General features: G+C 46.6%; 2 protein-coding genes across 2 annotated transcripts; both read right to left on the bottom strand.

The window, feature by feature from the left end:
• Positions 1–14,809: 14,809 nt before the first annotated feature.
• SKA1 (spindle and kinetochore associated complex subunit 1) lies at positions 14,810–30,150 on the bottom strand. The gene is made up of 7 exons (XM_027724320.2): positions 29,919–30,150; positions 29,109–29,212; positions 28,308–28,432; positions 27,240–27,331; positions 23,576–23,713; positions 19,376–19,545; positions 14,810–15,282 (listed from the first exon to the last, which is right to left on the bottom strand). Exons 2-7 carry the CDS (start codon positions 29,206–29,208, stop codon positions 15,134–15,136), a joined length of 774 nt encoding a protein of 257 aa, XP_027580121.1. The 5' UTR covers positions 29,209–29,212; positions 29,919–30,150; the 3' UTR covers positions 14,810–15,133.
• Positions 30,151–31,754: 1,604 nt separating this feature from the next.
• On the bottom strand, positions 31,755–50,591 carry LOC113989580 (tetraspanin-36-like). Its single transcript, XM_027724321.2, has 7 exons — positions 50,494–50,591; positions 36,834–37,025; positions 36,176–36,250; positions 35,782–35,877; positions 35,001–35,153; positions 33,990–34,073; positions 31,755–33,195 (listed from the first exon to the last, which is right to left on the bottom strand). The coding sequence occupies exons 1-7, from the start codon at positions 50,551–50,553 to the stop codon at positions 33,109–33,111; spliced, it is 747 nt and encodes a 248-aa protein (XP_027580122.1). The 5' UTR covers positions 50,554–50,591; the 3' UTR covers positions 31,755–33,108.
• Between the last annotated feature and the right edge of the window lie 6,747 nt (positions 50,592–57,338).

The raw sequence follows: 57,338 nt of genomic DNA, 5'->3' as shown, positions 1-57,338 counted from the left end.
AAATTTGAGACAAGTTAATCACAAGGTAAGGAAGGGATGGGGCAATCTGGAGCACCAAATAAATTTGGACAGGAGCAAGCCAATAGAAGAAATGTGTGGTTATGGTTGAAAAGTAAAAAATTGTGCAGAGAATGCTTTCAATGTATCTTACACCACATACCATTCAGACTGTGTTTGCTGTCAGTATAAACAACTGTCCTGCTTTTGGACAGGGTTAATTTTTTTCAACAGCTGGGAGGGGACGTGGCTGAGGGGAAGTGGCCAGGACCTTAATGTTATTGGATACCACCTCACATCATTGCCAGAGCAGGGGAAAGGGACTCTCTCTGGCTTCTGAGGAGAAGGGCGTTCCTTCCGGTGGAGAGAAAACATGGTGGGAAGAGCCAATCGGTATTGTCTTGGGCTTTATATGTAAATCATTTATTAATCTTATACCTTTTGTTATTAATATTGTTGCTGATATTGTTTGTTTTCTTTTCTCATTGTTGTCTCCAGTAAATTGTTCTTATCTCAACCCACACTCGCTTTCACACAAGAACACTAAAATGTCTACATAATTATACTAAGTGTGGTTGTTGGAAAGTATCAGGTAAATAAATTCTGACTCTCATCTGTCTTCAATTAAGAGTCTTTAGGAGTCTCATTTAGTGGGAAAATGCTTATCTTGAATATTGTAGCAAACCTTTGAAAAGAACTATGAAAAAAGCGGGCAGAAATCGTAACAGTACATTCACAGAAGAAATAAAAAATGCCAGCAAAACTCCATGCAAATCAATGTACTTTTCTGTAGTACTGCAAATCCTATTTCAAAGCATATGGAATTAGAAAGTTGAAAAAACTCCAGCACAGTTTCAACATCTTTTCTTTATTACTTTTCCCCTTCAACATGGAGAATAAGAGGGTTCTGGTTTTAACATAAATGAAAAAAATCTGTGAAGGAAAATGTAATTTTCAAAACTTTCTTGGGCAAGTCTAGGTCTAAACACAATGTAAAAATTTGGCAATAATGATTATCTAAACTATCCAAGTTCCTAAATTTATTTTTTAAATAGAAAACTGATTCAACATCTACTATAACAACAGTATCTCATCTGATGGATCTATCCTGTTCTCAATTCTCATGATGACAACTCAGAACAAGTCTCAAGTCAGTCAAGGCTATGGAAAATTATGCAGTTGTGAACCCCACATCAAGGAGAATGAGAAACTGCTCCTAAGGAGTATTTGCTAGACATTCTCAAAGGAAAAGGTACCATGAAATGCTATTGCAAATCTTTCACTCTGAATATCTATTTCCATTCCCGGATCTTGCTTTCTCTCTCCCATGAATACAGTCCAATGAAGAATATATTCTATAGTATACATACTTCTGAGAACCAACTGACAGATGCTATCCTAGCAATAAACATGATGTAAGAACCTAGTTAACTTCAGAAAAGAACAACAACAACAACAACAAAACCAAGGATAATTCATATTTGCATTCAGATGCTGCTCTTCGAGGCTGGACCATTGTGCAAGTTTCGAGCTGGCTTCCCGCCAAGTCCCCCGAAACTCGACAACGAGGACCCGCCTCCCAGAGAGGGAAAAGAGAAAACAGAAACAAGCAGCCAAAGCTATAGCAAAAATATGTATATATATATATATATATATATGTTTTATATATGAGACAGATACACAAAAGGAGAATACCACACACCGGGGGGGGGGAAGGGGGGAAGGGAAGGGAGAAGGACAAAAAGGGGCAAGGACCGCACAAGTCAAACAACCAGCCGAAGGCAAATTAGCAAAAATCTCACCACTTCCCTTCGAACAGGCAGGATGGCTAGACACGGCCCTTGGCTCTCCCCTCACGGGTGGCAGATAACAGCAGTCACTGTAGGCCTCGGCTCCAGATAAGCCCGACCGAAACAGGGACCCACCGTTCTCGGACCTCGCCGGAAAGGAAGAGAGCGAACTATCTTATCCATGCCTTATTTATACCCTAGGTTACGTAAAGGAATAGCATGGAATACTTCCTTGGTCACCTTCCTAGTTCCTTCCTGGTTACAAGCTGGTTTCCAGGAAGGCCTAGACTGAAACCACCACATTCTCCACCCCTTATTCCATACTATTTCTTTACGCAACACCTGTATATTGTGTTCGTCTCTATCCCGCACATATACACATATACATATATAGTCCATGTTTATTTTTTCTCGAAGGCTGTCGTCTGTCATTGAAGATCAGCACCACCAGCAACTCGATTTGTGTTCTTGGCCCTTTCGTCATAATCACAGTTCCGGTTTAGGGCTGGCTCATTGGTTTGGGCTGTGTCATCATCGGCCATCCTTGGATTCTCGTATCAGCTTTGTTCGGATCTTTTTTTTTTCGTCTGGTGTCTGGTCTCCTGTAAAATACAACTCAAGGTACAGAATTAGTTTTTCCCCAGGCTTAGGTTTCCTTGAGGCACACATTGGATCTCTCCATCCTTCCTCATGACCCACCAGGTATATCCAGGTCCTTGAGCAAAGACAATCCCACGAATGGGTTTGTCTTGGCCTGAGGGAGGAGTGATCCAAATGGCCTTACCTAACACACCTTTTAGATGGATCGCTGGAACTTTGTCTCCATCTACAGTGTGGAGGGACTCTGCTTGGGCAGGACCAGCTCGGTTGACAGAGCCTCGAGTGTTGACTAGCCAGGTGGCCTTGGCTAAATTCTTGTCCCAATTTTTGTAAGTTCCCCCACCTAGTGCCTTTAGAGTCGTCTTCAACAGTCCATTACACCTTTCTACTTTTCCTGCAGCAGGTGCATGATATGGAATGTGATATACCCATTCAATACCATGCTCCTGTGCCCAAGTGGCCACTAGACTGTTTTTGAAATGAGTCCCGTTGTCTGACTCAATTCGCTCTGGAGTGCCATGTCTCCACAGGACCTGCTTCTCAAGGCCTAGGATGGTGTTTCGAGCTGTTGCATGTGGTACCGAATATGTTTCCAACCATCCGGTGGTTGCTTCCACCATGGTAAGCACATAGTGTTTACCTTGGCGGGTCTGTGGCAATGTGATGTAATCAACCTGCCAGGCCTCTCCATACTTATACTTCTCCCAACGTCCACCATACCACAGGGGCTTAAACCTTTTTGCCTGTTTGATAGCAGCACAGGTTTCACAGTCACAGATAACCTGAGAGATAATATCTTTCGCTAAATCCACCCCTCGGTCTCGTGCCCATCTATGAGTGCCGTCTCGGCCCTGATGACCTGAAGCATCATGAGCCCATCGAGCTAGGAACAACTCTCCCTTCTGCTGCCAGTCTAGGTCTGCTTGCGAGACTTTGACCTGTGCAGCTCGGTCTGCTTGTTCGTTATTAGCATGTTCCTCATTAGCTCGCTTCTTGGACACATGGGCATCCACATGGCGGACTCTTACATTTAGTTTCTTCACTCTGGCAGCGATGTCTTGCCACAGATCAGCAGCCCAGATGGGTTTCCCTCTACGCCTCCAATTCATCTTTTTCCACCAGTCTAGCCATCCCCATAGGGCATTGGCTATCATCCACGAATCGGTGTACAGGTAGAGCCTTGGCCATCCTTCTCTCTCTGCAATATCTAGGGCCAATTGGACCGCTTTGAGTTCCGCAAACTGACTCGATTCGCCTTTACCTTCAGTGGCTTCCGACACTTGTCGGGTGGGACTCCAAACAGCTGCTTTCCACTTCCGGCTCCTCCCTACAATACGGCAGGAACCATCGGTGAAAAGGGCATAGCGTCTTTCTTCATCTGGCAGCTTATCATATGGCAGAGCCTCTTCAGCTCGACTCACTGGCTCTTCTTCTTCTTCTACCAGACTGAAGTTCCCACCTTCAGGCCAATTGGTTATGATTTCCAAAATGCCAGGGCGATTCGAGTTCCCGATTCGGACACGTTGCGTAATCAAAGCGATCCACTTGCTCCACGTGGCGTCGGTGGCATGATGCGTAGGGGGCACCTTCCCTTTGAACATCCAGCTCAACACTGGTAATCGGGGTGCCAGGAAGAGCTGTGCTTCAGTACCAATTACCTCTGAAGCTGCTCGTATGCCTTCATAGGCTGCTAAGATTTCCTTCTCCACAGGGGTGTAATTGGCCTCAGAACCTCTGTAGCTTCGGCTCCAGAAACCCAATGGTCGCCCTCTTGTCTCGCCAGGCACCTTTTGCCAGAGGCTCCAGGAGGGACCTTTATCTCCGGCTGCGGTGTAGAGCACATTCTTTACATCTGGTCCCGTTCTGACTGGTCCAAGAGCCACGGCATGTGCAATTTCTTGCTTGATTTGCCTGAAAGCTTGTTGTTGTTCAGGACCCCATTGGAAATTGTTCTTTTTACGGGTCACAAAGTAAAGAGGGCTCACAATCTGACTGTACTCTGGGATGTGCATCCTCCAAAAGCCTATTGCTCCCAGAAAAGCTTGGGTCTCTTTCTTGTTTGTGGGCGGAGCCATGGCTACAATCTTGTTGATTACGTCTGTTGGTATCTGACGTCGTCCATCTTGCCATTTCACCCCTAGGAATTGGATCTCTCGGGCAGGTCCCTTGACCTTGCTCTTCTTGATGGCGAAACCAGCATCGAGGAGAATCTGGATGATCGTCTGTCCTTTTTTGAAAACTTCTTCTGCTGTGTCCCCCCATACAATGATGTCATCGATGTACTGGATGTGTTCGGGAGCCTTACCCTTCTCTAGTGTGACCTGGATCAGTCCATGACAGATGGTTGGACTGTGTTTCCACCCCTGGGGCAGTCGATTCCAGGTGTATTGAACGCCCCTCCAGGTGAAAGCAAACTGTGGCCTGCACTCTACCGCTAAAGGAATGGAGAAAAACGCATTGGCTATGTCGATGGTGGCGTACCACTTTGCTGTCTTAGACTCCAACTCGTATTGGAGCTCCAACATATCTGGCACGGCAGCACTCAACGGTGGCGTAACTTCATTTAAGCCACGATAGTCCACAGTCAGTCTCCACTCTCCATCGGATTTACGCACAGGCCAGATGGGGCTGTTGAAGGGTGAATGGGTTCTGCTGACCACCCCTTGGCTCTCCAACTTTCGGATCATTTTATGGATAGGGATCACAGCATCTCGGTTTGTCCGATACTGTCGTCTGTGTACAGTTGTTGTGGCTATTGGCACTTCTTGATCTTCAACTCGCAGTAATCCTACAATGGAAGGGTCTTCTGAGAGGCCAGGAAGGGCAGACAGTTGCTTGGACTCCTTTTCAATCACCGAGGCTATACCAAAAGCCCACCGGTACCCTTTCGGGTCCTTGAAGTATCCTCTTCTTAGGTAGTCCATACCAAGGATGCAAGGGGCTTCTGGCCCCGTCACAATGGGACGCTTTTCCCATTGATCTCCCGTCAAGCTCATGTCCGCCTCTACTACTGACAATTCTTGAGACCCTCCGGTCACTCCAGAAATAGTAACAGTCTCGGTACTCTTATACTCCGAAGGCATTACAGTACACTGGGCTCCAGTATCTATCAAGGCCTGGTATCTCTGTGGATCCGATGTGCCAGGCCATCGAACCCACACAGCCCAGTAAACTCGATTATCTTCTTGGTCCCTCTCCTTCTCCTGGCAGAAGGCAGGGCCCCTCTACTGGTCTTGATCAGAACATTCGTCGTCAGAGTTTGACTTTGACTTCTTAGACTTTTTGCTGTTGCCGAAGTGGACCTCCATCTTCTCGTGTTTTGGCAATCGCAGTTTCTCTTCTAAGAAGTCTCCGTCTACTACATAGACAACTTTCTTGTCAGTCTTCTTTCGCTTCAGCTCCCTCACTCTAGCTTCAAGCTTAGAAGTGGGTTCACCATCCCACTTCTTCATGTTTTCTCCTTTACTACGAAGGTATGCCCATAGTTGGTTACGTGACCAACGCTTAGAGTTCTCTTTCCTTCGACGCGTGAATGACAGGGACCGTGAGCGAGATCGAGACCAGGATCGAGGTCTAGGCCGAGGTCGTCTTTGCCGGTCCCACCGTGATCTTCCCATTGGCCTTTCTTGGTAATCTCTATACCTTCTGTCCTCTCTGTCTCTAAGGTCATCCTCATATCTGGAATATTCATAATCTCTCTCCATTCTTTCCCTATCGTAGGTGCGTTGGTACAGGGGATTGAAGGAGTCTTCCATATTTTCCTCTATGGTTCTTATCCAAGCACACATAGTGTCCACGCTTGGTTCCTCCATCTTTGGATTATATACGGGTATCAAGCAAGAAATATATGGTTTAGGGGCACCTTGAATTACCTTTTTCCACATTGGTTGCGTGCAGGGAACATTCTCAGGAACTTGGACGTCATAATAATCTGGATCAGAATAGATGATCTCCAGCATGGCCAATTCCCGTAGGTATTGGATGCCTTCTTCTGCGGTCCTCCACCTTCTTGAAGAACTCTTCAGGGACTCCTTAAATGGGTATTTCACTCTTACCGCGTGGAGGATTCGGAGCCAAAGGCTGGATGCCATTTTCTCCCTCCCCATTTCTTGTTCTATCACAGGGTCTCGAGCAATGGATCCCAATTGTCGTGCTTCATCACCTTCAATTACATGACTATCAGCTCCCTTGTCCCAGCATCGCACCAGCCAGGTGAGGACTTCTTCACCAGGCAAGCGCATATAATCTCTCCGTAAATCTCGAAGCTCTCTTGTGGTCAGTGATTGTGTAATTTCGCTTTCTCGCATTATTTCTTGTCCATCTCTCCCACGTAGAATCTTTTCCACCTCTCTCTTTACTCTTCCACTCCTACGTGGGACTGCTCCCGCTTCCTCCCTATATCTCTCATGTGGAGGTAGAGACTGGGCATGCCGTGGGGATAAGCTTCTATATTGTTCACGCTGTGGAGATGGATTTCTACGCCGTTCATACCGTGGGGATGGACTCCTACGCCGTTCACGCCGCGGAGATGGACTTCTGCGCCGTTCACGCCGCGGAGATGGACTTCTATGCCATTCATGCCATGGGGATGGACTCCTGCGTCGTTCGCGATACCCCGCGGGTGGAGGTAGTGAGTAATCTTTCGCGTGCTGAGATAAGGGCCTCCTCCTCCAGTCATTCACACCTCCAAGCGAAGGTTGGGTCTGGAGGGGTAGGGATAATTCCCGCTCCAATTGAGGGGGATGCTTTGGCTCCTTCTTTGCGTCTTTTGTAACACTGAATGTGTAGTCAGGATATAAATCATCAAGCGACAATATACCACCGGCCATTTGTACTGTTGCTTTCTTTTCTCTTGATGCTATTCTGTATTCCTTTGGGCGTGCCCCTAGTTCCTTTGGACGTGCTCCTTCCCGTGTAGCCGTTTCTTTCTCTCTGGTAGCTACTTCTTCTCTTCCAATCGCTCCTTCCTCAGTCACAACCACTTCTTCCTCTCTCGCAGTCGCGCCTTCATCACTTGCTGTTGTTCCTTCTCCCATTGCTGCCGCTCCTTCATCTACTACATCCTCTGTTCCTTCTTCTTCTTCTTCTTCTTCTTCCCTTTCTTCTGTGCGTTCTGGTTGCGGAGATGGATCCGTAAGTTCCTTGATCTCCCTTACCCACGTCTTCTTCTTCTCCATAGGGGCAATGATGACCTTCCGGTTCTTAGCTTGAGTCCCGGTTCTAGTGGACTTAGTAGAAATGGCATTGACTTCAAGTTGTGTTTGGACCCCAACATCTGTAGACCTAATAGGGACATCACTGGGTTCAAGTGGCGTGGTTTGGGTCTCTGTGTCGACCTTAACCCTTTGAAGGTGGTCTATGGCAGCTCGATAAGCATTAGCCAGGCCCCAGCACAAAGCGGAGAATTGCATATTTGGATCTTTGTAGGAAAAACACCCTTCTGCCAAACAGTGGGCCATCTCACCAGAATCAAACATTTGTTCTGGTGTGAACTCCCAGTTAATGGGGGGTGACACATGTCCTACTAATCTACCGAAATCTCCCCAAGCTCCATGCCACCCGGGGACTGGCCTGTCTGCAGCCCTTTCCAAAGTTCCAGCGAGTCCCTTTGAGGTGTGATCTTTCCTACAAGAGGGAAAGCAACGGAACCCCATTCTTCCAAGTTTAAGGAGCACTTCCAGTACCTTTATCAATGACAGTACTGTTGCAATAAGATTTATATAGTAATTAGAGCCGATTTTAACCATGGGGATCTCCTTTACCAAACCTTCGATGTCAAAATTAAAGGATGGAAGCAATTCGTTCCATCCATCCTCAAGGTCTGGACGTCTCCCTATAGAGTAGCCTAACACAGGTGTAAAGATGGCTAGAATTATAAGACAAATTAATGAAATAGCCATTGTTTTTGTTATTATTTCTTCTTGTTCTTAAAACAACCCTTTGTTTATATAAACAAAGCTTCCTTGGCTGCTTTCCCAGACCTGTTCCCAAAACAATAGATTGGTTGCAAAACAACACCGAGCTTGGCTGTCTTCCCGGAAAATGTTTATCAAAACAAGCCAAACTTAACCAAAATATCCCACTTCTGACACCAAGAATGTTGTGCAAGTTTCGAGCTGGCTTCCCGCCAAGTCCCCCGAAACTCGACAACGAGGACCCGCCTCCCAGAGAGGGAAAAGAGAAAACAGAAACAAGCAGCCAAAGCTATAGCAAAAATATGTATATATATATATATATATATATGTTTTATATATGAGACAGATACACAAAAGGAGAATACCACACACCGGGGGGGGGGGGAAGGGGGGAAGGGAAGGGAGAAGGACAAAAAGGGGCAAGGACCGCACAAGTCAAACAACCAGCCGAAGGCAAATTAGCAAAAATCTCACCACTTCCCTTCGAACAGGCAGGATGGCTGGACACGGCCCTTGGCTCTCCCCTCACGGGTGGCAGATAACAGCAGTCACTGTAGGCCTCGGCTCCAGATAAGCCCGACCGAAACAGGGACCCACCGTTCTCGAACCTCGCCGGAAAGGAAGAGAGTGAACTATCTTATCCATGCCTTATTTATACCCTAGGTTACGTAAAGGAATAGCATGGAATACTTCCTTGGTCACCTTCCTAGTTCCTTCCTGGTTACAAGCTGGTTTCCAGGAAGGCCTAGACTGAAACCACCACATTCCTTAAGCAAACTGAGCGACAACCAGAAGGAAACGCTGCTGCAAATAATAAACACAAAAAAAATCAACACATTCCCAGCTTGTAAGAGTCAGCATATTATTTAATTAAAAAACCCTATTAAGATCAATGTGATTTCCCGGAGGGAAAAGATATTTAAATTATTTCAGCAGCTGATGCTCACTGCTGTTACTGAAAGGCAGGGAGGCAGCTCTGCCCCCAACACCCCCTGCACTTGACAGCAATGAGAAGAGGAATATTTTAATGCCAATTCCCTGTGCAGTCAGGTTACAGGGCCACCTTCACCTTGATGAGTCTTCCCAAGAGGCGCACAGGCTGAGAATTTACAACCAATTTATTCAGACATGCTTAAACATCGAGCCTTTGCAACCTAAGGTTTTTTGGGTTTAAAAGCTTTCTGACTCCTAGGATATTGCAGGAATACATTACTGGGCACTGCTGAAGAGCTAGAAAATGTAATTTTGATTTAAGCTCATCTGGAGGCAGATAACTACATCATCTGGAAGAGCAGTTTTCCTTACAAGGCACCTGACCCGTGAGGACACACCATCACAAATTATGTATTTTAATAAAATAAACCTGGTTTGTCCACAGTGGGTGTCATCAAAAGGTGTGGGTCTTGGGCAAAGTATTACTTAGAAATTACGAGCTCTCATGGCAGCAGCAGGGAACAAAGGGTCCCATTAACCTTTTAATTGCATTTATTCCCTCACTCTTTTGCAAGGGTGCAGGATGGGCCCGTCAGGCCCCCGTCCGATCCAGGCTGCCAAGACGACCGGCATAACCACACTCTTCCCAGATGGAAGCAGACAAGAGACAAGCAACAAACCTGCTCTTAATTAAACATTTGTCTTGCAATTACATACCTCTGTGTAATTATCGCCATCAAGGCAAACACCAGCTGGATCACACCGAGAAGAGGCAGACGGTAAAGGTTAATGGGTCCTTCTCTCCCTTCGCAATTATTCCCGAGATCTCGCAGAGGGAAGGGCAGGACGTCCAGAATGCTGCTGCCACTACAAAGGAGGAACAAGCCCATTCGAGGAACAGTCAGCCTGAACTAGCAGACTCTGAGATCACATGTCTGAGAGGATGGATGATGACTTCTTCGAAGTCTCGCTCCAGGCTCGAGCACACCCAACTCCAGTGGTTGTGCATCATTCCCAAGCTCCCACGAGGATAAACCTGAACTCACCATTAACAGTTCCACATCTCCTTCTACATTAAGTAACCCAAATTCCTTACTTTTCCCTTTCATCACACCTTTGAAGCCACCCTCACTTCCAGCTTCTGGCTTCTCTTTAATCAGCCCTAACAGGCAACCAGGACCTCACAGAGAAAGGCTCCAAGCTGAGTCCACACGTGCTGTTAGGAGGTTGACTGACTGCTTTCCATTTCTAGCGTAAGAGCTTGGTAAACTCAGTGTTTATATATATTTATTGGCTTACTTTGCAATAGCTTCAAGAACGGATTCGTACTTTAATCTGTGCTCTGCTGTGACCAGCAGGTCTTCTATAACCTACCACTGCTGGCCAGCTCATTCCCAACCTTCCCCAGTGCCTGCTTCCATGGATATCTCTGCCTGTCATCATCCCAGGACTGGCACGAGGAGAAGGGGAGGCAGCGTTTAGATGCATGAGGTGGGGAAGCAGGGACATCTGGAAATTGGATTTGAACAAAATTCACCAACACAGAATCCTGAACTTCTGGATAATTCATCACATCCAGCTGTAACTGGGGACACCAGAAAGGGACACCCAGATATCATCCATGAGTAACTAGACAGGGATTTAACGCCCTTACGCTGCCATGGTGGGTACTGTAGCAACTCTCAGTATTCCTGACATCCCCACACAGCTGTGCCGTGGCTGAAAGCATCACGAAAGAGCCAGACTATTAAAACAAATAGGAAAATATGGATTATTAAAATCAAACATCTGAATAGTTTGAATAAATCTCAGACTTGCACAACAACCAAGCCACGCTAAGTCACCGCCGTCGCCCCAAAATTAACTCTCCAGAAGCAAGGTTATTCTCTGAACTAATATTTTTGCTGCTTTAAAGTCAAAGGTTGCAGGGAGCAGCAACCTCAGTGTTACCAAAGGTTAATCTGATGTGCTGAGCCACAGCTGAATTATTGATGATTAGTGGGGCAGGTTCTATCGAGGAATGAGCCCACAGGTAGGGACCACTACGCCAGAAAAATCCTTCAAGCCAGCACAGCTCACATCTGTGAAGAAGCTCATCCAACTCCTGGCCTGCTCGGGCCACAGGGAAATTTAATAATTTAGGTTTCTCAGCTGCTGCATAAATATCAAACGTAAAACATTAGTTCATAATTGAACAGGGCAAGAGAAGCTGTGCCAGCAGGGGGGAGTGAGTTGAGGCTGGCCAGCACAGAGAGGTAGGTGGGAACAAATTCCCCCTGAAATCTGGGAAAAAGGAAAGTGAAAAAGGCAAACCTCGGAAAGGATCAATCCACAAAACTTCTACTGATCGTGAAACAGCCTGAAATTAATGCCAGGAGAGCCCATGCAGCTTCAGTTCACAAAGTGACGTAAAGGCCTGGACTCATCATCACTTATTAATCTCACATCAATTAAATAAGATGCACTACTGAACTGGGATAGAAAAAAAATTAAAGCCATTGTGTTGCTATTCTGCCCTACGATATTCCACTGGTTTATCTCTGTCGAGTAAATCCACGAAGAATTGAGGAAATGGGAAGACCAGTTTTCTAGTGCAGTTCTCCATCTGAGGAAGCTGAGGCTACCACCTGATACATCAAAGGGCAAACACAATTATCTGGTTTCAACAAAATCTTTCCAAAATGCTGAGTTTCATTCAGCTTTGAAAGCAACACATGTAGGGATAAACTTGTTCCACGTTTCTGTCTGTACATATAAAATGCTTAATTGCCTCTGCCTATAAACAAACCCAACCATTTTTAAAGCTGTTCTGTTTAAACAAGTTTCCCTGCATTTTAATTGCATCCCAACTCCCAGAAAATTCTGTGACAGAAAAAAAAAATTAAAAAATCAACCTTTTAATTAGCAAGCACCATTGTTTCTGTACTTTGCCATGGAAAAGGGTTAGCATTTAAAGCTAATTATGAGGATATTAAGCTGCTTAAATATATATCATCTTGTTTGTGACACACAAAGACTCCAGATTTCACAGGCTAGGGAAGGCAAGCAGACCTGTGACTGCAATCCCTGCGGTTTGTCTGGATTGTGGATTGTTCAGTCCCATGAGGCACAGCAAGCACCATCCTAGAAAAAAGGTTCTAAGATTTTTAAATTAAGAGAACAATTCAGACGGTCATTTGATAAAATCATGTATGGGAGAGAAACCTTTCTCAGCTGGGAGACTCCTCTGTCAAAGACCTCGACATCAATCACTTTCTTTACCACCCAGTTCCCTTACACAGTTACTCAACAACCCTGCTCAGTATCAGCTCCCTGTAAGAAAAGACCCGTGAATGACAGGAAATTCTCCTTTTCTCTTCCTCCTCACGGCTACTATGAAAGGGAACATGTGCTCTCACAGATGGAAATCACTGCCTCCTGAAACAACAGCAGCGCTAAATACTCAGGGGTGCCAGCGCTCTGAGCATTGATTTCAACAGATAATTATTTCCATTAGTGCCTCTTCAAAAGAAGAATTAAGGAGAACAAAAAAAATGCCTTTTTCTTTTTGTTTTAATTTTTAACCAACAAACCAGCAAAGCAACAGGAACAAAGAGCATTTTAAAAAAGCAGCTTGGTTTTGGCTCAGTTTTGCAGAGGCGTGGGTCTCTGACAGGCACAAAACCCAGCTCCCCTGGGACGTGTGAGGCCTTTCCTCTCCCGAGCAGCACAGTCCGGCGGCTCATCAGTCCTGCTGCTGCCAGGTTTGTGCAACGTTGCTTTCTCACTGTCAAACAGCATCTCCCCCACTCTCCGACCTCCACACAGTGCACACAAGGCAACAGGAGTCAGTTTGATTTCTGACCACCAAGGCCAAACTTCACAGACACTTCTTTCATCTCTGCCCAAGGCATTTACCACATCAAATTATTGCCGGCATTGGGTTCCCTGTTTCATCTAGACCAGGCCAGGAAGTAACCTTGCTCACTAGATACATATTCATCAACCACTCCTCCTGTTCTTCACAGTTCCTGCTGTCCAGGGGGTGGAGAGCAACAGGGGTGAAATCATGAACTGAGCTGCGTCTCAAGGAGAGTAGATTAAGGCTGTGGGAAGACAATCCCTTTCTTGTGTTGCATCAGTTCTGTCTCATTTCCAGAAGCCGAAATAGCAGCAAAGATGATGGTTGGCAGAGCTGCCCCAAACACCTACAGGCACCCAGTGCCATTGCCCACTGTCTGATGGTGAACGACACGGGGAGCACTGGCCAGATAAGTAAACACACAGCAGAAAACAGCCCTATTTTGAGGCAACTCCCGGAAGAGAATGTTTTCTCCCCCAGACACTTTGGGAACACCAAAGAACTCATTTCAAGAGAGGAGACAGGAGCTCACTGAGCCCCTGGGATGGCTGGGAATGAATGGCTCTTTCCCAGCTCGCAAGTCAGCACGAACTTTTGGAGGAAGAAAGGTGGAAAGGCACAGTAAGTGACCACAGTCCAGACTTCCTTGGGAGAAGTAAAACAAAAAGAAAACGTACCGTTAGGGTAGGGAATTAAAAATAACGAGCACATTTGTGAGAATATGCCTGAGGGAAAATAGTTTAGAAAATTAAAAACTCCATAGTAACAGACTGAAGGCTGTTAACGAACACCTAGTTAAGCACAAACTGCAATCCCCAAAACAAAACATAAGAAGGAGGTAAAAAAAAAAAAAAAAAAGGTCATGCAGCAATTGAGATTACCCAGACCAAAACGAGCACTAGGAAAGTAAAAATTAAAAAAAGAAAAAAAACTGTTCAAGCTTACCCAGACCAAAAAAAGAAAAAACTGTTCAGTGATACCTGAACAGAAAAAAAAATGTTGATGAAACTCTCAGGACTTTATCACGAATAGGCAAAACCAAGGTTATGTTGCATACTATAAGGTTTTGGTTTTTAATATCCAACAGAAGGAAAAGGCAATCCCAAGGATCCCAGCCTCCACCTAAGTATAAAAAACCACTGTCAGCGGCAACCACCCATTGGGTGAACACCATCATATAATTTCATCTTGTTTCAGCAAGGAAACAAATGTTTTGAGAACAGCAAGTTTTAATCATTAAGAATAGGTCTCACAGAATCCCAGAATGGTTTGGGTTGGAAGGGACCTTAAAGCCCATCTCATTTCACCCCCTGCCATGGACAGGAACACCTTCCACTAGACCAGGTTGCTCCGAGCCCTGTCCAACATGGCCTTGATCATCTTCCCCAATTATACTACTAATTAAAACATTAGACACCTGTCTCTCAGTCTTGTTTGCCCATCAAGTTCCTTTTCAAGGCTGCCATAACTGTTCCACATGTGGGACCTCTCCTTACAAAGTGCTCACTTTTCGCTTGGACGTGGTTCCTCTGGGCCCGGCCGAGGCCCTTCTTGCTTCTTCCCTACAACTTTCAAAGTTAAACCTACATAATTACAAAGTAAATGGCACAGGAAGAAAAGTCAACCTGCTGATGCAGAAAACTCCAAAACACAGTTAGAATAATAAGAAGAAATATTAAAAAAAGGAAATCTGGAAATTGGTTAGAGGCATTAAGAAAAAAAAACACAAATGCTTCCTTTGAGTAGCCCCAGTCTTTATTACAATCTCCAACTCATAAACACAAAAAGAAAATTATTAACATGCAGAGCATTTAACTTTCATGTGCTGACGTGAAAATGTGATTAAAAGCTGCCTGTAACCAGTTGCCTTTCTGGTTTGAATTTGTAACTTACCAAAAGAGAGTAGTTCCCCTCAACTTTTCGAAACAAAACTCAAATAACCTCAAGGCCGTTTGATACTGCCTCTCTTTCCTCACTCCTGCCTTTCAGGAAACAAGAGAGCTGGAAAGGAGTGCACACAGACAGAATGACTCTCTCTTGGGCCCATGGGAAGCTCGTTAGCAGATGATGTAGCGGACCAGGTTTGAGCCACGAACTTCTCTCACTCTGTGGCAGTGCCTCAGGATGCTCAGGATGCTGTGGAAGCGCTTGTCCAGCTTCAGCTGGGTGAACGCCTTGATATCAGCCTCCACAATAAAAAATTCACCTGGAAAACAAATAATGATTTTGCCAGAGAAAGGGCAGGATACACTTCTAACGTTTCACAAGTTGAGAACGCCACCTTTTCCTAACAATTCCACACACTGATGGAAAAGCTACCATCAGCAGTGGGAAGGCCTCACGCTATCTCAGGAACTTTGTTCTACTTTATACATTTGTCATCAGAAAGAGAATTCCCAGCCTTCCCATGAAGTTCAGACACCCTGCATCATCCTCAGGCCCCACTCAGTGAGCTCTGTCTCCTGGCAGGAACTCAAGTTCTGGAATTGGCTCTTTGCGAAAAGGAGGACAGAGCCCTGCATACATCAGAGCTATGCAGCCCACCATTCCTTTGACCTCCATCCGATTTGGAAAAGAGTAGTTCTTCATTACTTAAGGAAATGCAAGAAAAAGACTAACCACAGGAACAGCATCCTCCCTGCAGCCTCTAAGAAAATGGCACAGGAGGGTCCTGCATCAGACAGAGCTGGCAGCTCATGCTTTCTTGTAGCTGATTAACTAATTCCATAAGGAAATTCTCATTACAATTCAGGCTGCCCAGGGCAGTGGTGGAGTCACCATCCCTGGAAGTGTTCAAAAAATGTGAGGATGTGGCACCTGAGGACATGTTTTAGTGGTGAACATGGTGCTGGGATGGTGGTTGGAATTTGTGATCTTTTAGAGGCCTGTTCCAGCCTAAATGACTCCACAATTTTAAGCACTCCGTAGCTATATTCCATGGCTGTGATTTCATACTCAGTCTTTTTCCACCGCTCAGATAGGAGATAATTATAGACCTAGTAAAAAGACTGTATGTTTAATGCTTCCTGTAACATGGCACAAGGTTTTTAACCATGTATCTCCACAAAACTGTAAGAAAGAAAAGCAATCTGAAACCAGGGATGTGCTAATTGAGGTATAAGAAGGAAATGTCCAATTATCTTCAAGGAGGGGAGGTAGAAGGAAGCGACTCCAAGTTTAATGAGAAGGAAGACACAGGAGTAGGGGCATTTCAGCTTGGAAAAATAAGATAGCATTCTCCCTCCTCAATTTATCCTTTAAGGCAGAGGCAGTGACATCTAAGACAACAGAAAGAAGAGGTGCTCCATTAAAGTTATTAGAAGGTCCTTCCAGTTTAACTGGAGAGAATATAGCTGATCCAAGCTGGAAAGCTGAAGCTACCAGTAAAGGACTAAGGTCCCAGAGTATTTATAAGCATAATGTTCCCCAAAATATTCTTTAGCCAGAGCAGAAGAATAACAGGTAGTGTTTTCTCACAGACTGGTCCACTTTGAGAGTTGGTGACACATGTCTAAATAGAAAGCAGAATCCTTCAGAGACAATAACTGTCCAAATCTAGATCTCTCCCAAACAGGAACCTATGCTGTAATCTCTGAGCTTGTAACACCACTGAATTCCCATACAGATAAGAAGTGTGAAGTTTGTTTACCAGGAAAAGAAGAAAACCTGCATAACTGCTTAAAATACAAGTACCATTGGATAGAGACCATTTACAAGTTCTGGTAATAGGGCATTAAACCCAAAGTGTTAGGAGCCCAGGGATAACCTGCATACTGGTTAGTCTGTTATATCAGGGGAACACCAGAATGTCCTGAATTTCAGCAAGATTTCTTCTTATATTTGCCCAGAATTCAGGGCAGCAACATTCAGCATAGCAGGATCTTTTTTATGAAGAAACCAGAGCTGGATGAAGGGTGGTGGTTTGGTCCATGCACTAAGCAACCAGCTAAACTCCCTGAATCACCTTACTGGCTGGAATTTACCCTGGACAAATCAGGCAGCATCTTTTCTCATCTTGAAATCAGAGAACAGGTCAGCTGGCAATCAGCCCAGGATGGGAAACTCTGGGAATTCTAAGTAGAGGGTCACTCACAGTAGAGATTTAAGCAAACAAATCAATGAATGCACAACTCATCCTGAAAAATGCAATGGATAAAGACATTTAATCATTTTGTGCTGGCCAGATAAGAACTGCCTGACAGCCTGCCAGACCTTTTCTCTAGACTTTCTGGATGATTAGTCACAAAAAAAACCCTAAACAAAACAACCTACCACACGAACACACACATTCTATCAGATGCTGAATGTCCAACTTTCTAACACAAACAAGAAAATAAGGCTGTCTCTCGGGTGCTTGAAGAAACGAAGTACCTCAGTCTTTCAGATTTAAAACCCTCAAATTTCTGGCAGAAATTTCTCTCTGACTACCTGTAGCTTTGTCAAGTTGCTAGAAAGGTTTCTTCACTGCTGTCAACGCTCCTGTGGATCATGGAGCAGCATCCCAGGCCTAGGAGGGCCTTCCTAGAGTTTAGCCTGTCCCAGTAACCATGGGCTCAAACTCCTTACTATAGGTCTAAGGACAGAAACAGTTAAACGAAAAAAATGCTGTAAATTAAGAGTGATGAAGCAAGTATTTTAAGAAATCCCAGATTAATATAAGCTATTGTTAGACTGAGGCAAAACATGTCTAGAGAAACCAAACCACTGGAGCCCAAATCAGAAGCTAGTCACATGAAGTTATCTGGCTGCATGTGTTTAGTATGATTTCAATAGTCCTTTAAACACTGACCTCTGTATGACACGTGAGACCCCACTGGAGTCCTGTGTCCAGCCCATTGGGACCCCAATGTAAGAAAGATACAGAGCTGCTGGAGCAAGTCCAGAGGAGGCCACGGAGATGCTCTGAGGGCTGGAGCCCCTCTGCTCTGGAGCCAGGCTGGGAGAGCTGGGGGGGTTCACCTGGAGAAGAGAAGGCTCCAGGGAGACCTGAGAGCCCCTTCCAGGGCCTAAAGGGGCTCCAGGAGAGCTGGAGGACAAGCTAACAACTTTGGACAAGGGCTGGAGGGACAGGACAAGGGGGAATGGCTTCCCACTGCCAGAGGGCAGGGTTAGATGGGATATGGGGAAGGAATTCCTGGCTGTGAGGGTGGTGAGGCCCTGGCACAGGTTGCCCAGAGAAGTTGTGGCTGCCCCTGGACCCTTGGAAGTGTCCAAGACCAGGTTGGACGTGGTTTGGAGCAACCTGGGCTAGTGGAAGGTGTCCCTGCCCATGGCAGGGGGGTGAAATGAGACAATCTTGAAGGTCCCTTCCAACCCAAACTAATCCATGATCCTATGCTTATCCTATAGGTCTCAAAGTGACAGGCAGGTCCATCAGATCACAGTCCTTCCCTACAGAAAAGCTGCATTCAGAATCCAGAAGTGAGTGATGTAATCACCATACTGTAACACTGAGAGTCTTGAACAGCAACAAAACCAAAGCAAGAACAAGTTGCAGTTTGTCATAAAGTGCCTCCTGAGTACACAGTGAGTGCTCAGGGCAGAATGTTCTCACATTCTGTCCAGGCCAAAAACAGGGAGGTGGGTGCCAAGGTGTTGTCAGAGAAAGTTCTTTTTCTGTGAGACAGAACAGAGTTTGCTCCACTCTTTATGTCTGAAATTGGAAGCACGAGGGCATTCTAAGGACATGGCCAAGCTTGACATGTGCAGTACACCCCTCCAGGAATAATTACATACTTGTTCTCAGAACGAACAGAATGTCAAAAAGGGGATTTTAATATCAGAGATTTACCATGCCACATATTTTTTGGAAAAACTAACCTGCAAGCAAAACTTGCTTTTCAATCGAGGGAAAGGTATTTTGGCTGATTTTCACTCCCTCTATGCTTTTAAGAACAGGAAACTTCTTAAGATTGTCAGATGGACCTGTCTCTCCCACAGAGCCACTGCAGGACAACTGATTAGTCAGACTTCCCAGCTTCAGAACAAATTTTCAATAGTTTATGTCCATTCTAGCTTAAAAACTGAAAGCACAGTTTATATGTTTCATTTATCAAACTGGGAGTTTCCAGAACTTGTAGTGATTCCAAACTTAAATCTTTGTGCACTCAAAGTTTCTGCCACGACACGCCATGGAAATGACATGTTTTCAGTGAAAACATACAAAAAGTAACCAAATCAGTTGTGGGATAACTCTTCAGTCACAAATACTGGAAAAAAAGTCCAGTATTATTATACTTGTGCTGCAACGTCCAAGTGTTACGAATTAGGTACTAAAAAAGGGAAAAAAAAAGAAATACCTTTAGTATCTTTAGTTTCTTCTTGTATGAACCTGTTGTAGAGACTTCTGACTGTAGAACACATAGATTTCAAAGGCCGATGCCTGATCTTGTACTTCTCCACGACAGCCTTGTTAATCTCTTGAACAACTGCATTAATCTGATCATACGCTAAACGACCTTTCAGATACCTACAAATAGAAATAAAAATGAAAATCAGTAACCAGAAAGTCGCAAAGTTCCTTGTTTATTTTTCTCTTCCATCAGCCTTAACTGAACAAGCCATTCCTAGTCAGAGGCAGTTTCCTCCGCTTTGTGTTAATGAATAAATGTAGTAGTTAATTCTGTTCATTTCCTTGATTGTTTAACAGTCTTGAAGGTAAAAAAGCCACGACAAATTCTAAACCAGAAAAACGAAATACTAGAAATCTAAATGAAGTAAAATATATCCAGTGTTTAAGCTGTAAAAAGTCTTTCAAAATGGAATAAAAGTTGCTTTTATAGCATGCCACTTAAACTACAAACACAGAAAAATCAAGTGACTTCACAGAAAACATCGCATGAAATGAAATCTGTTTGCCTAAGAGCACAGCTTGGTTCATGTCATCACCACAAATAACCTGTGTTTGATCTCACATTCTTTTATTTGGTGGGTTTTTTTGAAGAACTACCAGTTTTGTGTTGTCTTCTATATTTCATTGTGCAGCCTACTGAGCTGTGCAGGCACCGTTCTGCACCAGTAAGGTCCACTTTTGAACTTTCAGAGCATTTCATAAAACCAGTACTAGAAGAATAAGATCTGTTGATAACAGCCTAGAGGTACAGGAAGCACAGAAGATAAAACCAAACTGATGTGAAAAAACTAGAACACTGGGATAATTTGCAAGTAAGGCTATTCAGTATTTATAGATGTAAAGGCATGCCTTTAAGGAAAAGGAACAGTGCTGCAAACTGAGAAGCCATTATATAAAAATGAAATCTGAAACAACAACACGACCCCCCAGAAAACATGGCAGTAAGAGCCAGGCCAAACTGAATTATCCTGTGACCATCATTCAGTTGCTACAGCAAACCAAAGGTCTTTGGAAAACATACAGAGAATTTAAAGCGGAAGTGGCTAATCAACTACAAGTTCAATACTCCAAACCAGAATGTAGGCAGGATTTTTTTTTTTACCACTGCCAACTAAAAGTAAGTGTTTGCTGTAGATTTCAATAACAGCCAGTCCCCGCTGCCAGGTCCAAACGAGGTGTGTAAAACCTCCCGAATTCAAAGTAACTGCTCTTAGTTCAGACTGAGTTTGAAACTTAGTTGCCACGAAGTTACTCGCAGCCAGCTTTCAACTTTATTGACACTTCTTCGATTAATCCAAAGTTGGATGTGCAGCCGCTTTGTAATTATAAAAACGATCTACTTTGCACAGAAATAAAAGCAGCACTACCACCCCTGAGATGCAGCCACAGCATAAACAACACATCCTACAACCACAGGAAGGCTTTGCCTGTGTGCATTAACTGCTATTTATTGCTCTGTCTGCCTCCCTTAGGCACAGGGGAATGTGCAGAGCTATGAAGGCTAAGCCCAGAGGTATAAAATACCCGAATCTAAATTCCTGTGCTCCCACTATCAATGGACACTCAGTGAACACACTTAATAAAGCCAAGGGAGCACCTCAACCCATCCTGAGGCTGAAACGGACAAGCAGGATTGGGTTGCCTAAACCTAAGAAACGAGGGCTCTGAGAAGGCCCTCGGGCATCCAAGATGCTTTAGTCTGAAATTAAACTCTGTCAAAACCAAGCGGAATTTTTATTCTGTGCATAACTAAGGATCATAAAAACTCCAGCTGTTTCATGGCCCTCTCATTTTGCTACCCAGCCATGGCTGGAAAACCTGTAAATGCTGACATTTATTTCAGTCCATACATACACTAACATAAAAATACAAAGTTGAGAAGTTCCAAATCCAGCCATTTAATTTAGATTTAGAAGAACTTTAAAATCCGCATCGCTATTCCAAAACCAGCAAAACTCAGAAATCTTCCTTTAAAAAAATAAAAAACAAAACAAGTGACCCGATTTCTTTTTTTAATCCACAGAAGCCCTTTTTCGAAACATTTTTTTCCATAGGTTTGAAAACCAAAGCACAGTGATGTCCTCCTCAGAGAAAAGAAGAGCATCAGTGTAACACATATATACCACACTAAAAGAGATAAACCTCTTAATGGCCACCACCTGCTCCCTAAAAAATGCTTAGGCTAAGAGAAACATATTCCCTCAAGTTACCATCTTCTGAAACTCGAGAGTTATAATGAATGTGCAGATGCTAAAATATTTTAAGCGGTAAACATTTTAGAAAGCAGCAAGAATTTTAGACACAGAATAAAGAAAGATTCTTCCTTTGCCTTGAACTCAATGTTAACTGAGACGGATACCAAGAAATTTCCTTTCTCTTCCTCAAAAAAATGCCTTTCTGGAACAGATTTGAAGGGTAAGATAATTTGCAAGTCTCTGACCACAGAATAGAATCACACAATTGTTTGGGTTGGAAAGAACCTTTATGATCATCGAGTCCAACTGTGATCCTAGGTCAGAACCATTGCTGACCTGGAGAACTGGGATCTGAACCCAATCCTTGTTCATCCAAGGGAATATGTTTGGTGCAAGAAAATTTGGGTCACAAATATTTGCTGCTTAGATTTGATCAAACAGTATGTGAAATCACAAGTACTCCCTCAATCTTGTACTACAACATTGCCAGGCAACAGTAATACTGGTAGATTAATAGATCTATGTAAATTCATGTAAATCTTCCTCCACAGAACAAACATGCTTTTCCCAGCTGAATAAAATTATTCCTAGAGCTCCACCAGCACAGTCTAAGATGTAACCTCTCTATAAGCCTGCAATGAGCAGGAAAAGGATCCATCTGGCCTCTGTCCCCATCCTCTGTGTCCGTGAACAGCAGAGGAAAACCTTCTATTTTCAAGGATGATCACAGAATCCTGTAGGCTGGAAAAGCCCTCTGAGAACATCAAGTCCAACCCTTTCCCCAGCACTGCCAAGGCCACCACTAACCCACGTCCCCCAGGTGCCACAACTACCTGTCCTGTGATGTGGAAGACCATAGCTTTAACTGGAAGTTTAAATAATATCTACTTGGAATGTTCTGTGTCTACTTCTCTTGCCAGAGCAGAGATAAATGCCAAAGACTCCCATGCCCCGGCTTTACGCCCCAATAATTTTATCAGGAGAGAACTACCTAAGGGAGTAAATACAAAAAACACTAGAGGTGATCTGCAGAATAAAAAGTACCAGGTGCATGCTCTTTTAAGAGATAACCAGAAGTCCTTTATCATTAGCTCAACATTCAGGATAAGAAAGAAAATGGACACGACTCACCTGAAAATTTTGAAAGCTGCAGGAAAAATTACTGGAAGGCCTCAGGCAAAATACAGACTCAAAAACATATTTCATATTGAAACGGGTATTGTCAGGGAACACACTGAATCTAGAGCCTCAGTAACAGTTTAGCCTTAGAGAAATTTCTCCTTTTTTGCAGAAATATTTATCCTTGCCCCCAAAAAGCCATTTAAAAAAAGTTATTCCTACATGACAGACTTCAGACAAGGATATCCATTAATCAGGTCCTGATGTTAGGGAAAAATACCCACAGCTTTCTATTGAAGAAATTTGGGAATTTCAGTACAAAGCGTTTTCTCCTTGAAACAAGTTTGATTTCCTTTGCTATCTGAAAACAGATTGATAAATCAAGAATTGAAGTTCCAGAAACCAATAACTGGGTCAAATAAAACCAGCATTTATGATTATTTTTCCTTCTAGCTGTAAACAAACCTTTCATCTTATGAGATCATGGCTCTTTTTTTTTCTGTAAGTTCTCAAAACAAGAAGAGAATTCACCTGTTAGCTAATAAATTTCTGTTCATACAATTGCAGTGACTTTTGCAATAAGAAGTTTGGGTTTTAACTGATTAGTTCTGATCTTCCCAATAAAAGGGAAGACTCTATTAATTTCATTTTCAGGCTTGCCAGTGCTGCATTTCAACTATTTGGAGCTATTATCATGATGTTTCACCCTGTGGAATATTTAAAGTTTCAAGTCACCTCTGTCAGTCCCAGTTCTGCAAGAGGGCACTTTCCCAAACCTGTGTTTGCCACCCAAATTGATGTGGCAGGGTGTAAGGAAAGCCAGGCTTACTTACGCAGGAACAGCTTCAAATTCTTCTGCCATTATTAACGGTATTTCTTTAATGACTCTTTTCTCTTTTGCAGGTTTCTTAGCAGGTTCAGGTTCTGCCACTTCTGTTTGTTCTTCGTGTTTCACAGTTGGCACAGTGACGCTGTGAAATGAATGAATATTAAGTGTATAAATAGCAGATAAGTAGTAAGGAGAATTCCATTACATTAGGGAGTCTGCTTACTCACAGATGCAAATCCTAATCCATCTGTTAAGCTGGATGAACAGAATTAATGATATTCCGCAAAACAGAAATAAATAAAGCAAGCCTACTCCCATTTCAAACTGCATCCTTCAGGTGACTGCATTACAGCTCTTGGTTTCCCTGCTACAAAGACTGCTAGCAGGTGAGTTGGAAGCAATCCAAACACAGCACAGCGCAGCTCAGAATTCAATGTACCATTACATTTCAGAGAACACCAGGCCTGGCTTTTTATCAGATGAACCACAGCACAGAGCTGCAGATTTGAAATACTTCAGAGCTCTCTGAAACAAGTTCAAATCTTGGAAAGCCTGACTCATCCATTAGTCTTTTGAAGTAAAGAAATTCAACAACATCCAGCAGACTGTGATTTTTTTAATATTTTCTTTTTTTTTTTTTTGCAAGATCCCCAAAGTCAAAGAATTTCCTGCTCTGAGTGGTTATTAGAGCATTATTTTTCCTCTAAAGGCTCAGCTTAGAGCCTCAAACCCAGAGTGATTTCCCAGCCACCCACCTAGAGGCTCCTTGGCATGAGGACAGCAAAGAGGATGCATTTGGCCGCTGGAGCATATGGACATTATTGGGATGCGCAACAAAATTAACTAAGGCAGTACAGAGCTGACCTGGCACGAGAAACTGATCCTCCACTTTGATCTGACCTTCCCATAAGAGATTCTATTTTGATGTGGGGCCCCACAGCCAGCGAACGGCACAGCAGTGCCCCATCTGCTGACCCGGGGCTGGGATTCCAGGTGTCACTTGATGTGACACACCCAGCTCAGTGTCCCAATCCCAGGAAAGGCAAGTGCCACGGAGAGGACAGGGAGTGCCACCTGCTGGACTCTCAAACGGCCTGGCCAGTGACAGGGACGGGAGCAGCCTGACACAACCCAGAGCCCCTCTGAAACCCCAGGCACCAACAGCTAAACCTACTCCGATGTAAACATCTGAAAAACATCTGTTTACATCAGAACAACAACAACAAAATGAATCCTGGCATCCTTGGAGGTAGCAGGGAATGTCAACAAAGAGGAGGGAAAGGGAAGCGGGGGGGATTCTGGGTGGTATTGGAGGTGGGTTTGGAATGGAAGGATAAAAACAAGGACAAAGGGAAGAGAGTTCACATCTTGAAACTTCACTCCTCCCACGCTCCAGTCTCCTGGCATCCATCCTACTGCAACAATGGTTCTACACGGTTCCTCATCCCCAGGTGCTTTTGCTTTGTGTTTCCACCCAATCCCTTGACCCTGTACTGCTGCAGTGACGTGGTATAGACACAGTTCACCATGACCTGGATGACGAGAAGAAAGAACTGACGCTTGTTTACAAAATCTAGCCTTGGCACAGTGATAAACTGCTCTCAGTAAACACCTGGGATACGAGGGCTTTGAGAGACGTTGAAGTTGGTTTTTATTTCAGTGAGATTCCTCTGGTAAACAAGAAAAGAAAACCCTGAGAACGCAGGAGAGAAACAATAGCTAAAGCCATGAATCGTTCAATTTATCTGTGTGGGTGTTTTCATTCTCCTGGGGATTTCAAGGCCTGTCTCACCAGCTTTCAAGAGCTGGCTCTGCTTTCTGCATTATCTCATGACAGTCACTCAACAGTCCATTAGTACCCCCATCTCCACACATGTGGGGACATAAATGAACAGAAATGGAGGAGGTCAGTGGAGGAAGGTTTGGAGAAGAGGACTGAAAACGTATCAGCAGTGATATGGTGGATTCTGATCAATTATGTCCTGTCTTGCACTTCCTTGACCCTCCACTGCACAACATGGTGAACATCAAGAACCGACAAGATGAGGACAAAAGGAGAAAGCATGCTTTGACAAATGGCATTAACATAAAATGTGTTATTCCCCAGGAGAAACCAACAACAAACTGACACTGACGGAACAGCAGCTGTGAGCTGGCAGAGCACAGTCTGTAGAAAATTATCAGAAAAGCTTGGCTGGTTTTACATATGTGGTTCTGTCCAGAACAGGAAGGACCAGCTAAAGTCATATCACAATTAACTTCTTGATCACAAGCAGGACAAGACTGGAAGGGAAATCAACATCCCAAAAGAATTTTTTTGATATCAGAGGTGGCATAATCACTAAACAAGCCTCATTTGCATCTAAACAATTTCCAGGAGCTGACACAAACTTAGGACAAAGGGTTTCCTAAATTAAGAAAGTAGGTTATGACAAAAAAGGCAGAACCCCAGCGGTAATTTCTGAAGGACTTTGATTCTCTCACATACACACAAAAAGTAACATTTAAATTGAAAAGGAACAAGACAGCTCTAGACACATTTTGAGAGACTGTTTCCCAAACTGAGGGCTCATGTCTAAAGAATTGCAATCCGAAAAAGCTCCTGCAAAAGTCATCTCTCCACCAGCTAAGACTAATCTAAGTTTCAATAAAAGCAGTACCTACACCAATGAGAATATTGCTACACGTCAACTAAAATTACATCTAACTTTTCTCTTCTGGAACCCTATTTCCACACACTTAACCTTTTGCTTTGCTGAAATACACCTGAAATGTTTTCAGCCTGAGGCTTGTCTGGTATCAGGAACCAGACCAAGGTATAAAGCTGAGATATTGAGGGCACATATTGGAAGCACTGAATTCAAATAAACTGATAAACTGCCTTCTGACAAGGTACAAGGCTAGAAACAAGTCCTGGGATCCCCAGATATTAAGACTTTGGAAGAAACCCCCACCTGGCATACACTAACATCACTCATAAATAAAAAGCAATTCCAAGAGGCCAGAGAAAGAGCTGAGAAACTCAGTCAGAGTTACAATATCTTAGAAGCCTTCTGAATAACAGCTGCTGTCTCACGTTCTTGTGTGCCATTCTCACACTTGAGCTACTTGATTCTGAACAGCTTCTTACCACAGCCCTCTCCAAGGCAGGGGATGTCATGGCTACCTGAAATCAATGCCAGGTTGCTGCAGGGAAAGGAGAATAAAAAACCCCTGATGATAATTCAAAGCCCCTCAGAAAGATGATCAAGTTAGAGGTTTTTTTTAATTATGCTTGGAAGGCCAGTGGTGAACTTCAGTTCTGATGACCTAGCATTGGGATCATTTACCCACCCTTCAATCCACAGGCACTACAGTTATAAAATCAGTGTGTTTGTGATTTTAAAGCAAGGAGTGTTTACATCCATAGAAGCCCTTGCTTTCTACTGCATCACACCTGCCACTGGAAGCTTCCATTGGAACAACTTGCCATTTTATGGACTTCACCTGGTGGATTTTTTAGGGTGGCAGCACGAGCCTGGACAAGAGCAAAATCCAGAATCGATAGATACAACCTTGGCTCCCAAAATTTCAGAGTCAATGTAGAGTGAAAGGAGCAGAGCTCCACAATGCTGCACCCGGACACTGCCAGGAGCAGCCTGACACCCCCGTGCTCATGTACCACATACCAGCTCTGAGTTGGCTTAGGCAGGTGGGGAGGAATGTGTTCAAGGAGGTGCTGTGCTTCATTTAGATCTCTCTCAGCAGCCTGCTGGAGCTCCTGAAATTGATGTGAGACTTCATCAGTAATCTGAACCTACCGACGTCAAGCATGTAAAATTAGAGCAATTTAAGTTAATTTCAGCTTTATTAAGAGGTGTCCTTTGCTCTCTCCCTGTCATCTTGCCTCTTTACCCCATCATTTCCCAAAAGAAAGTAGTAAAGCTCAGAGAAACAGAGCGAGGGGTGTCTGCCCTTGCCCTCAAAGTGCCTGAGAAGTTTGAGCAGGCAAATGCAAATCTTTAACAATACACAACTAGCAAGGTCTGGGCAGGGAATGGTGGTAGTGACGAAGAGATACCACAGCACACTCGCCTACATTCCCCAAAGACTTAACACATGAAGGCACTGCAGACACACACTAGAATAGATAAATATTCTAATTAAACAGTTTTTGTAGCTATTGGAAAGATTTATAAGTTGAACTGCTCTTTAGAACACAGTATCTATTATCATAAAAACATGTTCTCAAGGTCAGTGATAAAGACATGCTTCTAACGGCCTCCAACTGAAGGAGGGAAGGTTTAGATTAAATATTAGGAAGAAATTCCTCCCTGTGAGGGTGGTGAGGCCCTGGCACAGGTTGCCTAGAGCAGCTGTGGCTGCCCCTGGATCCCTGGAAGTGTCCAAGGCCAGGTTTTGGATGGGGCTTGGAGTAACCTGGGACAGTAGAACGTGTCCCTGCCCCACGGCAAGGGGGTTGGAAAAAGATAAGCTTTAAGGTTTCTTCCAACCCAAACCATTCTGTGATTCTATGATTCCATGTATAAACCTTGAAAAATAAAATTATTAATGTTCATTAGCTGGAGAACTGCTTAATATGCCATCAGTAAGGCTGTTTCAAGCCCCAGTTTCTCTTCTAAGAACGTGCATCCAAACATACCACTGAGGATCTGGAAAAAAAAACCAACTACACACTTATCAAAGATTCCTTTGAATCTTTTAGTATTTTATGAACAACAACAAAAAAATATTACTTGTAGCAAATTCTTCAGTTTTTCTTGCTCATTAACTTCAGTTTCCATTTTATCCAGGAGATCATTCAAGAGCATCATGTCTTTTGCTATTTTACGGACATTAAGTTTGAGGCGTTTTCCTTCACCTGTCAAAGAGAGAATGTTAAGCCGCAAAATCTCCAACAAAAAAAAAAAAAAAACAAACCAAAATCCCATTTCCCTCCCCTCCACAAGCAGTGATTACCTACTAAGTCTACACTCCCCAGTCACCATATCCTCCCACCCAGGAGAAGCAGCAAGTCAAACTGTCGTGCTCCACACAGCCAACAGAGCTCATGGAATCATTTAATTTGGAAAAGCCCTCTAAGATCACAGAGCCCAAACATTCCCCAGCACTGCCAAGGCCACCACTAATCCATGTCCCAAAGTGCAATATCCACACAGCTTTTAACTCCCTCCTGGGATGGGGACTCCAACACTGCCCTGAGCAGCCCGTGCCAGGGCTGGACAACCCTTTCCATGAAGCAATTGTTCCCAATATGCAACCTAAGACCCCCTGGCACAATCTGAGGCCATTTCCCCTTTCTCTGTCCCTTGTTCCCTGGCAGCAGAGCCCAACCCCCACCAGCTCCCCCCTCCTGTCAGAGAGTTGCAGAGCCAGAAGGTCCCCCCTGAGCCTCCTTTTCTCCAGGATGAGCCCCCCCAGCTCCCTCAGCTGCTCCTGCTGCTCCAGACCCTTCCCAGCTCCGTTCCGTTCTACAGCCCATCAATGTTTTTCTTGAAGTGGGGTGCAAACCGAACCCCACTGTTAATCTCATTTACCTAATTTTTTTAATTGAAAGGCCTTTTTAATATTTGAAATCTTCGTGTTGATGTGTAAGCAGAAATCTTCCATCATTGCGGATGCCATATCCTCCGCCATCACGCTGAAGGGGAACAAAAACAAAGGCAGTAATTTAAGACTACGCACAAAAGAAGAGTTTTCAGAAGGACCTCGATCTGCCAAAGAAGGAAAGGGAACTTCAATGAAGCAGTAAATGCTGTAATTCCCTTATATCTTACTGAATTTTGAAGGCAGGAGGGGAAGCACAAAGTGAGTGACATTAGACAATATTTCCCTGAACTCTGGAGATCAATGCAGTGTGTGATATCAGTGCTGCAACTCCCCATAAAACCGGGAATTATATTGAAGTGTCCACTAATCAAGGAGTTGGAAATTTACTGAAATAAACAAGAAATACCTGCTTTATCCAAAGGACTTCTGTAAGTCTCTCTCAGGGAGATTACATCAGTGATTAATATTTAAAGTGTGTTTAAAAAAAAAAATAAAAAGAAAATGTGTTAGCAGAGTATGGAGGCACAAAAAAGAGCATTATATATCGACTACAGTCTATAGTAATAGAATTGTTAGCCCTATTACAGGCAATAATCGATAAAAAAAGGTTATAAAACGTGACAAAACCCTCGCATTTAACGCCGCGGCCCTGCACCGAGCGCTCACACAGCTCCCTCCGGCGGCTCACACAGGGAAACGAAGCTTTTACTTCTCTTTTCGCTTACAACCCTATCGAACCGCCGCGCTTTACTAAATCAGCTGTTAGACACACCCGCCGCTTTCACCACGCTCCATACCTGAGGGAAGCCGCTATACCGGGAAGGATCAAGGACACCTTGAGGGGGGACAGGCGGCGGCGGCGGCGGCGGCGGCGGCAGCGCCCGTTTCTCCTCACGACGCGCGGGACCCAGCCACTTCCCCCGGTGCCACCCCCGCTCCGGGCGCCGCAGGGGCCGGAGAGGGAGCAGGGGAGCGGCGGGACGCGGGGAGAGCGGCGGGACGCGGGGAAAGCGGCGGGACGAGGGGAGCGGATCCCGCGAGCGACCCCGTTCGAATCCGCCCGCGCTCGGGCGGGCGTTGGGCGGGGCGGGGCGTGCGCGTGCGCGGCAGGAGGAGGGAGGAGCGTCCTCCCTGAGGAGGGAGGAGCGCGAAGGGAGGGGCGAGAGCTCTCGAGGGGAGCGGGAGCGCTTGCTGGGAGCTCTTTAAAGACACGCAGTGTGGTTTGGAAAGGGCATAACTGTTTATTCTTGCGCGGGGTGCAAGGCGGAGGTTTCCACAAAAGCCACCAAAGCGTAAAAAGTTACTTCTATATAGTAAAAAATACATGAACACGCCCTCCTAATACATAGTCTCCGCCTGCCTGATGCATATTTATTTGGATGATGTAATCCTACGCGCTGCTTGAAACACAGAAGTTCTTTCCTTCATTAAGCAACTGCTGTTGCAGAACTTATCTGACACCGTTAGTTACGTTTGCAAAAGGCGAGGAAATTCAGCCCGGGGACAAGACAACTCGATTGGAGCGGGAGGGGAGGGAAGGGGGGGAAGGCGGGAGCTCCGAGCAGGAAAGGGCGGGAGGGCGGGAAGGGATGGGCGGAAGGCTGGAGCGCTGAGGGAGCAGAGAGAGAAGGGCGGAAGGTGGGAGCGCTGAGGGGATCGGGAAAGGCAGGCGGGAGCTCCGAGAGGCGGAGGGAGGGGAGGCGAGATCCCTGAAGGGAGAGGGGAGGGAAGGCGGGAACTCTGAGGGAAGCGAGAAAGGAGGCGGGATCGCTGAGGGAGCAGGGAGAGAAGAGCGGGATCGCTGAGGGAAACGGGAAGGGAGGTGGGAGCTCTGAGAGGAGCAGGGAAGGGAGGCGGGATCGCGGAGGGAAGCAGGGAAGGGAAGCGGGAAGGGAGGCGGGAGGTCTGAGGGCAGCCGGGAGGGAAGGCGGGATCGCTGAGGGGAGAAGGGAAGGGAGGCGGGAGGTCTGAGGGGAGCCGGGAGGGAGGCGGGGTCGCTGAAGGGACCAGGAAAGGGAACGGGATCGCTGAGGGGAGCAGGGAAGGGAAGGCAGGATCGCTGGAGGGGAGCAGGGAAGGGAAGGCAGGATCGCTGGAGGGGAGCAGGGAAGGGAAGGCGGGATCGCTGGAGGGGAGCAGGGAAGGCGGGGGGGGACCAGGGGAAGGGAGCAGGGGGGAGGATCGCTGAGGGGAGCAGGGAAGGGAGGCAGGATCGCTGAGGGGAGCAGGGAGGGAGGCAGGATCGCTGAGGGGAGCAGGGAAGGGAGGGGATCGCTGAGGGGAGCGGGAAGGGAGGCGGGATCGCTGAGGGGAGCAGGGAAGGGAAGGCAGGATCGCTGGAGGGGAGCAGGGAAGGGAGCGGGATCGCTGAGGGGAGCGGGAAGGGAAGGCAGGATCGCTGAGGGGAGCAGGGAAGGGAGCGGGATCGCTGAGGGGAGCAGGGAAGGGAGCGGGATCGCTGAGGGGAGCAGGGAAGGGAGCGGGATCGCTGAGGGGAGCAGGGAAGGGAGCGGGATCGCTGAGGGGAGCAGGGAAGGGAGGCGGCGTGGCTGAGGCAGCCGTGAGGGGCGCCCGCTCCTGTTGCACCCCAGAGACCTTCTCCCCCCGCCAGGAACCAACAAAAACCCGCCACGTTTTTTACTTGATTACACAAATTCAGTTTATTTCGGCATTCAACAGAAGAGAGAGCCCTCAATAACAGTTAAGTCAGTTTTCAACATATACATGGTCTGTTTCCCATAGAACAAAGTCACCCGTTGCTTTATTTCTTTCTTGGGGTAGGGATGGAGATAACAGCTTAAGACTTACCCCGAACTAATTTTTTCTAATTAGCTACAAATTTAAAGGTTTATTGGTAAGGACAGGCTGCTTATCTCTCCAAGGGGAAAAAAAAAAAAAAGGCAAACATTGTGTTGCTTTTCCACAATTCCCTGATACAGAACAGATGGTAATTCCCGCCCTCCCCACATCCTGAAGAGCTGATAAACAGATTAACATAGAAACAAGTTAAAGAACTAAAGCAAGGACCATGTTAAATCCACGCAGTGACCGCATCCAGCGGAGTTAAGGAAAAAGGAAAATGTGCGAATGCAGAGCTACAGCAGGTTATTGAAACTGCTCTGTAAAATAATGCATCTTTTAAACATTTTCTAGTGGAGAAAGGTGGTCAAAGCTTCCATGGGACAGTGAAAGCAGCACTAACCCCTCCAGTGGTCCCATCTACACAACCACGTGGAGACAACATGTCCTGTGACTCCCATCTTCCATGCTGGATTCATCCCCTAACTCTGGCAACTCCCACATTAAATGGACTGACACAGTCTGTCTTTGTGTAGGCAAACCATAACAGCATCAGTAAAAGGAGGTAAAATTTTTTTTTAATGTCAATAATTAAGAAATAGATAAAAAATAAGGCAAACAGAGATGTTCTGAGCCCAGAAGCTCAAAACACACATCCCCTCCTAACCTGGGGTTGTTCACATTTGATAGCTGCTTCAAAAAACAACCCAAATGTCTGTTCTAGACTTTAAACACAGGGTTGGTTGTCTTGCACTAACAGCCTCTGCAGGAAACAGCATTACAACAAATGACCGTAAGAAAGAGGGGGAAAAGAAAAACCAAAACCAAACTGCACGACTGTACAGATATAGAGAAAACATATTACAAATCCCCATGTCTATGAAGCATATTTAAGCCTGGCGTTCTAAAGTTTCTTTTGCTGTTTAAACCTCGCCAGGGGAATGATCTGAGGTTTGTGCAGATAACTGAAACCCCTCCTGCAGTCTCCACCAGTCTACTGATTAAAATGTAAAGTTTCTGCTGCACGTTTCTGTTTTCAGGGCAGAGGGAAGAAGGGTAGAAGTACGTTTCTTTCTGGAGTCTGTAACACCATCTGGTGCTATCTGAAGTCACAAATCCAAGCTGTGGTATGGTCACGAGTCTATTTTGTCATCAGGAAGCAAAAGAAAAATTGATCTTTGCCGTTTATTAAGCAAACACCCCTGAGTAAAGAGGCTGGTATCCACTTTCTTCTTTCTTGCAAGTCAGCACACAGACACTCAGCATGCCAAAGAACTGGAAAGAGAGAGCGCCCAAGAGATTTAGTGCTGTGTTTGTTGTTTCAGTCACCAGACTCAACACCTGTATATTAGAGGACTCCATTGTACTGAAAAAACACTTAGAAATACATCTGCAGAAAGCGGCATTTTTGCATATCAATTTCCAGTAACAGTTCCAGCTCAACATTTTCCTCCCTGGTTTCCCCCATTAATTTATACATCCGCATTAATTCCTAGTTATCTTTCAGTGAAAGCCTCTGGGGTTATTCTGGACTTAAAAAGTGAGTTCTGCAAAGTATTTAAGCATGCATTTGGACAAGGGCACGGAGTGACAGCACAAAGAGGAATGGCTTCCCACTGCCAGAGGGCAGGGTTAGATGGGATACTGGGAAGGAATTCCTGGCTATGAGGGTGGTGAGGCCCTGGCACAGTTGTGCTGCCCTGTCCCTGGAAGTGTCCAAGGCCAGGTTGGATGGGGCTTGGAGCAACCTGGGCTAGTGGAAGGTGTCCCTGACCATGGCAGGGGCTGGAACTGGAAGATCTTTAAGATCTTCCGACCCAAACCATTCTATGATACTATGATGAAATGGATTCTCCATTGACTTGCCATCCCAAATCCCCTACTATCTTTTTGGATCCCTCCCCTCATTGTTAGGCAGATGGAATGGAGACAATTGGAAACACAAGTGAGGAACAGAGTCTTACTTCAGAGCCAGAAAAAAGGCTGATGGGACATGGCAGAAGAAAAAGCCCCAAGATCAAAGGGCAGGCAGTTCTGTTTTCCATGAGGGAGGAGACAGAAACATTTACCTTCACAATGGCGAACCCCAGGATCACGAGCATGGCATAGCTGATAACGCTCTGCAGCCCAGACTCCAGCTCCTCTGCACAGCCCTGCCAGGAAAGAGAGAGGTGAAAACCTATTAAATGATGTTAATTCAGCTGGACTTTTTTCTTTCTTTTCCTCCCCAACCCCTTAAAGGAAGCAAGGCCTGCCTAATCAACCACTGCAGACCCGAGGGACTCTGTTCTTGTCTTCCAGACCTGATGGCCTGAGGAGAAGCACTGACAAATCGCAATCCACTGACATTTGCTGCTTCCCAATCTCCTCTAGCTCAGGTCACTTAAGGAAGTGCCCAAAACGCAAAGACAGGAAGAGCAGGAATGGTATCTATAAAACTCAACCTAGGAGCTTTTCTCCAGACTGAAAAACCTGCTATGGAGTTCATGGAATCACAGAATGGTTTGGGTTGGAAGGGACCTTAAAGATCATCCTGTTCTAACCCCCTGCCCTGGGCAGGGACACCTTCCACTATTCCAGGTTGCTCCAAGCCCCATCCAACCTGGCCTTGGACACTCCCAGGGATGGGGCAGCCACAGCTTCTCTGGACAAACCTGTGCCAGTGTTTCACCACCCTCATTGTAAAAAACTTCATCCTTATATCTAACCTAAATTGATCCTCTTTTAGTTTAAAACGATCACCCCTTGTCCTATCACAACAGGCCCTGCTAAAATGTTTGATCTCATCTTCAATACAGGTATTCTCTAGGAATGGGAAGAGGCTCCAAGGTCTCCCTGGAGCCTTCTCTTCTCCAGGCTGAACACCCCCTGCTCTCCCAGCCTGCCTCCACCACGGAAGTGCTCCAGCCCTTGGAGCATCTTCATCCTCCAGATTCAGCATGGTCAATCCTACATGAGTCTCCTCCCCTGGCCCAGATAGCTGTGGGCATATCCCTAAAGCCTGATGTGCTTTCCTCCGTGGTTCCTGCTGGCTGAGAGTGATCATGGCCCAGCAGTGACCCCGAGCCCCTCATCCTCACCCGAGTGTTGAGCTCCTGTGGCTGATCCAGATGCCCCGTGCAGTTCTTCACATCCTGCTGGCAGCAGCTCAGAGGGACACTGTTGTTCCCAGTGGAATTAAACCACTGTGTGGTCGTCCAGTCACTGTAGTTCTTCACCCCACAACAGTGAAGCTGCCAAATACAGGGCAGTTACAGGGATGTATAAATATATGTATTACATTTATTCATATTGATTTTATATATATATATATATATATATATATATATATATATATGAAGGTTCATGTTGAGTTAAGCCTCTCTTAGGCATAGTGGACCAGAGGTGCCCTTCGTATGCAGCAGATTTACAAGCAGCAGTGCTTCAGGAAAACAATCACAAATACAATAAATCAACCTCCTTTCATACATCATTACATCCTTCATGGTTTACTCTTTGTGAAAGCTCCAATATGAAAGCGACAAGTTGAAGGACAGAGTATTCCGTCACCTTTCTGTTTTGTGGGGCAGTGTTCTCAGCAGCAGTTACTCATTTGTCCTGCTTATTTGGTCTGATCCAAATGCCACTCTGTCAACACAATCATTCACTGCGTGAACTTCACACCAGGAGCCTGAAAACATCACCTCTGCAAAGTGGGGAGCACCCTCAGCTGCCTTGGAGAACCAGATGCTAAACACAGAGCCGAGTTCCAGGATACCACCCCAGACATCTCCTCCCCTCCTTTTCCAGCCTAAATTCCTTCTTTAGGACCCAACTGTTCTTTTCCAAATAACTCCCAGGACAATTGAAATACTTTCTTACCTGTTCCTGCAAGTAATCCACAACTGTAGACTCTGGGTTTTTCCCATCATACTGCTCAAAGACTGAGCGCATCGTGCCTTGCACATCAGTTTTTACCTATTTAAAGAAAGAAAAAAATATGCAGATGGTTTTAACATGAGCCGTAAGAGTTTTATCTGGCAGAAAATGCAAAAGATCTTTGTCCCAACAAAAACAAATACCAAGCTATGTGGATAAAATTCAGGTAACACTGAATCAGAATCATATTTTGTCTCCCCTGCTGGTTCCACTTGCTCCGCAGGTTGCAGGATAGGAGATGAAGTACCAGAAAACTGGATATATTAAAAATGATCCAACAATGCAAGATCTTTTCTTTACTTTTAGGTTGAGAGAGAGATGCTAATTCTTTGCTTACCTTTTCCCTGTAAACAAATCCCAGGACAAAAGCGGATACCTCTGCAATAAAGATAACCAGGATAATGGCCAAGAACTGCAAATACAAGAGAGAGACTGTAAGGAAGAATTCCACAGCATTTGAATTCAACTGCACATTACACTTCACATTAGTTTATAGCAGTAAGTTATTGTTATCTGTTGTGGCCTCCACAACCAAAATAGTTTACAGAAAATAATTTAGAACAGAAGAAGCTGTTGCTGCCCTATCCCTGGAAGTGTCCAAGGCCAGGTTGGAAGGGGCTTGGAGCAACCTGGTCTAGTGGAAGGTGTCCCTGCCCATGGCAGGAGGGGTGGAACAGCATATTTAAGGTCCCTTCCAACCCAAACCTTCTCAAAACTCAGTGCTTTCCAGACTCCTCTTCATCAGAGGCAGAGCCATGAGACTGCCCGCGCGGCAGGGGGCATTGGTGTCACTAACAATTCAGGCTGTGCCTCACTCACCATCAGTCAGTATGTCACAGCAGTACACAACTCACGCAAACGAGCAGTGCTTCAGTGGCATCCCAATAACGTTTCACTTTCTGTTTCCTGCGTCCCAAGGTTTAGCCTAGCACCTCCCACACCGTGCAGCAGCGTGAAGAAGAAGAAGAAGACGCTCAAGAACGTGCAACACTCACCAGCCCCAGACCAACTCGAGACTCCCGGAACGTGGCGCAGCAGCCGATGAGCCCAATGACGAACATCACCACAGCCACGCAGATGATGATCACGGCGGGCAGCACGGCGTACTTGTCCTGCAGGAAGTTGTCATAGCTCTTGTAGGTGTTAATGACGTACGCCCCAACATAGCTCAGACCCGCTGCTGCCGCCTGAAACGCAAGGGAAGAAAGTTATTAGCTGTTTTTCTGTTAGGCATCTGCCCAGGAAAGTAAACACGCGACGTTCTGTAATAGTGCAATTAATATTGCAACTCTAGAAGTAGTGACTGCAGCGTGCAAAGAAGAAGGAAAAAAAATGCTGTGTCTGAAACTACTAACCGAACTAGCTACCCATTCAAACTTGAACACAGAGAAGACAAAATTCACTGGATCGCTCCTCTACTTAATAAGGCACCTCTTTAGCCGAGCTGAAATGCTGGAGTCTATCAACATGTATCAGACAGTGTTTCTGCAGAAGGCCAAGCTCAAACTGCCTACCCAAGTGCGGCAAAAGTCCCTCACTCAGCACCCTTTTGGGCAAATGAATCCACGGGAGACAGACTTTGTCCAGGCAGAGCTCTCTTGTAACTTTATTACTCCATTTTTATACAGAATGAGGGTCCGAGCTATCAAGCCAGGCCAGGTGTTACTTATCTGCACACATTCCACACAGACACTCCCGTGGCTGCCTTCAGCCACAACGAACAATCATGCTTCAAGCAGCTTTCCAGCTTGACCTTGCGATTCTTTTCACACATACACTAATCTTAGCTCTGGCTCACTCAGGACCACAATATTTTTGCTTTAATATTTTCTTCTTCTTCTTCTATCATCCAGGTGGCTGGTGTTGCCTTGGTTAGCTGCTACTACACTCAAGGTCACCCACCCTATGCTGCATTTGCAGGAATCAACTTACAGGATCACAGAATCATTTTGGTTGGAAAAGCCTTCCAAGACCATCGAGTCCAACCTGTGCCCGACCCCCACCCTGTCACCCAGCCCCACTGAGTGCCACGTCCAGGCGTCCCTTGGACACCTTCAGGAGGATGTGTTGTGGATTTGGGGCTTTTTTTTTCCCCCTGAGAAAAATTCATCCTTCCCACTCTGTCAACAGCATTAACCACTAAGGCAAACCACTGGTCTCAGCAAAACACGGTCCCTCCTTTTCCTGCAGGAAACAGATTTCTGCAGCTTCTAAATTAATCTCTCCCTCAGAAGGATGTTTTGCTGATTGAGGCCAATGCACACCAGTGACACCCTGGAGACTGAAGACTTTTATCCACAGTAGAGGCCTGGAAATAACACTGAAAGACTCAGCCATGCCCTGCCAAACCTCATCAATGGCATAAAAAAACCTCTCAGGAGTTAGGAATGCTCATCTACCCTCTATAATGCTGCAGCACAAGTAAAATGAAGCACCATCCATATTCACATTCTGGAAACTTGAGGGAAACCAGTCTGTTTTCACAACAGGCCACAGCACGATTTCATCATCTAGCTCTGGAACAGTTCATTACTCCCCCAGCACTGTACCTTTTAATTAAATCAAACACTCCTCATGCTGGAGCCAGGACTAATTCCCTTACCTTGTTTAGCTCTTTCCCCTCTAGCCTAGTCTCTTGCCTGCCCTTCAATTAATGCCAAGTGCAGGAACATCCTTTGTTTCAGACAGCTCCCATCCCACACTGTCGCGTTCCTGGGCGATGCCTGTACCTCAGAATTACTGGGATCATATGCACCAAGTGGTGAAAACAGGATCAAACTAACGCTTAGAGACATTTAGTACATGCCATGCAAGATCCTGCTGTGCTGGGGCTCATGCAGCAGGTCATCTACAAAGAGTATCAGGAAAAGGAATAGGATCACCAGTTCTCAGGGGGTTTTTGTTTTTCTTCTCCACATGCACTGGGTTTTCAAGTGGTGCTAATGATTAAAAGCAGTTCCTAAAATTTCCTCCCATTGAGGAAAATCTTTCCCATTTCCCTGTCTGCAGGTGTAGAACAACCCAGGCTTCTTCCTCCCACCCCTTTTCAGGGATGCAGGGAAAGGGTGAGACCACTTTACCTCAAAAGGCACCGCTGCCTTCTCACTTCACCAGAGGAGCGAGGTGTCCAGGAGGAGCAGCCTCAGCTTCTCCTCCAACACTGTGTTCCTGAACTCAAAAGTGGCAGCAGCACTAAAGCTGGGGCTGGGGACACAGCACCTCCATCATGCTTGGCCTTAAATTGCACAAAAAGAGCAAAGTATATCCTGTATTTCTGGCCTGAAAGGCTGGATGCACATCCACCTATTCTCTGTTCTGAATTAGCACCGTCTGGGCAAGGACAGCCACAGAGAAGGAAGCAAAGCTGCTTCTCCGGGCAACCTGTGCCAGGGTTTCACCAGCCTCACAGACAACAATTCTTTCCCAATATCCCATCTAACCCTGCCCTCTGGCAGTGGGAAGTCATTCCCTGTGTCCTGTCCCTCCATCCCTTGTCCCCAGTCCCTCTCCAGCTCTCCTGGAGCTCCTTTAGGCACTGGAAGGGGCTCTCAGGTTTCTCTGGATCCTTCTCTTCTCCAGCTGAAACCCCCAGCTCTCCCAGCCTGGCTCCAGAGCAGAGGGGCTCCAGCCCTGGGAGCATCTCCGTGGCCTCCTCTGGATTCTCTCCAGCAGCTTCACATCCTGGGCCCCAGAGCTCCTCCACCATGATCACAGACACAACATGGTGATGCTTCCAGCCACTGTGCTTGTACCCCAAAATCACAGGAAAGGCAGCAAAGACTGAACAGCTGCGGTACAAAATGGCATAAACAATGTCTTTGGCAAGTAAATCAGTCATCTGCATTTGGGAGCAATGTCATGTCAAAAAGTGCACAACTAAACTGCCTTGTGACTTAGTGAATGTGTAAACGTTAGAGTGTTCATCTTCAGAGAATGGACAGCCCTGTTCTTCTGCAAACCTCTGGTCCCGGCCTCCACAAGTAGTTTTGTACTTATAAAGACAGTTTCCTCCATAATTTAATCTTCCTACAGGGTGTCTGACAGAAAATAATCCCCCAATATTTCCATTATCCATCTGCAATCGATTTAGACAACAGACACATTCTTCATCTCTCACTCATACTCCCCATTTTCTACCCATTTCCAGCGTGCTCAACATGCAGTGCAAAGGAAGCAGCACAGGAAATGCTAAACAGACCAACTGCGGGGAACTAAGAAAAACCGTGTTGCAAGTGAAGGGCTACCACAAATTAAAAAAAAAAAAAAAATAGATTGTGAAGCCAATTCACAGAAGTCCCCTAAAGCCAGGACTAGCAAAGCTCCACGACAGCAATCAAACATCATGGGGTCCAGCCTTGAGTTCAAGGACATCAAATAAAGCACTTTCACAGCAGGTTTTTATTGCAGTACTCAGGACTGCCTGGTTTCTATCCAGAGACAAAACACAGCCAGTAAGAGGTCTATTTTGCTTTCCAAACTTCTGCTTCCAAGCAGAAAAAGGAAATGGGCTCAGGTAAAACCAGAAGACTTTGGGTAAAGATCTGACTTACAGCAATCTGCCATTTTGCCCCACAAACTGAGGTGCAGCCACGACTTCACCTATGGTTTTTAATTCAAAGTGAAGAACTCCGAAGAGCAGGGTCACTCAGGAGTGGAAGGTATCACCAATAATGATCTGTTCCCTGACTTATTTTTGCAGATGAGTCCCATGACAAACTCAATTTGAAAGTAAAGATGAAAAATACATCGGAACGTTAAGTCAGAACTCTCTCCTCAAGCCTTCCCAGTACTTAAGGCAGGTTAAAAATCTGGTGGAGGGTTTTTTCACCTCAACATCACAAAACCTTCAGCCCAATCCTAGATCTAAGAGGAAGCTTCTTTAGAAGAGAAGTACAACAAGAAATGTCCATTGTGCTGCTGAAGCTAGATCTTGACTGAAAATTGTTAAGCATCTGCCCAGGAAAGTACACCAGAATAAACAGGTTTCTGTTGGATCTCAAGGAAAAAAAAAAAACCAAAACAATCTCACAAACACAAAGGCCAGTTTGAGCAGCTACTTTTGAGGAGGAAGAGATCAAATACCTCCTCCTTCATGATTAGTCAAACACATTTTCAAACAAAATTATGTCCAAGGTTGCCATGATTACTCCAAGAAATTCACACTAGAAATTGTTATTGCTCTTCACAATTGTTGTTACTGTCCTGCTTGGAGGCTGTGTTTCGGAGGAGTTCAGTGCAGAGTAGGATCACACAGTGCAGGGGTGAGGCTCAGCCCAGGGCAGCCAAGGAGTGAGGCAGGGCGGGTGTGGGAGAACCAGTTCCCCTGGTCCACCAACGGCCAAGCAGGACACCCAGACCTGACCCCTTCCTCCCCAGACTGCCCCAGCTGACTCGTCAGGGAGCCCGGAAATGCTGCTGGTGCTTGGTTACAACGCTGGCGACTCCCCTGAGACAAGATGAAGAGAGGGGGCGAGTGGAAATTTTGCAAGAAAGCCCCTTTCCACAGCTGAGCAGCAAAGCTGCGGCCGCCCCTGCTGCCTCACCCACCACAGCTCCCACCCTTCAGCGACCTAATGCCAGAATTCCTGATACTCCATGCCCTTGACAGAAAGCAGAGAAACTATTTCGGTGTGAAAAACGGACTCCTTGGGGCTGAGCGAAAAGAAAGTAAAGCTGTAATGACCACATTTTCCCAGGCTGGTGTTTCGGCAGGACTTGGGCTGGCCACTCTGACTTCACACACCTTTTCCATACTCAACCCAGCCAGCACACACAGGTATATATACAACAACCACCTAATGCACAAACAGCCCCGAGAATATTCAATCTCCCCCACAAAACAGAATGGGACAGGATGGTTATGAGAAGTCTGGGCTGTCTCACTGACACAGAACAGGACAGCCATTGGAAAATAGTAGATTTTATAAATTTTTAAAGTACAACAAGACTTTTACTTTTTGTTCCACTGTTTTTGCATGCTGATGACCATAAGCACCTGCCTTTCTACAGACTTATGGCCATGCAAATACTTTGCAACACCTTATCACTGTCACAGCCATAGAAGGGGCCCCTTAAAATTCCCTCTGAAATAGAAAAAATATTTATATATATTTAGATATAAAATTTGCATCTCTCAGTCAGGCAGAACAGATACTTTTCCACTTTCCCTTATTTGTTTTAATAAGCCAAACGTATGTGATGGTTGAGAACAGAGGTTTGTGTTTGTTTGCAGCTATCAGCACAGGTCTCTTTGTCCCCTGCCAAACCCAGATAAAATAAAGCAAAGGGGCCAAACTACTAACCACGAAACTAAAATGCAGTGTCTGTTGGTTGGAGGTTTTGTGGGGTTTTTTTAAAGGTTTCTCCCACCATCTTCCTATTTCAGAGTGTTGATTCTACGACTTGGTCTGCTACTCTGGACCGGCATAAGACTTCCTTTTTAAAAGACTGGTCAGTTAAAAATGCAGAGTAACAAAGCTGTAAGGGTAAAAGGAGAAGCTTAAGAACGGCGTAAATTCCAAATTCACCCTGTGTGTCCAGCAAGATGCAGCCTCTACACAGTAAAAAATTGAGGCCATGAGACTCTCCCCCAGACATCAAACGGGACTTTCCCAGGGCCAGCACTAATGTCAGCCCCAGCACAAGACTCGGGCTGGTTTGACTTTGTCACATGTCATTAACTTTTTACAGGCAAAACCAGACAAGATAAATACTACTATTTATCCTGAAACAGTAATACCAGTTGCCTTCTGCCGCAGACTACTACACATACATACTGGGAGAGCTTACGAATATCCACAAAAACCCTTTCCAAACCACTCCCTTCTAATTCTTCACTCCCCAGTCAGCTCATGGAGGTGTTTGAGGTAATTTTAAGGCTTGAAAACTGCTTTTTTCAGCAGTGTCTTTGCATAGCAGTGATTTGAGTACGGGCACCTCATCCAATGCAACATCTGATGCTGATGTTTTGCATTCCCATCCAACACCTACGATGCTATCACCTTTTCAGCAGTTTTTATGTGCCACAGGACAGAATGGGATATCATCTCCAATTATTAGTTTGCCAAGTGTTTCCCTCTACCGTGCTGCTCCCATGCCTACCATATCAAGAACTGAATACCAGCAACACTGGTCTCAGTTACAGCTCCCCATCCCCTCCTTATTGCAGAAGACACTCCATATCTCTGGGTTTGGGGTTTTCTTTCTGTGGACAAAAAGCGTTTTTTATTTACCTTGACAGGTAAATCCTCTGCTCGAAAGGGCTTGTACATTTCCTCCATAAATAATGTATTTTATTACCCAACAGCCAGGTTGCATGACAAGGGGGATTACTTTCTGGCTCCCTTGCTGCCTTGTTGTGCTACAAGATTTATTCTCCCCATTCACCACCAGATTTTCAAGTCCTCCCTGGCTGCTGCACTACTCCATTCCCACAGAGGCAACAGGTTTTCTACAGACTGACTTCAGGGGAACACAAAGGTACTGGGCACTCCTGAGAAAACCTTGCTCACTTCAACCACTTCACAGCTCCTGTTTGAAACTCCTCTTAGCCCATACAGACCATGCAGCTCCCCAGGCCTGGAGGTCTCCCTTGGCCCGAAACAAAGCTGTTTTCTCCCCAGCAATTAGGTCAACCCCAGCTCAGCACTGCCCATTCCACTGGCACAGATTCCTCTCCCTTCTCCCGTTCTGGATTTAACGCTCTGCCAGCTGGAATGCACCTCCTGGCCTCAGCTACCATTTCCTACCCTGCTTATGGTATTCATTTCTCTGAATGATCAATCAGCTATTGCCATACTTGTGTTCTCTGGCCTCACCCAGGACAGTGTCTGACCTTCCCTCCACCTGCACAAGGCAGGCTCTGCAGTGTGTCCATCAGACACTGCCCAGGAGGGGATGGACCCACCCCTGCTGCAGCTCCTGGTCACACACCCCTCATGGACACTGCTTGACAGGCAGGACATGCACCAGTGCAGGGTAAGCTTACAGAAGAGCTGGAGTGGCAGAGACCACTGGTGATCAACTGGTCCAAGCCCCTGCTCCAGCAGGGCCATCCAGAGCTGGTTGCTGAGGACCAGGTCCAGATGGCTTCTGGCTATCTCCAAGGATGGAGACTCCACCACCTTTCAGGGCAGCCTGTGTCCCCTGCTCAGGTCACCCTCACAATGGAAGAGGGTTTGCTGATGTCCAGAGGGGTCCTCCCACGCTCCAGTTTGTGCCCACTGCCTCTGGTCCTGTCACTGGGCACCAGAGAGAAGAGCTGAAGCAGCATCATCTGGGCAAGGACAGCCGTGGAGGAAAGCTCCTCTGGGCAACCTGTGCCAGGGCCTCCCCACCCTCACAGACAGCAATTCCTTACCAATAGCCCATTTAACTCTCTCCTCTGGCAGTGGGAAGCCATTCCCCCTTGTCCTGTCACTCTAGCCCTTATCCCAAGTCCCTCTCCAGCTCTCCTGGAGTCCCTTTAGGCACTGAAAGGGGCTCTCAGCTCTCCCTGGATCCTTCTCTTCTCCAGGTGAACCCCCCCAGCTCTCCCAGCCTGGCTCCAGAGCAGAGGGACTCCAGCCCTGGGAGCATCTCCATGGCCTCCTCTGGACCTGCTCCAGCAGCTCCACGTTCTTGAGATGCTGGACCCCGGGGCTGGAGGCAGGATGGGGTCTCACAGTAGTACACACACTTGCTGTGTTCCCTCAGACCCCCGAGTTGTGAAAACACTGATTCACAAAACAATAAAAAATACTGCACTTGGCAAGTTGGCTTTGGATTGGAGCAAAGAGCACCAAAGCTACAAGCCCCTCCCAAGCCACCCTCAATCTCCAGCAGCACCAAGAGCCCCGGGAGAGGCCTCCCACTGATCCTGCACCACTCCTTACCCATCAGTTAAAACCTTCAAACCACGGTCTCCTCACATGACGTACAGAGGTGGGACATAACCAAGGCAACTGTTCTGAGACACAAAGCCACGGGAGACTTCAAAGCATGTTAGACCTAAATATACATCATATGGGACATGTTTCAGCCTTTCTTCAGAACTCACCCCGGGGCTGCTCCGTGGGTATGGTGGGAAGTGCTTGCTTTTCCCTTCTCTTCCTCAAATGAAAACAATGAGCAGCAGTCAAAATGTCCTGACAACATGTATCTCCCTTTTCAGGAGAAAAAAACCTCCAAACCTAACCCAACGTTTACTTGCAGTTTTTATATGCTGCAAACTCACACACTCAAGAGTGGACTTTGGGTTTAATGAGCTTGTTTGCAAGTTATATTAAATAAATGTTCTCCTTAAGAGTTGTCCTAGCACATCTTCCTCTGTTCCCCAAGCCTAATTTCAGGGTTATTTTCCCATCCCTAAAAGCCAGCATGTACCCTACAAAGCATAAAGGGTGGGATGTCCTCATGGAGACACTGCACACCACTACAAAGCAGGGAATCCTGCCCAAAATCCTCCAACTTCTAATGCTTAAATCCCTGCCTTGGGGTCAGGATGCTGCTGCTGATCACCATCATGGAGCATCACACACTTCTGAGGACAATAAGACCACGACAAGGAGAAAGCAGCACCACCCTTTTTACTTGTATTCTCCCAAAACACATTGGGCACAAGCTTGCTGTAACTCCAGTGGAGCATGGATGGATTTATCAGCCAGTGCCAGGCTGGTTTGGATTTGAGTAGCCTGTTTGGACACAGAACACCCTCTAGGTCAATATTTAACCCCAGAACCACCCTAGTTTCTCAGCCAGCTGTTCCAGGCTCAGACACCAGATGACTAAACCAAAGGTGCACCTAAGTCACAGTGGAGCTAATCCTGAAGCCCAGGGAAACATCTAGGAGCCGGTGACAGGGAAGATGCCTCTAATCCACCCTGAAATAGTGCCTGTCATCCAGCTAGGAGGGAAGGGATGAGGACAGCAGGGCCATGTGGCTGCTGTGTGCCTCCTCCTGCAAGGAGAAGTGCAGGCTGGGATTCTCCTGATGCAAAGGGACCCTGCCAGCTCCATGGTAAAGCTTGACAGTGCTTTCAGGGAAAAGGAAGTACTCCGTTCATATCATCTGCAGCAGAGCTGCTTTCTGTTCCCCCTCAACAAAGTGTCCTCCAGCAGGTCATTCCACAGTCTCAGGGACCGTTGGGGACAGTCTCACTGAGCTTATTCCTCAGAATCCACATCCCCATCCCGACATTTGCCCTGTCCTGACCACACAGCACCAGCTCCTCGTTTTCATTTTGTCCGTGAGGCCCCCACGCGCACAGCAAAGCAGATTTTCCTGGAAGTCAGTGTACTTCCGCTTCCTGATTTTGGGCAGAATAGTCTAAAACAAGGAGGAACTTTACCCTTTCAAGGCACACTCAAGAGGATCACCCCAAAGTGCCCAGACCCCGTAAGAAAGCCCTGACATCAGCCCTGTCCTGTGACCACTCTGGATCATGTGGCTGTTCTTCCACCACAGTTCAGCAACGAGGCAGAAATCAGAATGGTTTGTGTTGGAAGGGACCTTAAAGATCACCCTGTTCTAACCATCAATGCTTTCCCCTTCCTACCCAATACTCCTTGAGCTGGGTCAAAACATCCCCCTCAGCCCTGGGGGACTCAGAAGCTCCATCAGAGGAGCAGAAATAAGGAATCTAAAGGGGAAACTTGGTCCTGAGCCCTTTCAGAAGCCAGTGAACAAACCAGTTTCACTCGCTGGATGTACTAAAAGGAAACAACCTCATCGCAGTTCTTGGTTAAGCAGCTTTTTCCACCACGGACGCTGCTCCCACAGCTCTCCCACCTCTCTGCCAGTATCACAGGGAGTGCTAAAACCCAGCAGAGCTGCCTGTCCCCCACTGTCAGGTACAGAAGGCAGCTCCAGGCAGGATTAAGGATTTGCCTAAGAACAGATGGAAGAAAGGTGAGAAACAGGTCACAGACACCCAAGACCTCTAATGACTCCCTGGAGAATACCCCCACCTCTAACAATGAAGGTGGAGATTACTGGTGCAATAATCTCAACACAACCTCTGCTTTTCACCACATTTTTCATCTCATTGAGGGATTATACTTTCCCTTCCCCCCCTTTTTTTTTTTTTATTTTTTTTCCTCTCTCTGATTGGGGCTTCAGAGCAAGCATTTCCCAACCACCCATCAATGGCACAAAGTGATTTCAAACCATTTTTGTTATGGGTAGGCTTATCCCCCCCCCCCCCTTACTAAAAATTACTTAAAAGTGATACCACAGCAATATTGTGATTGCTTGAGCAACCTGGTCTAGTGGAAGATGTTCCTACGCATGGCAGGGGGGCAGAACTCGATGAGTTTAAGGTCCTTTCCAACCCAAACCATTCTGTGATTCTGTGACGCTACGGAGTCAAATCCCAGCCCAGAAATTGTAGTTCAGATCTCTTGGTGGCAAGGAGGCAAAACCCAGCTGCGTCTTCTGAAGAGTCAATAAAGCTCCTGAATGGCCTGTAATCAGCTCAAATGCAACCTAAGGATGTGTGGGTGTGGAGGGAGCTCGGGATGAGCTGGGGAAACGAGAGTCTGGCTTCATTGCTCACAGGTGGAGAGAGCACACCCTGACAGGATCCAGCTCCTGGGCTGCTTCTCCCTGGGGAGTCCTGTTGCTGTCAACAGACCAAATTCTGCTCTCTCCCCGGTCCTGCTAAACCCACCCAGGCAATAACTTATCTTTACCTTCCTCCCTGCTGCTGGGCAAGTGAAGCAGGACTGGGAATGTGCCCACCCTTGGTTAAAAGTGAATGGGAAACCCGGGCAAACAGGATTTTCGCTGCAGGAACAGCTCATGTAGCCTTCTGGTGATGAATCATGGAATATCCGGAGTTGGAAGGGACCCAGAAGGATCATGGAAGTCCACATCCCAGTGCCCAGGACCTCCTGTGGATGCCAAACCCTCTGTGGCAGCAGAGAGGTCTGTTCAGTGACAATGAAGCTGAAGGTGAGCAGGGGCAGGTGCTGGGTTCAACAGCACAGCTTTAGGGCTGAAGGAGGGGGGTTGAAGGAAAGCACCCTGGGATGGTGTTCAGTTCACATGATACAGAAATTTTGGACCATGAAACTTTCCATCTGGTTTCCAGATTCCCAGCTTGTTTTCTTGGACCAGCAAGCGAACATCAGCATTTCACCTCTTTCCTTCAAAGAGCATCAACACATCCCACCCAGCCAAATCCCCTCAAAAGACATCGCCAAGAACACCTGAGTCTCCTCTGACCCTTCCTCTCCCTCTTTTAGCTAAACCAGCGTTGCCACTCTTCACCTAGAGGAGATAAACACACACCAAAACAACCATGCACTCGGGCCTAATTAGTAGGTGCTAAAAAGTGAAACTGGAGGTCGACAGAACTCCCACAACTTGAAGCACCACAATGGCAACTGTGTAGTTAACAAACCCTTCAGTCAATGCCTTGTTTGGGGGTTAGGCACATTTACAGCCTCTCCACCAACGGAATGACCTGCAAATAGGATGCTGAGCCTGGTGTAAGAAAGAAGCTGATTTTTTCACCTCATTTAGGGAGCTTCTATTTGTCATTCTGGAAGACCTGACTTTCCTCACTCCTGCACAACGATAAAGATCAGAAAGCCGAAAGAGGATTTTTTGCCTTTTTAGGATATTCCTAAGTAATAACTTTTGCCAAAGAACAAGAGCTGCACCAGCTGCTGAATACGCAGGTGGTGAATTATTTTCCATAATCACTTCCAAGCCGGGCAAGATCTGCAGCATACAATGCCTGGACATGAATTACTCCTTAGAGAAGGGCTCCAAGTTCTTTGCAAATCTTGTGTTTTGATAATCATCTGGCGCCTTGTACTTACAGAGCTCCAGCTGCTAGAAATGTTCTGAAGGAGAATGAAAGAATCAGTCCCTCCCTCTCCACCCTCCTAAAACCTGAATTCCAGGTTCTGCCGTTCTGCTGCTGGAATGTGATTACCACATATAATGGTGGCAGCAGCATCTAAATGCCACAAGCTCTGGGGCTGCCTTGCTCTTCCTTGGATTAAAAAACAACCCAAAGGGCTGGTCTGGGTCACCCCAAACTCAGATGCTACAGACATGCAGAAGGATAATTGTGATGGTCCAGGGATCCACATGACCTAATAGCTTCAGTCATGATTTGAGAGTTCCCCTATAGCAGAAAAAAAAAGTACCAGGGGCTTTCCTAGGAGGACATAAGGCTGTTGTTTCATTTTTAAGAAGACAAACAACAATGCTAACCTGAGTTTCACCTGAGTTGAAGCTCAGGGGCTTTCCACATAGAACGAGTGGGATGCTCCAATGTTTCTCCGTGGCTATTAAAAAAACAAAAACCCACACCACAAAACAAATATATGTGGTGAGATCATGTTCCCTGACGTGCAGCAGTAAACACAGCCTGCTATGCTTGTTCGTGTCAGTGGTACAAAAATTACCTGGAGCACACAGAGCAATAAATGGTGCAGAGCTCCATAAAGGAGGCACGGGACCAAGGGACAAGCTCCTCATGACAGCCAGCACCAAGTCCCATATTTACAAAACAGGGCACACCACACCCCACGAGACCTCACTCAGGGTTTCATTCAAGTAGTATTTCCTCTTTTGCCCTTTTTTCCCCCCTTCTTTTCCATGTAGTTTCTCTGTCTGGGAATACTCCGGTTCTTCTCTTTAATTCTCTTTTTTTTTTTTTTTTTTTTCTTTAGAAAAAGCCCTCTGCCTTCCCCGTTTCACCCAGAGCCAGGGGGTGCTGCCATGCTGAGCAACTCCCGATCCCTCGCTCCCAGGCTACCACTGGAAGCATCCTTGGCAAAACACCGTTTGGAAAACACTCCGGCGCTACCCAGAGGATGCGAACCCCCAAACCACGGCACTGACACGCACACGAGGTTCAACAGGGGCCCCGCAACAGCAGCACTCAAGTCCCCGGCTGACGGCGGCGGTGGTGCGGGGGCTTTTCCAAACTTCCCCACAGAGGGGAAAAGCCCAAGGCTGATAACCAGAAAAAAAACCCTATTTTTCTGCACAGCCACCCACCCCAAGCCCCGCTGTCGCTGTCACGAGGTGGCCGCGCCCGGTGCCGACCCCCCTAAACCAGCGGGGATTAGGCTACAAAAGTACACAACTGCACCCTCGGTTTTTTAGCCCTGATTGTAAGTAATCATCGAGGAAGTGATTCGGAAAGCTGTAACTGCGCCAGGAACACAGTCGGAACAAAGTTCTCAGCCATTTTCCTGCCCCAAAACGCCCCTCGCTCCAAACGTGGAGCGCAGCCCCTGCATAAATCCCATTGCCCCACACGGTTCCACTTGCTCCCGATCACAAAACGAGCTTGAAGACTGCTTTAATTAAAAACACCAGCAGAAAAAACTACTACAATAAAAACATCTCACAAAGAAAAGAAAAAAGAGAAAAAAACCCTCCGACACTACTAGTTTGTTTTTGGTTTTTTGTTTGTTTGTTTGTTTGTTTTTTTAGAAACTTCAACCTCTAAATTTTCCTGTTCTTTAAAAATATGTAAGCGGGGTTTCCTACGGAAAAGTACGAGTCACCTGCACACAGGTAAGCTAAACGCCCGGCTAACTCTGGAAACGCCGGGAACACGGACACGTCCCGCAGCGCCGTCTCCCTCTGCCAGAGCCGCCCCATCGCACCCCCCGCCCGGGACACCCCCCTCATCACCCCCGCGGTACCCAGAAGGCGAGGCTGAGCAGCAGCAGCACGGTCTTGGAGGTGATGACTCCGCAGTCCATGTCGGGAGCAGGTCTGGGGCTGTGAGCGGCACCGGCCGTGGGTCCCCCGTGGGGCCGCCCCCAGCCCGTCCCACCGCCCGCCCCAGCCCTGCCCACCCACGGGACGCGTTTCCCCGTGGCCAACAGGGCACAGTTCCAAGCAGGGGGTGGGGAGTGCCGGGAACAAATGTCAAAGCAAATTATTGTTGACTTTGGAGTGTTGTTGTCTTGTTTGTTTGTTTGTTTAAACTTCTGCGACTTTTCAGCGTGGTTAAACTGAGCTTCGTGAAGCAGTGTGAAGGCTTCCATCGGATCTGCCTTCCAAGACAGCTAACTCACAACGGAGTGTCTCCCTTCATCCAGCCCTTCCCAGCCTGTCTGTTTTGGCTCTGTTTGAAGCCCATCCTTTCAATCACATGCTCCAGGAACTGAGGGAATACGTGGATAAGTGGTGGGCTTGGCAGTGCTGGGTTAACGACTGGACTCATGCCCTGGGCTGATCTTACAACGTGGGCAGCAGGGGAGGGCAGATTCTGCCCCTCTGCCCCCTCAGGTGAGACCCCCCTGCAGAGCTGCCTCCAGCCCTGGGAACAACAGCACAGGGACGTGGAGCTGCTGGAGAGAGTCCAGAGGAGGCCACGAGATGCTCCAAGGGTTGGAGCCCCTCTGCTCTGGAGCCAGGCTGGGAGAGCTGGGGGGGTTCACCTGGAGAAGAGAAGGCTCCAGGGAGACCTGAGAGCCCCTTCCAGGGCCTAAAGGGGCTCCAGGAGAGCTGGAGAGGGACTTGGGATCAAGGGCCTGGAGGGACAGGACAAGGGGGAATGGCTTCCCAGTGCCAGAGGGCAGGGTTAGATGGGATATTGGTAAGGAATTGCTGTCTGTGAGGGTGGGGAGGCCCTGGCACAGGTTGCCCAGAGAAGTTGTGTCTGCCCCTGGATCCCTGGAAGTGTCCAAGGCCAGGTTGGACGGGGCTTGGAGTAACCTGGGTTAGTGGAAGGTGACCCTGCCCCTGGCATGAGCTGCATGAGCTTTAAGGTCTCTTCCAACCCAAACCATTCTGGTATTCTGTCACTGTCCAGCACTGGTCCGGACACTCCACAGCACATCCCAGCTGCTGGAATGTGAGGCTGAATAGCCATAGGGAGAAGGATTTTAATTTAGCAACTGCAGAGGTCTGCAAACGTCACTTTGTTTTCTCATCAGCCAAGCCTTGTGCTTTTACAAACGAGCTGAAGGTGTAGGACTGGCAGCCAGGGGTTTGTTTTGCAGAGAAGACCTTTGTCAGTGTGAACCGAGCTGAACCCACCTCTCTGCTGGCCTGCAGGATGCCGTGATAACAAATTTCCTGTCATTGCCCCTTCCTGGCAAAAATAGCTGAGAGCCAGTTTCTTTCGGGAGGAGACGAATTTTGGAGGGGATGTGCTGAAGCAGCTCTCCAGCAGGAAATCATGGAAATGGAGATTATGGACAGCCTCTGCCAGCAGCCCATGAATTTAAGCCACAGCTGATTCAAAAGGCACCAGAACAGCCCATGTAGCTGCTGAAAACACAGAAATCCCCACACAGAAAATGGGGTGAAGCTGATCTCCAAAATTAAATTCCTTTAAGAGTAAAGATCAGCATAAAGTCAGACCTTAAGGACTGGCTGACATCTCCTCCAGTCTGCAAGCCTGTCTTTGCCATCATAATTTCCATTACAGCACTAAATATTAACAGAGTGTATAGTTGTGGAGTATTTCTTAATTTAAAAAAAAACAAACAGCATTTTCACTTTTCCTGGTGAGGTGTTAATGAAGAAAAAAATCTTCTCGAAACCACTTATCTTCCTAGTTTTGTAGGAGTGATTGGTATTTTGGGGAAAATACTTCGAATGAAAATGAAAGGGCAAATTCTGAGGTTCAATTTAAAATGAAAGGGAAATAAAAAAAAACCAAAACCAAACAAAAAACCCCCAAAAACCCCCTTGCCAAACCCCACCTTTCTTTAATATCCAAATAATGTTTCCACTTTTGTCACTTGTTAGTTCTCTATTTTAATTTAAAATAAAAGAGTGGCAGTTTCACAGTGAGAACGAAATGGTGCTCTTTATCAAAATGTTACTACCTGTATGCTGCCTGTTGCAGAACAAAGTGTTATTAAAATCAACGATGGCTGATATTTTATTAAAGCTGATCTAGAAAGAAACTTGCCAGAACAAGGATGTGCCCGCAGACAGCCCTAGTTATGATATTCTGCACCATTCTCCACCAAATTAATATCAAGAGATTCCTGTTGAATGCGGGATTTTAAAACAGCATTAAGCTGGAAGTTTCACAGTCAGCTTTGCAAAGATGGGAAATGGGAAAAAAAGGAAATTAAAACTATCTAACCCAATAACAAAGTGATAGCCTCAAGGGAGGCTCTGTTTCCAGAGCTGCTGTCTGCCAAAGGATGTCTTGCCCTGGATAAATTGGTTGGGTTTGCTGGGTTTCAGTCTGAAATCGGTTTAGGAAACACGGTGGAAAAACAACAGGTTTCCCACTGATTTTTTTATTGCATATTTAGCAACATTTCCATTTATCCACCAGACGTCAACGACGTAAACATAAAATTGCCTTCTGCACATATGACCACGTATCTGAAAATCTCTCTCTTTAGTGTTCTTCCTGCTGGACTAAACAACTTGTCAGCTCTGGTACTTTCCAGAACTCATTCTCTCCCATTACCTTTAACTTTTCTAGAAGTGCCTGAAAACATGGAGCGTGTTCCCCGAGGATTGCTAAAGAGGCCACCACAGCTCTCTGGCTTCTCTGGCACCGCGGTGTTGCTGACTCACCCCCAGCTTGTGATCATCTATTTCTGCCATAGGAACCGCTTCCGAGTCTGCTGTTCCCCTTCCCCTTCTCCCGATTATTCCTGCCTGAGCGGGTGACCTTGCTGGTGTCATGGAATCACAGAACCCTGGAATGCTTTGGATTGGAAAGGGCCATAAGGACCATCTCATTCCAACCCCCCTGTCATGGGCAGGGACACCTTCCACTAGCCCAGGTTGCTCCAAGCTCTGTCCAACCTGGCCTTGGACACTTCCAAGGATCCAGGTGCAGCCACAGCTTCTCTGGGCAATCTGTGCCGGGGCCTCTCCACCCTCACAGTGAAGAATTCCTTCCTAATATCCCATCTAACCCTGCCCTCTGGCAGTGGGAGGCCATTCCCCCTTGTCCTGGCACTTCCAGGCCCTTGTCCTTTCTGTGCCACATCCGATTTTTCAGCCCTTTCCTCCAAATCCTCAAGATCATTGGTAAATTCCATCCCTATCCCAGTCCTAGCCCTCACTACTGCCACATGCTCTCTGGATATAAATTCCCTATTGTCTCCTCCAGGTTATTGCTGAAGTTTAAACCCACAAGGGGTGGATGCTCCAGCGCAGGTGACACCAAACCATGGGTAGAGGATCCCGGCATGGGGATTGCTCTGGGAATGAAGCTGCTGTGGGGTGTTTTAAAAGCCTTATCATATGATATTTACTGCCTCTTTCCCCACAAGGCCTGTTACCCCCCATAGAAGGAAATGACATTAACGTGAAACCATTTGCCCTTGACAAATTTACGATGGCTGGTTTTCATCTCCGCATTTTCTTCTCCCTTCCTTACAAATGATTTCCCAGTTACATATTCCATGGTCCCTTTGATGTTGTTTATCAGGAACTGAAGTTAATTGGCTTGTAATTTCTAAGCCCTTCCCCCCCCCCCCCCCTTTTTTTCTTTTCTTTTTTAGTTCTTTAAATGGACTCTGTGTTCCCTCTTTCTCAGCCTGCCAGCACCTCGCCTCCTGCCCAAAACCTCTGCTGCAAACAGCTCTGAGATGGCTGGAAACACTTTTTTAAGTCCTCTGGGATAAAGCCCATCACACCAAGTTCATTTGAGAACCACCAGTTTATAAAACCTCGTTGTAATCTGTCCTTTCCTCACTCTCCCATTGACTCTAACCCTTTATCCCTGCCTTCTGCTGTGCCAGCTGCTGATTGTGCCGGACGTTTTGGTGACTGGTGCCGCAATGGGGACAGGAAGTCAGCCTCCTGTGATTGGCATATGAGGATGATGCAGAGGCATCTTTATAGTACATGACCTTGCTTCTTGGAACCATTTCTGTTGAAAAGACTCACGTAAAAATAACAGGAAGGGAAACTTACAGTCGGCAGGGATAGCTTTCCAGCTAAAAACATCAAATAATCTCCTATTGACATCACAAAATTGGCAAACAGCGAAGTTTGTAAAACCCAAATACTTTCAGTTCCTCTTTAAACATTCCAGCTGGGTTACACATTAAGTTCTTGTCCCAGGCGTGAAAAAATGTGTTTCCCAGCAACTAATACTCACATGCTCTCATTTTTACCGTAGGGAAATCGTTCCTGCCCGGAGCTGAACCAGGAAGGGAAGGACTCTGCATGGCTCTCTGTCCCACACAGCAAAGAGCCCACCGCAGCAGCAGTATTCCCTGGAGCGCTCACGGGCAAGGATCTCCTTGCTGTGGCACTCCCACGGAGTTTTGATTTCTGCCACACCTCAGCACCGCGCTGCAGGTCATCCTGCACCGCCCCCCCAGCTGTGCCGGCAGGGATTTGGTGCCTGATGATCCACTCTGCTACACGGACCCTGATTTGCTGGGAGGGCAGTTTAGACCCCACCACTGGTCCCACCCACTTGGTGAGCTGGTGACTGAGAACAGCCAGGCAGGATGTAGGTGGTGAAACCCCAGAATGATACCTGGTGAGCTTTTCTGTGATATCCCCTTGTAGTTACAAGATACAGACAAAGCAACTCAAAGAGGGTTTGCTCTCCAGATCCCAGTGGCAGAAGAGATATATGTCAGCACTTAACATGAGATGAGGCTCTGGGGCTGAATCCAGCACAGGACTGAAACCAGCAGCTCTACAGGACAGCAGTGCTGACAGCACTGGGTACCAGCAAGCCCTGTCAGGTGGAGAGAGTCTTCCCAGAGAAACCTGGAGCATGCAGGGAAGATAAGGAGAAGTTTGCTGAGGAGAGCTGAGGCAGATCAGCTCTTGGGGCAGGAAGGTGGGGAAGGACCACAGGCAGCTTTACAGAAATAAATGCAGTTTTAGTGGCTGGACCCGTTGAACTTTGTAAATCCACCAGTGGGGCAGCCCTGAGATTCCCTGTCCATGATCTCCTCATGCTGGGATTATTCACCCCTCCATCACACTGTTCCCTTTTTGTGGTTACTCTCTGTTCTTTCAAGGCAGAGGGAAGGAAGGAAGGATAAAAGCATCTTCTCTACTTGCCCGTGGGTGTGGAGAGAGGAGAGCAGCTGATCCTCCCTCTCACCCCCTTCCACTGTGTGGATTTGGGGTATAAAAAGAGCATTTTCCCGGTGGTGCCTGGCTCAGACGTGGTCGGAGAAGGACTCTGACCTTTGCACTTGTACATCTGGACCATAAAAACCCAGCACAACCCGTGCATGCAGCTGACACCACTGCCAGCCCGGGCCAAAGGAGACCTGTCCCACCAGCTGCTGCCTTTATTCACTCTGAAAGTCTGCAGAGCTCTTTTCAGCCTCCAACTCAAAATGATCAGCCCCCCCCGTGAAGCTCAGAGTTGAATAAACATTAGGAATTACCTGAATTTTATGTGCCAATGCTAGAAGTTTGCATTTTTCTGCCATTAAATTCCAAGGAGAGATACATGTGTGCAACAGAAACACGTGCTGTATCACAGACACCCCAATGAGTGGAGAGAGTGAACGGTGCTTGAAGATGCACGATAAGACATCTGTTGGACTCTTGGGCTGCGGAATTTAGTACCAGAATGAATTTAAATTAACCACAACAGTGAGAGAGACAAGGTGTGAGGCTGCTTTCTCAGGGGAAACTTCATGAGATGCACAAAAACTGCATTTATGTTGGGGGCTCCCAGAATCAGAAGCACATGGAGCTGCTGGAGCGAGTCCAGAGGAGGCCACGGAGATGCTCCGAGGGCTGGAGCCCCTCTGCTCTGGAGCCAGGCTGGGAGAGCTGGGGGGGTTCACCTGGAGAAGAGAAGGCTCCAGGGAGACCTGAGAGCCCCTTCCAGGGCCTAAAGGGGCTCCAGGAGAGCTGGAGAGGGACTGGGGACAAGGGGTGGAGGGACAGGATGAGGGGGAATGGCTTCCCACTGCCAGAGGGCAGGGTTAGATGGGATATTGGGAAGGGATTGCTGTCTGTGAGGGTGGGGAGGCCCTGGCACAGGTTTCCCAGAGAAGCTGTGGCTGCCCCTGGATCCCTGGGAGTGTTGAAGGCCAGGTTGGACAGGGCTTGGAGCAAGCTGGGCTAGTGGAAGGTGTCACTGCCCCTGGCAGGGGGGGTGGAACTGCATGAGCTTTAAGGTCCCTTCCAACCCAAATTATTCCAGGGTTCTGTGAGTCGTGCCACAGCTGGGCCTCTGTGGCTCTGCACCAGGACACGGTGCCAGCTGGCAGGTATTTGCTGTGACTCACAGCTGAAGGAAAGGACTTACATTTAACTTGTATTTTTAAAGCATGTTAGTAAAAGTTCTGAGCTCTGCTACTCATGCAAAGCACGTCACTGGAGGCGTACTCCTGTGACTCTCTGCTCCTGTTCCTGACTCAGCCAGTCATGTGGATCTGAGCAAACAGCAAATCCTTCAAAAAAACCTCTCAGAATAAAAGTACCCAAAAGACCTAAAAAACAAGAGTCGTGGTTTCCCTGAGCAAGTACTTTGAAGACTACCTGGAGGAAGGGTCAGAAGAAAGCATGGCTGGAGGAACCCGACATGAGGGAGTGTGACCAGTGAGGAAACCCCAGGGGAATT

The sequence above is a fragment of the Pipra filicauda genome, unplaced genomic scaffold (genome assembly GCF_003945595.2).
Source record: "Pipra filicauda isolate LSUMZ 115617 unplaced genomic scaffold, ASM394559v2 scaffold645_size190756_pilon, whole genome shotgun sequence".
NCBI classification, from domain to species: domain Eukaryota; kingdom Metazoa; phylum Chordata; class Aves; order Passeriformes; family Pipridae; genus Pipra; species Pipra filicauda.
This window is presented reverse-complemented; position numbering and strand designations above follow the sequence as displayed.

Excerpts from the sequence above, each read along its gene's own strand:
- SKA1 (XM_027724320.2), bottom strand. The coding sequence starts at position 29,208 with ATGGCGGAGGATATGGCATCCGCAATGATGGAAGATTTCTGCTTACAC. Across the intron at positions 28,433-29,108 it reads CTTTCAATTAAAAAAATTAG|GTGAAGGAAAACGCCTCAAA; the intron begins GTAAATGAGATT and ends TCTCTTTGACAG. Across the intron at positions 23,714-27,239 it reads CCTAAGCCAACTCAGAGCTG|CGTCACTGTGCCAACTGTGA; the intron begins GTATGTGGTACA and ends TTCATTTCACAG.
- LOC113989580 (XM_027724321.2), bottom strand. The coding sequence starts at position 50,553 with ATGGACTGCGGAGTCATCACCTCCAAGACCGTGCTGCTGCTGCTCAGC. Across the intron at positions 35,878-36,175 it reads GATTTGTTTACAGGGAAAAG|GTAAAAACTGATGTGCAAGG; the intron begins GTAAGCAAAGAA and ends TTCTTTAAATAG. Across the intron at positions 35,154-35,781 it reads TGGATTACTTGCAGGAACAG|CTTCACTGTTGTGGGGTGAA; the intron begins GTAAGAAAGTAT and ends TGTATTTGGCAG.